At 46.7% G+C, this 64,612-nt stretch overlaps 1 protein-coding gene across 1 annotated transcript; it reads right to left on the reverse strand.

The window, feature by feature from the left end:
• Positions 1-15,972: 15,972 nt before the first annotated feature.
• Positions 15,973-60,640, reverse strand: LOC135529070 (synaptotagmin-7-like; the record flags this gene model as incomplete). The annotated part of the gene is made up of 8 exons (XM_064957980.1): positions 15,973-18,303; positions 18,506-18,719; positions 18,912-19,111; positions 47,702-47,816; positions 48,911-49,083; positions 59,614-59,761; positions 59,912-60,031; positions 60,464-60,640. Coding segments are annotated over 7 exons (1,038 nt in total), but the record flags the coding sequence as incomplete, so codon positions are not given.
• Positions 60,641-64,612: the final 3,972 nt, after the last annotated feature.

Consider the following 64,612-nt stretch of genomic DNA (forward strand, 5'->3'; position numbering starts at 1 on the left):
TTCAGTTTCTTCCATATTAGGTTTAGTTTGTTGTTGCCCAACGCCCCTGTGGTTGGCAATGTTTTCTATTTGATAAAGATCTTACATTTTGTTTCTCTCGTGAGATTTACGTTCGGCATCAAACCATTTTCTCCTGTTTTGTTTTTAGGTTTCCAATCAGAACAGTTTTCCCTTTTGCTTTACGATAGATCTCATTTAATTGGTTCATAAATGTACATCAGGAAGGATTGGACTGAATGTACTTGAAAGGAATTCATTGATACAGGTTGTGATTTATGGGCAGTGCAATGCTGTGTTGAAGTGTGTTGTGCTTGTCAGGGGCCCATCTGTGCGTTTTATTCACATTAATCAGGGCTCTGTTTGTGTGGACTAGCAACTTCATTTATTCTGTGTTTTTGTTTCATTTCACCAATTTCTCAAATAGGAGGTTTTCATTTCTGTAACAATCTGATTGATGTCCCTGTCTTCAACAGCTGACATAAGGAACTTTGTTTCTGGGCTCAGTTCTTGGGTTTCCAGTGCTTTGAATCGGTAAGGATGTTTTGGGTTTTCATTTCAAATGGTGCCAAAATGTTAGTGTCTTTTTCATTATATTTACATTTAAAGGGGATCGTCCGAGTTCCGTTCTGCTTTGCATTATTTGGTTCTTTCTTTTGGATATTTAGGATAATTCTGCAGAATTCTGTATATATATATTTTTGATTGTTTTTTCCCCCAATGCTAATAATCCTAATTACAAGTTGGACCCCAAACATCACTTCCATATTATGAAATGGGTAAAATTACACGATTGAATATTTTGCACCAGATTTGGATAAGAATATTTGAGAATTGTATTTTTATGGAGTAGAATTCTTTGCAGGCCTTTTCTTTTAGTTCATTCACTGCCAGACCAAATCCACCAGAGGCACTGGTTGTTAGTTCCACATAGTTTAACCATTGGGCATTTTCAACCATGGTATTTCCTGTCCCAGGTAGTTGGTTCAACCACGGTATTTCCTGTCCCAGGTAGTTGGACATGATCAACCATGGTATTTCCTGTCCCAGGTAGTTGGACATGTTCAACTATGGTATTTCCTAATTTGAAGGAGTGTCTACTGCTCTCATTCCTGGACTTTTTCTGGAAAATCACTGAATGTTGATTGTCCAGTTGATGTTGAGACTCATTCACACTGTGTTGAATCTATGCATGAGAGAGGAGAGACACATTCACACTGTGTTTAATCTATGCCTGAGAGAGGAGAGACTCATTCACACTGTGTTTAATCTATGCCTGAGAGAGGAGAGACTCATTCACACTGCATTGACTCTATGCCTGAGAGAGGAGAGACTCATTCAAACTGCGTTGACTCTATGCCTGAGAGAGGAGAGACTCATTCAAACTGCGTTGACTCTATGCCTGAGAGAGGAGAGACTCATTCAAACTGTGTTGACTCTATGCCTGAGAGAGGAGAGACTCATTCAAACTGTGTTGACTCTATGTCTGAGAGAGGATGCTCAACATCTAATCTAACACGCCATTCTAGTTGTATTACGCTCGGTCAGTGGGGAAGCTCTTGTTTCAGTGAATTGTATCAGTAGACCGAGTCTCTTGTAACAAATGCTTAGTTTCTGGGTGCTGGTTCTACTGGGCAAAACAATCTCCAAATAATATGCCACTTGTGAACATAAAAGCCTCCAATATAGAAGATTTGACGTAGTGACGTATTATTGAAGAGATTGGTCTGTTCAGGTTTGGTCTGGTCTGTGTTGCGTTGGGTATCACTCCCTGTCTGTCTCGCTCTCCTCCCGACTGTCACCTCCAGACTGTCATCTCCTGAATGTCACCTCCCAACTGTCACCTCCCAACTGTCACCTCCCAACTGTCACCTCCCAACTGTCACCTCCCAACTGTCACCTCCAGACTGTCATCTCCTGAATGTCACCTCCCAGCGGTCACCTCCCAACTGTCACCTCCAGACTGTCATCTCCTGAATGTCACCTCCCAATTGTCACCTCCCGACTGTCACTTCCAGACTGTCACCTCCAGACTGTCACCTCCAGACTGTCACCTCCAGACTGTCCTCTGCCAACTGTCTTCTCCCGACTGTAACCTCCAGAATGTCACCTCCAGACTGTCTTCTCCAACAACAAATACAGCAGACATCAAGAGTCCTTGTTCAACAAGTGCAGTTATAATTATCTTCATCATCATCATCTAGAATATTATAGTCGTTGCTTCTGTTCAAAGGAAAACGTATCGTACAACAAACAAACGAACAGTTAATTTTTTCATCCACATCATTAACAGAAAAGTTATTTTCAAAACAAATGAAAAAAACAGGGTTTTCTTCTCGTCACTGTTAGAACAAAAAAAAAAAACCTTAAAACACATGAACACACACACACACACACACACACACACACACACACACACACACACACACACACACACACACACTGTACACACACTGTACACACACTGTACACACTGTACACACACACACACTGCACACACACACACACACACACACACACACACACACACACACACACACACACACACACACACACACACACACACACACACACACACACACACACACGCACACACGCACACACATACATACTGTACACACACACCAACAGTCAAAATAGAAACCAAAAACAATATTACTTGTTGTCGTTGTTTATCACATTCAGTTATATATCAGAATAATGCTTTACTCCATACACACATTAAGGGTTTAAACCAGGGGTGACCTTTAACCCCTCTACACCACATCTACTGAAGGGATGACCTTTAACCCCTCTACACCACATCTACTGAAGGGGTGAACTTTAACCCCTCTACACCACATCTACTGAAGGGGTGACCTTTAACCCCTCTACACCACATCTACTGAAGGGGTGACCTTTAACCCCTCTACACCACATCTACTGAAGGGGTGAACTTTAACCCCTCTACACCACATCTACTGAAGGGGTGACCTTTAACCCCTCTACACTACATCTACTGAAGGGGTGACCTTTAACCCCTCTACACCACATCTACTGAAGGGGTGACCTTTAACCCCTCTACACCACATCTACTGAAGGGGTGACCTTTAACCCCTCTACACCACATCTACTGAAGGGGTGAACTTTAACCCCTCTACACCACATCTACTGAAGGGGTGACCTTTAACCCCTCTACACCACATCTACTGAAGGGGTGACCTTTAACCCCTCTACACTACATCTACTGAAGGGGTGACCTTTAACCCCTCTACACCACATCTACTGAAGGGGTGACCTTTAACCCCTCTACACTACATCTACTGAAGGGGTGACCTTTAACTTCTTGAAACTCCCCATCCCGGATCCGGGTTTGTGACTAAAGCCTCAGGCTCATTAGCATAACGCAACGTTAACGATTTTTGAAAATCGCAAATAAAATGAAAATAATGCGTCTGCTCTCAAGCTTAGCCTTTTCTTAACAACACTGTCATCTCAGATTTTCAAAATATGCTTTTGAACCATAGAAATGGACTAATTTGTGTAAGAGTATGCAAAGCTAGCATAGCATTTTGAGTAGCATTTAGCACGCAACATTTTCACAAAAAACAGATAACCAAATAAATAAAATCATTTACCTTTGAAGAGCTTCTGATGTTTTCAATGAGGAGACTCTCAGTTACATACCAAATGCGCAGTTTTTCCTGAAAGCGTCTGTGTGTAGGAGAAATCGTTCCGTTTTCTACATTGCGTCTGGCTACCGAAACGAACCAAAAATTCAGTCACCTACAACGTAAAACTTTTTCCGGATTAACTACATAATATTGACAGAAACATGGCAAACGTTGTTTGGAATCAATCCTCAAGGTGTTTTTTCACATATCTCTTCATTGATATGCAGTTCGTGGAAGCTTGCTTTCCTCTCTGTATCCCATGGAAAAATACTGGCAGGTGACTTTTGCGCACCAATTTCGGAGCAGGACACCGGGCGGACACCTGGTAAATGTGGTCTCTTATGGTCAATCTACACCACATCCAATGATCTGCCTACAAATACGTCACAATGCTGCAGACACCTTGGGGAAACGACAGAAAGGGCAGGCTCATTCCTCTCGCATTCACAGCCATATAAGGAGACAATGGAAAACAGAGCCTCAAAAATCCTGCTCATTTCCTGGATGCCGTTTCATCTTGGTTTTGCCTGAAGCTCACGTTCTAGGGAACGCACAGAAAATATCTTGGTAGTTCTGGACACGTCAGAGTGTTTTCTTTCGAATGCTATCAATTATATGCATAGTCAAGCATCTTTTTGTGACAAAATATCTTGTTTAAAACGGGAACGTTTTTCATCCAAAAATGAAATAGCGCCCCCAGAGCATCAACAGGTTAACCCCTCTACACCACATCTACTGAAGGGGTGACCTTTAACCCCTCTACACAACATCTACTGAAGGGGTGACCTTTAACCCCTCTACACCACATCTACTGAAGGGGTGACCTTTATCCCCTCGACACCATATCTACTGAAGGGGTGACCTTTAACCCCTCTACACCACATCTACTGAAGGGGTGACCTTTAACCCCTCTACACCACATCTACTGAAGGGGTGACCTTTAACCCTTCTACACTACATCTACTGAAGGGGTGACCTTTAACTCCTCTACACCACATCTACTGAAGGGGTGACCTTAAACCCCTCTACACTACATCTACTGAAGGGGTGACCTTTAACCCCTCTACACCACATCTACTGAAGGGGTGACCTTTAACCCCTCTACACCACATCTACTGAAGGGGTGCCCTTTACGGGAGGTCATCTGGCTGAACTCACCTTAACTACGTCTACTGACTAAATAGTGTGTTCAACGGAGATTCTTGTCCAGAACGAGCGTTTAGTCTGGATCCGGGAAACTGGCCCAGAGGATCCAATATAACTGTAGGTAAGCCTGCTCAACAATAGCATTTACTATACTCACCACTGGTCTGTACCTGAACAACCAGGTAACAACTACAGTATGTCCAGAGTTCAAAATACAGCACCTTTCATCCCAAGGTAAACCAGGGACCAACGCATCGCCACTCACCTCACGTCAGGAGGAGCAATGTCACACATTAAGACTGACACGGAGAGATGGAGGGACTGGGAGAACGACGAAGAACAAACAAGCGAGTCAGATCAACAACAATATTTAGCTAATCCGTAGGCAAACTGCTCGGTCCTCTTATGCCAAGAAATATTTCAGTTATTTTTATGAGGGAAGGAGGGATGAAGGGAGGAGGGGAGAGAAGGGAGATGGAGGGAAGGAGGGGAGGCAGGGGGAATGGCAGGTTGTGACAATGATGAAGTTGGGGTAGGTCAAATGAATAAACTAGTCAGAGAAAAATGGAACCCTATTCCCTATAGTGCACTACTTTAGACCAGGGAACCCTATTCCCTATAGTGCACTACTTTAGACCAGGGAACCCTATTCCCGATAGTGCACTACTTTAGACCAGGGAACCCTATTCCCTACAGTGTACTACTTTAGACCAGGGAACCCTATTCCCTATAGTGCACTACAACCCTGCAGTACTGTAATTATTAAACACAACCCTGCAGTACTGTAATTATTAAACAACACAACTCTGCAGTACTGTACTGTAATTATTTTTTAACCACTATATGCCCAATCTACACAATGTAATTTTCTGCCTGTAACACTCTGAAAACACGGGACCATCAGCAGTGACATTACCACAACACTCAGTAGCCATTCTATGTCTCGTAGCCATTCTATGTCTCTCTATGACTTGTTTACATTGCCTTGTTAGACTCTAACAACATACATGAACCTAGTCGTAACTACACCGAGAGATGCTGGAAGACTCTCAGCATAACCTCTATAAAAACATGACTTGTTTACATTGCCTTGTTAGACTCTAACAACATACATGAACCTAGTCGTAACTACACGGAGAGATGCTGGAAGACTCTCAGCATAACCTCTATAAAAACATGACTTGTTTACATTGCCTTGTTAGACTCTAACAACATACATGAACCTAGTCGTAACTACACCGAGAGATGCTGGAAGACTCTCAGCATAACCTCTATAAAAACATGACTTGTTTACATTGCCTTGTTAGACTCTAACAACATACATGAACCTAGTCGTAACTACACCGAGAGATGCTGGAAGACTCTCAGGATGACCTATTTTACAACATGACGTGTTAAAATCAACCAGAGACTGTTCACAGCTTGTAGGAAGACGACTGTCCTAACTGCACCACATGTATTTTTATTTTATTTTTAATTTTACCTTCATTTAACCAGGCAAGTCAGTTAAGAACAAATTCTTATTTTCAATGACGGCATAGGAACAGTATGGACAAAAGGTTTACCCAAACACACTTCAGCCCAGCCTAAACACAAAAGGTTTACCCAAACACACTTCAGCCCTGCCTAAACACAAAAGGTTTACCCAAACACACTTCAGCCCAGCCTAAACACAAAAGGTTTACCCAAACACACTTCAGCCCAGCCTAAACACAAAAGGGGACATGAGGTGCTTGACTGAGGATACTTCAACTGGTGCCTATCATCCCTTACCCCAGGATACTCCAACTGGTGCCTATCATCCCTTATCCCAGGATACTCCAACTGGTGCCTATCATCCCTTACCCCAGGATACTTCAACTGGTGCCTATCATCCCTTACCCCAGGATACTCCAACTGGTGCCTATCATCCCTTACCCCAGGATACTCCAACTGGTGCCTATCATCCCTTACCCCAGGATACTCCAACTGGTGCCTATCATCCCTTACCCCAGGATACTCCAACTGGTGCCTATCATCCCTTACCTCAGGATACTCCAACTGGTGCCTATCATCCCTTACCCCAGGATACTCCAACTGGTGCCTATCATCCCTTACCCCAGGATACTCCAACTGGTGCCTATCATCCCTTACCCCAGGATACTCCAACTGGTGCCTCTCATCCCTTACCCCAGGATACTCCAACTGGTGCCTAACATCCCTTACCCCAGGATACTCCAACTGGTGCCTATCATCCCTTACCCCAGGATACTTCAACTGGTGCCTATCATCCCTTACCTCAGGATACTCCAACTGGTGCCTCTCATCCCTTACCCCAGGATACTCCAACTGGTGCCTATCATCCCTTACCCCAGGATACTCCAACTGGTGCCTATCATCCCTTACCCCAGGATACTCCAACTGGTGCCTATCATCCCTTACCCCAGGATACTCCAACTGGTGCCTATCATCCCTTACCCCAGGATACTCCAACTGGTGCCTATCATCCCTTACCCCAGGATACTCCAACTGGTGCCTATCATCCCTTACCCCAGGATACTCCAACTGGTGCCTATCATCCCTTACCCCAGGATACTCCAACTGGTGCCTATCATCCCTTACCCCAGGATACTCCAACTGGTGCCTATCATCCCTTACCCCAGGATACTCCAACTGGTGCCTATCATCCCTTACCCCAGGATACTCCAACTGGTGCCTATCATCCCTTATCCCAGGATACTCCAACTGGTGCCTATCATCCCTTACCCCAGGATACTCCAACTGGTGCCAATCAGGGAGAATAAATCAAAAGGATCTCTGTTTCTACATAGATCTGATAGATTTATTGACAGGACCTATAAAACAATGTCATTCTATTACTGTCTTTCAGTATTGGAGGGAGACACTTCTAAGCCTTCTGGGAATTAACAAGGCCCTCGCTTTTGTCTTAGAGGACAGTCATTTTATGCATAGATGGTTTCATATATTTGAACAGATGCTCTCTAGATTTCATGTTGCTTGTCATTGAAAAGACTAAAGCAGAGACACACACTACATGACCTAAAGCATGTGGACACCTGCTCATCTACACTACCTGACCTAAAGTATGTGGACACCTGCTCATCTACACTACCTGACCTAAAGTATGTGGACACCTGCTCATCTACACTACCTGACCTAAAGTATGTGGACACCTGCTCATCTACACTACCTGACCTAAAGTATGTGCTCATCTACACTACCTGACCTAAAGTATGGACACCTGCTCATCTACACTCTGACCTAAAGTATGTGGACACTACACTACCTGACCTAAAGTATGTGGACACCTGCTCATCTACACTACCTGACCAAAAGTATGTGGACTACACGACCTGATCAAAAGTATGTGGACACCTGCTCATCTACACTACCTGACCTAAAGTATGTGGACACCTGCTCATCTACACGACCTGACCTAAAGTATGTGGACACCTGCTCATCTACACTACCTGACCTAAAGTATGTGGACACCTGCTCATCCAACATCTCATTCCAAAATCAGGGGTATTGATATGGAGTTTGTCCCCTCTTTGCTGCTGTAACAGCCTCCACTCTTCTGGGAAGGCTTTCCACTAGATGTTGGAACATTGCTGCTATAACAGCCTCCACTCTTCTGGGAAGGCTTTCCACTAGATGTTGGAACATTGCTGCTATAACAGCCTCCACTCTTCAGGGAAGTTTTTCCACTAGATGTTGGAACATTGCTGCTATAACAGCCTCCACTCTTCTGGGAAGGCTTTCCTCTAGATGTTGGTACATTGCTGCTATAACAGCCTCCACTCTTCTGGGAAGTTTTTCCACTAGATGTTGGAACATTGCTGCTATAACAGCCTCCACTCTTCTGGGAAGGCTTTCCACTAGATGTAGGAACATTGCTGTAATAACAGCCTCCACTCTCGGAAGGCTTTCCACTAGATGTTGGAACATTGCTGCTATAACAGCCTCCACTCTTCTGGGAAGGCTTTCCACGAGATGTTGGAACATTGCTGCTATAACAGCCTCCACTCTTCTGGGAAGTTTTTCCACTAGATGTTGGAACATTGCTGCTATAACAGCCTCCACTCTTCTGGGAAGGCTTTCCACTAGATGTTGGAACATTGCTGCTATAACAGCCTCCACTCTTCTGGGAAGTTTTTCCACTAGATGTTGGAACATTGCTGCTATAACAGCCTCCACTCTTCTGGGAAGGCTTTCCACTAGATGTTGGAACATTGCTGCTATAACAGCCTCCACTCTTCTGGGAAGGCTTTCCACTAGATGTTGGAACATTGCTGCTATAACAGCCTCCACTCTTATGGGAAGGCTTTCCACTAGATGTTGGAACATTGCTGCTATAACAGCCTCCACTCTTCTGGGAAGGCTTTCCACTAGATGTTGGAACATTGCTGCTATAACAGCCTCCACTCTTCTGGGAAGGCTTTCCACTAGATGTTGGAACATTGCTGCTATAACAGCCTCCACTCTTCTGGGAAGGCTTTCCACTAGATGTTGGAACATTGCTGCGGGGACTTGCTTCCATTCAGCCACAAGAGCATTAGTGAGGTCGGACACTAATGTTGGGCGATTAGGACTGGCTCGCAATCCGCGTTCCAATTAATCCCAAAGGTGTTCAATGGAGTTGAGGTCAGGGCTCTGTGCAAGCCAGTCAATTTCTTCCACACCGATCTCGACAAACCATTTCTGTCTGGACTTCACTTTGTGCACGAGGGCATTGTTGTGCTGAAACAGGAAAGGGCCCAAGCACAGACTTGTCTAGAATGTCATTGTATACTGTAGCGTTAAGATTTCCCTTCGCTGGAACTAAGGGTCCCGAACCATGAAAAACTTAACCAGACCATTATTCCTCCTCCACCAAACTTTACAGTAGGCACTATGCATTGGGGCAGGTAGCGTTCTCCTGGCATCCGCCAAACCAAGATTAGCCCGTCGGACTGCCAGATGGTGAAGCGTGATTCATCACTCCAGACAACGCGTTTCCATGGAACCGGAGTCCAATGGCGGCGAGTTTTACACCACTCAGTAGTGAGTGTTGCTACGCTACGCGCTTCAGTTCGCGGAGGAGCTTGTGTGGCCTACCACATCACGGCTGAGCCGTTGTTGCTCCTAGACATTTCCACTTCACAATAACAGCACTTACAGTTGACCGGGGCAGCTCTAGCAGGACAGAAATTGAACAAACTGACTTGTAGGAATGGTGGCATCCTATGATGGTGCCACGTTGAAAGTCACTGAGCTCTTCAATACAGGCCATTCTATTATCTATGGAGATTGCATGGCTGTGTGCTCGACATTATACACCTTTCAGCGTGGCTGAAACAGCCAAATCCACTCATTTGAAGGGGTGTTCACATACTCCTTTATATATAGTGTAGGTGTCGCCCACCCTTTCCCTACTCAAGGCTCTGATGAAGGCGATTCATACTAAAACGTAAGCCTATTGTTTGTTCCGTCGATACACGTGTCAGATTTACTCAGAAGAGGAGTGCGCCTGCCGATACATGTTGATAGAAACACACCAGAGTCCCTCTCTCTTATGCTGTTCTGAATAGAATGTTGTCCTCAGTCACGTGACCTGATGCTACTCTGCAATCTCACCATAGAACAACAGGCCTAGTGCCTAACCTCACTACCTCCCTTCCTCCCAACCCCCTCCTCCCCTCCTTCCTACTCCCTACCTACCTATCGCCCTTTCCCCTACTCCGTTCCCCCTACCCCCTATCCCCCTACCCCCAGGTTGTCAAAACAGGGTTCCTCTGTCCCTCCATGCTGTAACACCCCGGGCACTAGGCTGTCAAATAGGGGGAGAGGAGGGAGAGGGAGAGAGGGGGGAGTGGAGGGGGAGAGAGAGAGAGGAGTGAGGGAGAGAGGGGGAGAGGAGGTAGAGGGAGAGAGGGGGAGAGGGAGAGAGAAAGAGGGAGAGAGGGGGAGTGGAGGGGGAGAGAGAGAGGAGTGAGGGAGAGAGGGGGAGAGGAGGTAGAGAGAGAGAGAGCGAGAGAGAGAGAGAGAGGAGAGTGAGGGAGAGGGGGGAGAGGAGGTAGAGGGAGAGAGGGGAGAGAGAGAGAGAGGGAGAGAGAGAGAGAGAGAGAGAGAGAGAGGAGTGAGGGAGAGAGGGGGGGAGGGAGGAGAGAGAGAGAGAGAGAGAGAGAGAGAGAGAGAGAGAGAGAGAGAGAGAGGAGTGAGTGAGGGAGGGAGGTAGGGAGAGAGGGGGGAGAGGAGGGTAGAGGGGGAGAGAGAGAGAGGAGGGAGGGAGGAGTGAGGGAGGGAGAGAGACAGAGAGAGGGAGAGAGAGAGAGAGAGAGGGGTGAGTGAGGGAGGTAGGGAGAGAGGGGGGGGAGAGGAGGGTAGAGGGGGAGAGAGAGAGAGAGGAGGGAGGAGTGAGGGAGGGAGGGAGGGAGGGAGAGAGAGAGAGGAGTGAGGGAGGGAGGGAGAGGCAGAGACTCACTGAGAGACTAACATACAGATACCCTGTGTTGTGCACGTTGATATAAATGCACACTGACTGTCTGTGGGTCTGATGTTCTCTACAAATCACAGTACTAGTTTCCATGTGACTTCCTGTCAAAGTTGCCTACATTCAAACACCACAAAAGAGAGCCTCCATGGCATCACAACTGAATGTTGCAAAAAATAAATATGCTGTGCAGAGAAAACCCTGAGCAAAGTGTTCTGGGTTGATGAGGTCAGGACGGGACAGAAACAGAAGAACACATCAGCATTAGCAGAAAAATAAAAATGCTGCCTTCAGAACATTACTCAGAGGGGTTTACAGAGCGGATGCCCTGCCCCCATCTTCCACGTTACCCTCACAGACAGACAGACAAATCAATTGGTTCCCCTGTCTTCCACATTACCCTCACAGTCACAGACAGACAAATCAATTGGTTCCCCTGTCTTCCACGTTACCCTCACAGACAGACAGACAAATCAAGTGGATCCCCTGTCTTCAATGTTACCCTCACAGTCACCGACAGACAAATCACAGACAGACAGACAAATCAAGTGGATCCCCTGTCTTCAATGTTACCCTCACAGTCACCGACAGACAAATCACAGACAGACAGACAAATCAATTGGTTCCCCTGTCTTCAATGTTACCCTACAGACAGACAGACAAATCCAAGTGGGTATCCCCGGTCTTCAGAGTACCCTCACAGTCAGACAAATGTCGTCTCCTGTCCCTGTCTTCCAAGCAGGACAGAAAGGCTTGGAAGTGGCTCAGTATTATGGGAATTGTAGTTCAGAGTATGTACTGAGCAGTGTGTCTCCATGGGTATTGTAGTTGAGAGTATTAACTGCAGTGTGTCTCCATGGGTATTGTAGTTGAGAGTATTAACTGAGCAGTGAGTGTGTCTCCATGGGTATTGTAGTTCAGAGTATTAACTGAGCAGTGTGTCTCCATGGGTATTGTAGTTGAGAGTATTAACTGAGCAGTGTGTCTCCATGGGTATTGTAGTTCAGAGTATTAACTGAGCAGTGTGTCTCCATGGGTATTGTAGTTGAGAGTATTTACTGAGCAGTGTGTCTCCATGGGTATTGTAGTTGAGAGTATTTACTGAGCAGTGTGTCTCCATGGGTAATGTAGTTCATTAACTGAGTAGCAGGTATTGTAGTTTCTCTAAAGGCTGCTTCACTGAGCAGTGTGTCTCCATGGGTATTGTAGTTGACTTCCTAACAACGTATTTACTGAGCAGTGTGTCTCCATGGGTATTGTAGTTCAGAGTATTAACTGAGCAGTGTGTCTCCATGGGCAATGTAGTTCAGAGTATTAACTAGAGCAGTGTGTCCTCCATGGGTATTCCTGAGTTCAGAGTATTTACTGAGCAGTGTGTCTCCATGGGTATTGTAGTTCAGAGTATTTACTGAGCAGTGTGTCTCCATGGGTAATGTAGTTCAGAGTAGCTAGGTATTGTAGTTTCTCTAAAAGGCTGCTTCACTGTGTCATTACCTCCAGGTTACAGAGAATCCCAGGTGACTTCCCTAACAACGCCTATCAAACACAGCATCAGCTGACTTGGCTGGACTGTATGACCTCCAGACTACCACAGACTAGATTACATAACCTCCTGACCTCCAGGCTAGACTACATAACCTCCTGACCTCCAGACTAGACTACATAACCTCCAGACTACCACAGACTAGACTACATAACCTCCTGACCACCACAGACTAGACTACATAACCTCCTGCCCTCCAGACTAGACTTCATAACCTCCAGACTACACTACATGACCTCTTGACCTCCAGACTACACTACATAACCTCGTGACCTCCTGACCACCACAGACTAGACTACATAACCTCCTGACCTCCAGACTAAACTACATAACCTTCTGACCTCCAGACTAGACTACATAACCTCCTGACCTCCAGACTAGACTACATAACCTCCTGACCTCCAGACTAGACTACATAACCTCCTGACCTCCAGACTAGACTACATAACCTCCTGCCCTCCAGACTAGACTTCATAACCTCCAGACTACACTACATGACCTCTTGACCTCCAGACTACACTACATAACCTCGTGACCTCCTGACCACCACAGACTAGACTACATAACCTCCTGACCTCCAGACTAAACTACATAACCTTCTGACCTCCAGACTAGACTACATAACCTCCTGACCTCCAGACTAGACTACATAACCTCCTGACCTCCAGACTAGACTACATAACCTCCTGACCTCCAGACTAGACTACATAACCTCCAGACTACCACAGACTAGACTACATAACCTCCAGACTACCACAGACTAGACTACATAACCTCCTGACCTCCAGACTAGACTACATAACCTCCTGACCTCCAGACTAGACTACATAACCTCCTGACCTCCAGACTACCACAGACTAGACTACATAACCTCCTGACCTCCAGACTAGACTACATAACCTCCTGACCTGCAGACTAGACTACATAACCTCCTGACCACCACAGACTAGACTACATAACCTCCAGACTAGACTACATAACCTCCTGACCTGCAGACTAGACTACATAACCTCCAGACTAGACTACATAACCTCCTGACCTCCAGACTAGACTACATAACCTCCTGACCTCCAGACTAGACTACATAACCTCCTGACCTGCAGACTAGACTACATAACCTCCAGACTAGACTACATAACCTCCTGACCTCCAGACTACCACAGACTAGACTACATAACCTCCTGACCTCCAGACTAGACTACATAACCTCCTGACCTGCAGACTAGACTACATAACCTCCTGACCTCCAGACTAGACTACATAACCTCCGGACCTCCAGACTACCACAGACTAGACTACATAACCTCCTGACCTGCAGACTAGATTACATAACCTCCAGATTAGACTACATGACCTCCTGACCTCCAGACTAGCCTACATAACCTCCTGACCTCCAGACTAGACTACATAACCTCCTGACCTCCAGACTAGACTACATAACCTCCTGACCTCCAGACTAGACTACATAACCTCCTGACCTCCAGACTAGACTACATAACCTCCTGACCTCCAGACTAGACTACATAACCTCCTGACCTGCAGACTAGACTCCAGACTAGACTAACCTCCTGACCTCCAGACTAGACTACATAACCTCCGGACCTCCAGACTACCACAGACTAGACTACATAACCTCCTGACCTCCAGACTAGACTACATAACCTCCTGACCTGCAGACTAGACTACATAACCTCCTGACCTCCAGACTAGACTACATAACCTCCTGACCTCCAGACTACCACAGACTAGACTACATAACCTCCTGACCTCCAGACTACCACAGACTAGACTACATAACCTCCTGACCTCCAGACTAGACTACATAACCTCCAGACTACCACAGACTAGACTACATAACCTCCAGACTACCACAGACTAGACTACATAACCTCCTGACCTCCAGACTAGACTACATAACCTCCTGACCTCCAGACTAGACTACATAACCTCCTGACCTCCAGACTACCACAGACTAGACTACATAACCTCCTGACCTCCAGACTAGACTACATAACCTCCTGACCTCCAGACTAGACTACATAACCTCCTGACCTCCAGACTAGACTACATAACCTCCTGACTACCACAGACTAGACTACATAACCTCCTGACCTCCAGACTAGACTACATAACCTCCTGACCTCCAGACTAGACTACATAACCTCCTGACCTCCAGACTACACTACATAACCTCCTGACCTCCAGACTAAACTACATAACCTCCTGACCTCCAGGCTACACTACATAACCTCCTGACCTCCAGACTACACTACATAACCTCCTGACCTCCAGACTAAACTACATAACCTCCTGACCTCCAGGCTACACTACATAACCTCCTGACCTCCAGACTACACTACATAACCTCCTGACCTCCAGACTAGACTACATAACCTCCTGACCTCCAGACTAGACTACATAACCTCCTGACCTCCAGACTAGACTACATAACCTCCTGACCTCCAGACTACACTACATAACCTCCTGACCTCCAGACTAAACTACATAACCTCCTGACCTCCAGACTAAACTACATAACCTCCTGACCTCCAGACTAGACTACATAACCTCCTGACCTCCAGACTAGACTACATAACCTCCTGACCTCCAGACTAGACTACATAACCTCCTGACCTCCAGACTACACTACATAACCTCCTGACCTCCAGACTACACTACATAACCTCCTGACCTCTCCTGTTACTCACCCCTTCGGTTCCCTTCAGCTATGATCACCTTCATGACCATCAGCAGCATTATCAGTGTTATTATTAACATCAATAAACCTGTTATTGGTATTGTTAGTATTATTGTTACATTTGTCAGTGCAGATACATTTCCCCCCAAAGCTTTAGTTGTAATCAGGACTGAAGAAAGAGGGAAAAGAGAAACCAGTTTGACATATAGATGATGTGTAATAATGTATTATCGAGGTGTATGTTGATGAAGAGATAGAAGAAGATATCCTACGTTGGATGTTTGACTACACCACACACACCACACACACCACACACACAATAAAACAGCTTTTCTTTTTGCTTCTTATATATACACCACATCATCTTTCCATTGAAATAACATTTTGAATTGTATTCTTCAGTATTCTTCATTTTTATGAAAAATGAATATTTTCATATCTTTTCTTTTCATGTTGTTGTTGTTGTTTCATCATCCTCTTTTTTCTCTCTCCAATCGTTGTCAGGGCTGTTTCCCTTGGAATGGCAGGAAGAAGTGTTCCGTAGTTCAGCTCAAAGTTCAGTTAGTTTTTTAATAATCTCTAAGTTTTTTGGAGCTACAACACAGCACCCACAGCACACAGACAACAAGGGGTCCAGCAAGGGGGAGAGTCACTAATATTGTGCCAGAGAGAGAGAGGGAGAGAGAGGGAGAGACAGAGACAGAGAGACAGAGAGAGACAGAGACAGAGAGACAGAGACAGAGAGAGAGACAACAGCATCAAGTGTCAATAATTCCATTTGCTGTTCAGCGATCTTCAGGTTATGTCATCATCACAAACAGTATTGATTGGTTTCTTTCTCTCTACAACTTCAGTTGAACATTATAACACTTTCCAGAGAAGAGAGAGAAGGTCATAACAAGGAGAAAAGATAGAGAGGGTAGACACATTCAGAAAAAGAGAGAGAGATGGCTAGGACAATTCCAACCAATATAGACAAGATATCTAATCCTTGAGAAGAAAAGGAGAGGGGGACATCACACAGGAGAGAAGGAGAGGGAGACATCAAAGAGGAGAGAAGGAGAAGGGGACATCACAGAGGAGAGAAGGAGAAGGGGACATCACACAGGAGAGAAGGAGAGGGAGACATCACACAGGAGAGAAGGAGAGGGAGACATCACAGAGGAGAGAAGGAGAAGGGGACATCACACAGGAGAGAAGGAGAGGGAGACATCACAGAGGAGAGAAGGAGAGGGAGACATCACAGAGGAGAGAAGGAGAGGGAGACATCACAGAAGAGAGAAGGAGAGGGAGACATCACACAGGGGAGAGAATGAGAGGGAGACATCACAGAGGAGAGAAGGAGAGGGAGACATCACAGAAGAGAGAAGGAGAGGGAGACATCACAGAGGAGAGAAGGAGAGGGAGACATCACAGAGGAGAGAAGGAGAGGGAGACATCACAGAGGAGAGAAGGAGAGGGAGACATCACAGAGGAGAGAAGGAGAGGGAGACATCACAGAGGAGAGAAGGAGAGGGAGACATCACAGAAGAGAGAAGGAGAGGGAGACATCACACAGGGGAGAGAATGAGAGGGAGACATCACAGAGGAGAGAAGGAGAGGGAGACATCACAGAAGAGAGAAGGAGAGGGAGACATCACACAGGAGAGAAGGAGAGGGAGACATCACAGAAGAGAGAAGGAGAGGGAGACATCACAGAAGAGAGAAGGAGAGGGAGACATCACACAGGAGAGAAGGAGAGGGAGACATCACAGAAGAGAGAAGGAGAGGGAGACATCACAGAGGAGAGAAGGAGAGGGAGACATCACAGAGGAGAGAAGGAGAAGGGGACATCACACAGGAGAGAAGGGGACATCACACAGGGGAGAAGGGGACATCACAGAGGAGAGAAGGAGAGGGAGACATCACAGAGGAGAGAGGGAGAAGGGGACATCACAAAGGAGAGAAGGAGAAGGGGACATCCCACAGGAGAGAAGGGGACATCACACAGGGGAGAAGGGGACATCACACAGGGGAGAAGGGGACATCACGCAGGAGAGAAGGAGAGTTAGACATCACAGAGGAGAGAAGGAGAAGGGGATATCACACTGGAGAGAAGGAGAGGGAGACATCACAGAAGAGAGAAGGAGAAGGGGACATCACACAGGAGAGAAGGAGAGGGAGACATCACACAGGAGAGAAGGAGACATCACACAGGAGAGAAGGGGACATCACACAGGGGAGAAGGGGACATCACACAGGGGAGAAGGGGACATCACAGAGGAGACAAGGAGAGGGAGACATCACAGAGGAGAGAAGGAGAGGGGGACATCACGCAGGAGAGAAGGAGAGGGAGACATCACAGAGGAGAGACGGAGAGAAGGCCAGAAGGAGAGAAGGAGAGGGAGACATCACAGAGGAGAGAAGGAGAGAAGGACAGAAGGACAGAATGAGAGAGAGACATCACACAGGAGAGATGGAGGGAGACATCACAGAGGAGAGAAGGAATGAAAGAGAGGAAAGAAGGACAGAAGGAGAGGAAGACATCACAGAGGAGAGACGGAGAGAAGGGGAGAAGGAGAGGGAGACATCACAGATTAGAGAAGGAGAGAAGGACAGGGACACATCATTTCCATACAGATTATTTTCTAGAGGGGTTTTGTCTGTCTCAGAATTACTTTACACTCATATTACTGTTACTTGGAATATTTGTTTATAATGGCACTGCATATTTTATTGAAAGATTTTCTGTGATTCCATGGGACATCGTTGCAGTGGCCAAAATGGCACCGTACCTACAGTAGGCTAGTAGAGGCTGCAGTGGGGAAGAGACAAACCACACGTCAGAGCTCAACATAAGGACAGACAGACACAGGGGGACCATTGGCAGGGTGGAGGAGGGAGACAGGGGTGAATGAGAAGAAACCCAGGAAGAGAGGAGAGAAGTAGAATAGAACAGATAGAGGAGAGGAGGGCAGAGGGGTCTAAAGGTAAAGAGAGCGGATGGCTAATTGTACCCGTATTTTGCAGCCTGGCAGGTAGTCAGTGTTGTGCATAAGGATGGGGATTGGACGTTGGAGGGAGGGGGAGGGTATGGGGTCACTGAAGTGGGGGTAGGCGGGACCATCAGGCCTTGAGAGCGTGCCATTGGGCCACGTTGGTACGCGGCCGGCCCATCATGTCCTTCCAGTGTTTCACTTCCGCTGGACCACTCTTCCATGATAGGTAGATCTGAGAGAGAAAGAGAGAGAGAGAGCGGGAGGGAGAGGGGGCAGGGAGAGATGGAGAGAAAGAGAGAAAGAAGGGGAGAGAGAGAGGGAGGGAGTGCGAGAAAGAGATTTTTTTGTCCATCAAAATAATCCAATCAGGGATGTTCTCAGGTTTAAGCCAGGTAAAATGAGCAGGGAGCAGTGAGTTGGTTACCTTGCCGATGACATCGTTGCGGCTGAGCCGGTCCTTGTCCATGACCGTGATGATGATGGTGGTCTCCCGGAGGACGTGGGCCGGAACATCGAAGGGGAAAGACTCATTGAAGACGGGGTTGAGACAACGCTTTATAGTCACTGTCTTCTTCTTCTCAATGCGTTTGTCCTTGTGCATCAGCCAAAGCTTCACATAGGGGTCTGAAAGGAGGAGGTGGAGGAAGAGGATGAGGAGGAGGAGGAAGAGGTGGAGGTGGAGGTGGAGGAGGAAGAGGAGGAGGTAGAGGAGGAGGAAGAGGTGGAGGAGGAGGAGGAGGAGGAGGAGGTGGAGGTGGAGGTGTAGGAGGAGGAAGAGGAAGAGGAAGAGGAGGAGGTGGAGGAAGAGGAGGAGGTGGAGGAGGAAGAGGAGGAGTAGGAGGAGTAGGAGGTGGAGGTGGAGGAGGAGGAAGAGGAGGAGGAGGTGGAGGAGGAAGAGGAGGTGGAGGAGGAGGAAGAGGAGGAAGAGGAGGGGGAGGAGGAGGAGGAAGAGGAGGTGGAGGAGGATGAGGAGGAGGAGGAGAAGAGGAATACAGGTTAGATCAAGACATTAAAACAATATCAAATTAATATCTAATCCATGAGTTCAGGGGTCTCCAACCTTTTCTTGCCCTGGAACCCCTCCCAGGCAAACTGACGACCCAGGGACCCCCTCCCAGGCAAACTGACGACCCAGGGACCCCCTCCCAGGCAAACTGACGACCCAGGGACCCCCTCCCAGGCAAACTGACGACCCAGGAACCCCCTCCCAGGCAAACTGACGACCCAGGAACCCCCTCCCAGGCAAACTGACGACATAGGAACCCCTATCAGGCAAACTGACGACCCAGGAACCCCCTCCCAGGCAAACTGACGACCCAGGAACCCCCTCCCAGGCAAACTGACGACCCAGGAACCCCCTCCCAGGCAAACTGACGACCCAGGAACCCCCTCCCAGGCAAACTGACGACCCAGGAACCCCCTATCAGGCAAACTGACGACCCAGGAACCCCTATCAGGCAAACTGACGACCCAGGAACCCCCTATCAAGCAAACTGACGACCCAGGGACCCCTCCCAGGCAAACTGACGACCCAGGGACCCCTCCCAGGCAAACTGACGACCCAGGAACCCCCTCCCAGGCAAACTGACGACCCAGGAACCCCCTCCCAGGCAAACTGACGACCCAGGGACCCCCTCCCAGGCAAACTGACGACCCAGGAACCCCCTCCCAGGCAAACTGACGACCCAGGGACCCCTCCCAGGCAAACTGACGACCCAGGAACCCCTCCCAGGCAAACTGACGACCCAGGAACCCCCTCCCAGGCAAACTGACGACCCAGGAAACCCCTCCCAGGCAAACTGACGACCCAGGAACCCCCTATCAGGCAAACTGACGACCCAGGAACCCCCTATCAGGCAAACTGACGACCCAGGAACCCCTCCCAGGCAAACTGACGACCCAGGAACCCCCTCCCAGGCAAACTGACGACCCAGGAACCCCCTCCCAGGCAAACTGACGACCCAGGAACCCCCTCCCAGGCAAACTGACGACCCAGGAACCCCTATCAGGCAAACTGACGACCCAGGAACCCCCTATCAGGCAAACTGACGACCCAGGGACCCCTCCCAGGCAAACTGACAACCCAGGGACCCCCTCCCAGGCAAACTGACGACCCAGGAACCCCCTCCCAGGCAAACTGACAACCCAGGAACCCCTATCAGGCAAACTGACGACCCAGGAACCCCTATCAGGCAAACTGACGACCCAGGAACCCCTCCCAGGCAAACTGACGACCCAGGAACCCCCTCCCAGGCAAACTGACAACACAGGAACCCCCTATCAGGCAAACTGACGACCCAGGAACCCCCTCCCAGGCAAACTGACGACCCTGGAACCCCTATCAGGCAAACTGACGACCTAGGAACCCCCTCCCAGGCAAACTGACGACATAGGAACCCCCTATCAGGCAAACTGACGACCCAGGAACCCCTCCCAGGCAAACTGACAACCCAGGAACCCCTATCAGGCAAACTGACGACCCAGGAACCCCCTCCCAGGCAAACTGACGACCCAGGAACCCCCTATCAGGCAAACTGACGACCCAGGAACCCCCTATCAGGCAAACTGACGACCCTGGAACCCCCTCCCAGGCAAACTGACGACCCTGGAACCCCTCCCAGGCAAACTGACGACCCAGGAACCCCCTCCCAGGCAAACTGACGACCCAGGAACCCCTCCCAGGCAAACTGACGACCCAGGGACCCCCTCCCAGGCAAACTGACGACCCATGAACCCCCTCCCAGACAAACTGACGACCCAGGGACCCCCTCCCAGGCAAACTGACGACCCAGGGACCCCTCCCAGGCAAACTGACGACCCAGGGATCCCCTCCCAGGCAACTGACGACCCAGGAACCCCCTCCCAGGCAAACTGATGACCCAGGGACCCCCTCTCAGGCAAACTGACGACCCAGGGACCCCCTCCCAGGCAAACTGACGACCCAGGAACCCCCTCCCAGGCAAACTGACGACCCAGGAACCCCCTCCCAGGCAAACTGACGACCCAGGGACCCCTCCCAGGCAAACTGACGACCCAGGGACCCCCTCCCAGGCAAACTGACGACCCATGAACCCCCTCCCAGACAAACTGACGACCCAGGGACCCCCTCCCAGGCAAACTGACGACCCAGGGACCCCCTCCCAGGCAAACTGACGACCCAGGGATCCCCTCCCAGGCAACTGACGACCCAGGAACCCCCTCCCAGGCAAACTGATGACCCAGGGAACCCCTCTCAGGCAAACTGACGACCCAGGGACCCCTCCCAGGCAAACTGACGACCCAGGAACCCCTCCCAGGCAAACTGACGACCCAGGAACCCCTCCCAGGCAAACTGACGACCCAGGGACCCCTCCCAGGCAAACTGACGACCCAGGAACCCCCTCCCAGGCAAACTAACGACCCAGGGACCCCCTCCCAGGCACCCTGATGACCCAGGAACCCCCTCCCAGGCAAACTGACGACTCAGGAACCCCCTCCCAGGCAAACTGACGACCCAGGAACCCCTCCCAGGCAAACTGACAACCCAGGGACCCCTCCCAGGCAAACTGACGACACAGGAACCCCCACCCAGGCAAAATGACGACCGAGGAACCCCCTCCCAGGCGAACTGACGACCCAGGAACCCCCTCCCAGGCCAACTGACGACCCAGGAACCCCCTCCCAGGCCAACTGACGACCCAGGAACCCTATCCCAGGCCAACTGACGACCCAGGAACCCTATCCCAGGCAAACTGACGACCCAGGAACCCCCTCCCAGGCAAAATGACGACCCAGGGACCCCCTCCCAGGCAAACTGACGACCCAGGAACCCCCTCCCAGGCCAACTGACGACCCAGGAACCCCCTCCCAGGCAAAATGACGACCCAGGGAATCCCTCCCAGGCAAACTGATGACCCAGGAACCCCTCCCAGGCAAACTTATCACACAGGAACCCCCTCCCAGGCAAAATGACGACCCAGGAACCCCCTCCCAGGCAAACTGACGACCCAGGGACCCCTCCCAGGCAAACTGACGACCCAGGGACCCCTCCCAGGCAAACTGACGACCCAGGGAACCCCTCCCAGGCAAACTGACGACCCAGGGAACCCCTACCAGGCAAACTGACAACCCAGGGAACGCCTCCCAGGCAAACTGACGACCCAGGGACCCCCTCCCAGGCAAAATGACGACCCAGGGACCCCCTCCCAGGCAAAATGACGACCCAGAGACCCCTTCCCAGGCCAACTGACGACCCAGGAACCCTATCCCAGGTAAAATGACGACCCAGGGAATCCTTCCCAGGCAAACTGATCACACAGGAACCCCCTCCCAGGCAAAATGACGACCCAGGAACCCCCTCCCAGGCAAACTGATGACCCAGGGACCCCTCCCAGGCAAACTAACGACCCAGGGACCCCTCCCAGGCAAACTGACGACCCAGGGACCCCTCCCAGGCAAACTGACGACCCAGGGACCCCTCCCAGGCAAACTGACGACCCAGGAATGCCCCCCAGGCAAACTGACGACCCAGGGACGCCCTCCCAGGCAAAATGACGACCCAGGGACCCCCTCCCAGGCAGAATGACGACCCAGGGACCCCCTCCCAGGAAGAATGACGACCCAGGGACTCCCTCCCAGGCAAAATGACGACCAAGGAACCCCCTCCCAGACCAACTGACGACCAAGGAACCCCCTCCCAGACCAACTGACGACCCAGAAACCCCCTCCCAGGCAAAATGACGACCCAGGGAATCCAACCCAGGCAAACTGATGACCCAGGAACCCCCTCCCAGTAAAGCTGATCACACAGGAACCCCCTCCCAGGCAAAATGACGACCCAGGAACCCCCTCCCAGGAAAAATGACGACCCAGGAACCCCCTCCCAGGAAAAATGACGACCCAGGAACCCCCTCCCAGGAAAAATGACGACCCAGGAACCCCCATCACACATCAGTATTTTTGACTTATCATCAGGTGTATGGCAAGGATAAGTAATCAACATTGTAAAATTAATAGATTTGGTAAATGTTTTACCATTATTTTGACCTACCCACAGACCACCAGTCAGTAGACTAACAGTCAATAGACTGCCAGCCAATAGACTACCAGCCAATAGACTAATAGTTACCAGTCAATAGACACCAGCTACCAGCCAATAGACTACCACTCAATAGACTACCACTCAATAGACTACCAGCCAATAGACTACCAGCCAACAGACTACCAGTCAATAGACTACCAGCTACCAGCCAATAGACTACCACTCAATAGACTACCAGCCAATAGAATACCAGCTACCAGCCAATAGACGACCACTCAATAGACTACCAGCTACCAGCCAATAGACTACCACTCAATAGACTACCAGCCAATAGACTACCAGCTACCAGCCAATAGACTACCAGTCAATAGACTACCAGCCACCAGCCAATAGACTACCAGCTACCAGTCAATAGACTACCACTCAATAGACTACCAGCCAATAGACTACCAGCTACCAGCCAATAGACTACCAGTCAATAGACTACCAGCCAATAGACTACCAGCTACCACTCAGTAGACTACCGCTCAATAGACTACCACTCAATAGACTACCAGCCAATAGACCCAGCTAGACAAATAGACTATGCCGATGATGGATGAGGCGTGGCTGGGTCATCCAGTGAGAATGTAATCTCTATACCTGCACTTTGGAGATCTACTCAGGCTAAATATACCAGCCAATAGACTACCAGTCAATAGACTACCAGCTACCAGCCAATAGACTACCAGTCAATAGACTACCAGCTACCAGCCAATAGACTACCAGCTACCAGCCAATAAACTACCAGACAATAGACTACCAGTCAATAGACCTCCAGCTACCAGCCAATAGACTACCAGCCAATAGACTACCAGCTACCAGTCAATAGACTACCAGCCAATAGACTACCAGCTAATAGACTATCAGCTACCAGCCAATAGACTACCAGCTAATACACTACCAGCTACCAGTCAACAGACTACCAGTCAATAGACTACCAGCCAATAGACTACCAGCTACCAGCCAATAGACTACCAGCTAACAGCCAATAGACTATGCCGATGATGGATGAGGCGTGGCTGGGTCATCCAGTGAGAATGTAATCTCTATACCTGCACTTTGGAGATCTACTCAGGCTAAATATACCAGTCAATAGACTACCAGCCAATAGACTACCAGTTAATAGACTACCAGCTACCAGCCAATAGACTACCAGCCAATAGACTACCAGTCAATAGACTACCAGCTACCAGCCAATAGACTACCAGCCAATAGACTACCAGCTGCCAGCCAATAGACTACCAGCCAATAGACTACCAGCTAATAGACTACCAGCTACCAGCCAATAGACTACCAGCTACCAGCCAATAGACTACCAGCCAATAGACTACCAGTCAATAGACTACCAGCTACCAGCCAATAGACTACCAGCTACCAGTCAATAGACTACCACTCAGTAGACTACCACTCAATAGACTACCACTCAATAGACTACCAGCCAATAGACTACCAGTCAATAGACTACCAGCTACCAGCCAATAGACAACCAACCAATAGGCTACCAGCAACCAGCCAATAGACTACCAGCTACCAGCCAATAGACTACCAGCCAATAGAATACCAGTCAATAGACTACCAGTCAATAGACTACCAGCTACCAGCCAATAGACTACCAGCTACCAGCCAATAGACTACCACTCAATAGACTACCAGTCAATAGACTACCAGCCAATAGACTACCAGCTACCAGCCAATAGACTACCACTCAATAGACTACCAGTCAATAGACTACCAGCCAATAGACTACCAGTCAATAGACTACCAGTCAATAGACTACCAGCTACCAGCCAATAGACTACCAGCTACCAGCCAATAGACTACCACTCAATAGACTACCAGTCAATAGACTACCAGCCAATAGACTACCAGCTACCAGCCAATAGACTACCACTCAATAGACTACCAGTCAATAGACTACCAGTCAATAGACTACCAGCCAATAGACTACCAGTCAATAGACTACCAGCTACCAGTCAATAGACTACCAGTCAATAGACTACCAGCTACCAGCCAATAGACTACCAGCCAATAGACTACCAGCTACCAGCCAATAGACTACCAGTCAATAGACTACCAGCTACCAGCCAATAGACTACCAGTCAATAGACTACCAGCTACCAGCCAATAGACTACCAGTCAATAGACTACCAGCTACCAGCCAATAGACTACCAGTCAATAGACTACCAGCCAATAGACTACCAGCCAATAGACTATGCCGATGATGGATGAGGCATGGCTGGGTCATCCAGTGAGAATGTAATCTCTATACCTGCACTTTGGAGATCTACTCAGGCTAAATATACCAGTCAATAGACTACCAGTCAATAGACTACCAGCTACTAGCCAATAGACTACCAGTCAATAGACTACCAGCCAATAGACTACCAGCCAATAGACTACCAGCTTCCAGCCAATAGACTACCAGCTACCAGCCAATACTCTACCAGCTAACAGCCAATAGACTACCAGTCAATAGACTACCAGTCAATAGACTACCAGCTACCAGCCAATAGACTACCAGCTAATAGACTACCAGCCAATAGACTACCAGCCAATAGACAGCCATGATGGATGAGGCGTATCCAGTGAGAATGTAATCTCTATACCTGCACTTTGGAGATCTACTCAGGCTAAATATACCAGCCAATAGACTACCAGTCAATAGACTACCAGCTACCAGCCAATAGACTACCAGCCAATAGACTACCAGCTACCAGCCAATAGACTACCAGCCAATAGACTACCAGCTACCAGCCAATAGACTACCAGCCAATAGACTACCAGCTACCAGTCAATAGACTACCAGCCAATAGACTAACAACTAATAGACTACCAGCTACCAGCCAATAGACTACCAGCTACCTACCAGCCAATAGACTACCAGCCAATAGACTACCAGCCAATAGACTACCAGCCAATAGACTACCAGCCAATAGACTACCAGCCAATAGACTACCAGCTACCAGCCAATAGACTACCAGCCAATAGACTACCAGTCAATAGACTACCAGCTACCAGCCAATAGACTACCAGCCAATAGACTACCAGTCAATAGACTACCAGCTACCAGCCAATAGACTACCAGCTAACAGCCAATAGACTATGCCGATGATGGATGAGGCGTGGCTGGGTCATCCAGTGAGAATGTAATCTCTATACCTGCACTTTGGAGATCTACTCAGGCTAAATATACCAGTCAATAGACTACCAGCTACCAGCCAATAGACTACCAGCCAATAGACTACCAGCTACCAGCCAATAAACTACCAGCCAATAGACTACCAGTCAATAGACTACCAGCTACCAGCCAATAGACTACGAGCCAATAGACTACCAGCTACCAGTCAATAGACTACCAGCCAATAGACTACCAGCTAATAGACTACCAGCTACCAGCCAATAGACTACCAGCTAATAGACTACCAGCCAATAGACTACCAGCTACCAGGCAATAGACTACCAGCCAATAGACTACCAGTCAATAGACTACCAGCTACCAGCCAATAGACTACCAGCCAATAGACTACCAGTCAATAGACTACCAGCTACCAGCCAATAGACTACCAGCCAATAGACTACCACTCAATAGACTACCAGCCAATAGACTACCAGTCAATAGACTACCAGTCAATAGACTACCAGCTACCAGCCAATAGACTATGCCGATGATGGATGAGGCGTGGCTGGGTCATCCAGTGAGAATGTAATCTCTATACCTGCACTTTGGAGATCTACTCAGGCTAAATATACCAGCCAATAGACTACCAGTCAATAGACTACCAGCTACCAGCCAATAGACTACCAGCTACCAGCCAATAAACTACCAGCCAATAGACTACCAGCTACCAGCCAATAGACTACCAGCCAATAGACTACCAGCTACCAGCCAATAGACTACCAGCTAATAGACTACCAGCTACCAGTCAACAGACTACCAGTCAATAGACTACCAGCCAATAGACTACCAGCTACCAGCCAATAGACTACCAGCTAATAGACTACCAGCCAATAGACTACCAGCCAATAGACTACCAGCTACCAGCCAATAGACTACCAGCCAATAGACTACCAGTCAATAGACTACCAGCTACCAGCCAATAGACTACCAGCCAATAGACTACCAGTCAATAGACTACCAGCTACCAGCCAATAGACTACCAGCCAATAGACTACCAGCTACCAGCCAATAGACTACCAGCTAATAGACTACCAGCCAATAGACTACCAGCCAATAGACTACCAGCTACCAGCCAATAGACTACCAGCCAATAGACTACCAGTCAATAGACTACCAGCTACCAGCCAATAGACTACCAGCCAATAGACTACCAGTCAATAGACTACCAGCAATAGACTACCAGCTAACAGCCAATAGACTATGCCGATGATGGATGAGGCGTGGCTGGGTCATCCAGTGAGAATGTAATCTCTATACCTGCACTTTGGAGATCTACTCAGGCTAAATATACCAGTCAATAGACTACCAGCTACCAGCCAATAGACTACCAATAGACTACCAGCTACCAGCCAATAGACTACCAGCCAATAGACTACCAGCTACCCAGCTACCAGCCAATAGACTACCAGCCAATAGACTACCAGCTACCAGTCAATAGACTACCAGCCAATAGACTACCACTACCAGCTAATAGACTACCAGCTACCAGCCAATAGACTACCAGCTAATAGACTACCAGCCCAGCCAATAGACTACCAGCCAATAGACTACCAGTCAATAGACTACCAGCTACTACCAGCCAATAGACTACCAGTCAATAGACTACCAGCTACCAGCCAATAGACTACCAGCCAATAGACTACCAGTCAATAGACTACCAGCTACCAGCCAATAGACTACCAGCAATAGACAATAGACTACCAGTCAATAGACTACCAGCCAATAGACTACCAGCCAATAGACTACCAGTCAATAGACTACCAGCTACCAGCCAATAGACTATGCCGATGATGGATGAGGCGTGGCTGGGTCATCCAGTGAGAATGTAATCTCTATACCTGCACTTTGGAGATCTACCTAAATATACCAGTCAACAGACTACCAGTCAATAGACTACCAGCTACCAGCCAATAGACTACCAGCCAATAGACTACCAGCTACCAGCCAATAGACTACCAGCTACCAGCCAATAGACTACCAGCCAATAGACTACCAGCTACCAGCCAATAGACTACCAGCTACCAGTCAACAGACTACCAGTCAATAGACTACCAGTCAATAGACTACCAGCTACCAGCCAATAGACTACCAGCCAATAGACTACCAGCTAATAGACTACCAGTCAATAGACTATGCCGATGATGGATGAGGCGTGGCTGGGTCATCCAGTGAGAATGTAATCTCTATACCTGCACTTTGGAGATCTACTCAGGCTAAATATACCAGCCAATAGACTACCAGTCAATAGACTACCAGCTACCAGCCAATAGACTACCAGCTACAGCTACCAGCCAATAGACTACCAGCTACCAGCCAATAGACTACCAGCTAGACTACCAGCTACCAGCCATAGACTACCAGCCAATAGACTACCAGCTACCAGTCAATAGACTACCAGCCAATAGACTACCAGCTAATAGACTACCAGCTACCAGCCAATAGACTACCAGCTAATAGACTACCAGCTACCAGTCAGACTACCAGCTACAGCCAATAGACTACCAGCTAATAGACTACCAGCTACCAGCCAATAGACTAAGCCAGACTACCAGCCAATAGACTACCAGCCAATAGACTACCAGTCAATAGACTACCAGCTACCAGCCAATAGACTACCAGCCAATAGACTACCAGTCAATAGACTACCAGCTACCAGCTACCCAGCCAATAGACTACCAGCCAATAGACTACCAGTCAATAGACTACCAGTCAATAGACTACCAGCTACCAGCCAATAGACTATGCCGATGATGGATGAGGCGTGGCTGGGTCATCCAGTGAGAATGTAATCTCTATACCTGCACTTTGGAGATCTACTCAGGCTAAATATACCAGTCAACAGACTACCAGTCAATAGACTACCAGCTACCAGCCAATAGACTACCAGTCAATAGACTACCAGCTACCAGCCAATAGACTACCAGACAATAGACTACCAGCCAATAGACTACCAGCTACCAGCCAATAGACTACCAGCTACCAGCCAATAGACTACCAGCTACCAGTCAATAGACTACCAGCTACCAGCCAATAGACTACCAGCTACCAGCCAATAGACTACCAGCCAATAGACTACCAGCAATAGACTACCAGCTACCAGCCAATAGACTACCAGCCAATAGACTACCAGCTAATAGACTACCAGTCAATAGACTATGCCGATGATGGATGAGGCGTGGCTGGGTCATCCAGTGAGAATGTAATCTCTATACCTGCACTTTGGAGATCTACTCAGGCTAAATATACCAGCCAATAGACTACCAGCTACCAAATAGACTACCAGCCAATAGACTACCAGCTACCAGCCAATAGACTACCAGCTAGACTACAGCCAATAGACTACCAGCTACCAGCCAATAGACTACCAGCCAATAGACTACCAGCTACCAGTCAATAGACTACCAGCTAGACTACCAGCCAATAGACTACCAGCTACCAGCCAATAGACTACCAGCTAATAGACTACCAGCCAATAGACTACCAGCTACCAGGCAATAGACTACCAGCCAATAGACTACCAGTCAATAGACTACCAGCTACCAGCCAATAGACTACCAGCCAATAGACTACCAGTCAATAGACTACCAGCTACCAGCCAATAGACTACCAGCCAATAGACTACCAGTCAATAGACTACCAGCTACCAGCCAATAGACTACCAGCCAATAGACTACCAGTCAATAGACTACCAGCTACCAGCCAATAGACTACCAGCCAATAGACTACCAGTCAATAGACTACCAGCTACCAGCCAATAGACTACCAGCCAATAGACTACCAGCTACCAGCCAATAGACTACCAGCCAATAGACTACCAGTCAATAGACTACCAGCTACCAGCCAATAGACTATGCCGATGATGGATGAGCGTGGCTACATCCAGAATGTAATCCAATAGGAGATCTACCAGCTAAATATACCAGCCAATAGACTACCAGTCAATAGACTACCAGCTACCAGCCAATAGACTACCAGCTACCAGCCAATAAAGCTACCAGCCAATAGACTACCAGCTACCAGCCAATAGACTACCAGCCAATAGACTACCAGCTACCAGCCAATAGACTACCAGCCAATAGACTACCAGCTACCAGTCTACCAGCAGACTACCAGCCAATAGACTACCAGCCAATAGACTACCAGCTACCAGCCAATAGACTACCAGCCAATAGACTACCAGCTACCAGCCAATATACTACCAGCTACCAGCCAATAGACAACCAGCTACCAGTCAATAGACTACCAGCTACCAGCCAATAGACTACCAGCCAATAGACTACCAGTCAATAGACTACCAGCTACCAGCCAATAGACTACGAGCCAATAGACTATGCCGATGATGGATGAGGCGTGGCTGGGTCATCCAGTGAGAATGTAATCTCTATACCTGCACTTTGGAGATCTACTCAGGCTAAATATACCAGTCAATAGACTACCAGCTACCAGCCAATAGACTACCAGCCAATAGACTACCAGCTAATAGACTACCAGCTACCAGCCAATAGACTACCAGCTACCTACCAGCTACCAAATAGACTACCAGAGCCAATAGACTACCAGCTACCAGTCAATAGACTACCAGCCAATAGACTACCAGCTAATAGACTACCAGCTACCAGCCAATAGACTACCAGCTAATAGACTACCAGCCAATAGACTACCAGCTACCAGGCAATAGACTACCAGCCAATAGACTACCAGTCAATAGACTACCAGCTACCAGCCAATAGACTACCAGCCAATAGACTACCAGTCAATAGACTACCAGCTACCAGCCAATAGACTACCAGCCAATAGACTACCAGTCAATAGACTATAGCTACCAGCCAATAGACTACCAGCCAATAGACTACCAGTCAATAGACTACCAGCTACCAGCCAATAGACTACCAGCCAATAGACTACCAGTCAATAGACTACCAGCTACCAGCCAATAGACTACCAGCCAATAGACTACCACTCAATAGACTACCAGCCAATAGACTACCAGCCAATAGACTACCAGTCAATAGACTACCAGCTACCAGCCAATAGACTATGCCGATGATGGATGAGGCGTGGCTGGGTCATCCAGTGAGAATGTAATCTCTATACCTGCACTTTGGAGATCTACTCAGGCTAAATATACCAGTCAACAGACTACCAGTCAATAGACTACCAGCTACCAGCCAATAGACTACCAGCCAATAGACTACCAGCTACCAGCCAATAGACTACCAGCTAGAAGCCAATAGACTACCAGCTACCAGTCAATAGACTACCAGCTACCAGCCAATAGACTACCAGCTACCAGCCAATAGACTACCAGCTAATAGACTACCAGCTACCAGTCAACAGACTACCAGCCAATAGACTACCAGCCAATAGACTACCAGCTACCAGCCAATAGACTACCAGCTAATAGACTACCAGCCAATAGACTACCAGCCAATAGACTACCAGCTACCAGCCAATAGACTACCAGCCAATAGACTACCAGTCAATAGACTACCAGCTACCAGCCAATAGACTACCAGCCAATAGACTACCAGTCAATAGACTACCAGCTACCAGCCAATAGACTACCAGCCAATAGACTACCAGCTACCAGCCAATAGACTACCAGCTAATAGACTACCAGCCAATAGACTACCAGCAAATAGACTACCAGCTACCAGCCAATAGACTACCAGCCAATAGACTACCAGTCAATAGACTACCAGCTACCAGCCAATAGACTACCAGCCAATAGACTACCAGTCAATAGACTACCAGCTACCAGCCAATAGACTACCAGCTAACAGCCAATAGACTATGCCGATGATGGATGAGCCGTGGCTGGGTCATCCAGTGAGAATGTAATCTCTATACCTGCACTTTGGAGATCTACTCAGGCTAAATATACCAGTCAATAGACTACCAGCTACCAGCCAATAGACTACCAGCCAATAGACTACCAGTCAATAGACTACCAGCCAATAGACTACCAGCCAATAGACTACCAGCTACCAGCCAATAGACTACCAGCCAATAGACTACCAGCCAATAGACTACCAGCTACCAGCCAGTCAATAGACTACCAGCTACCAGCCAATAGACTACCAGCTACCAGACTACCAGCTACCAGTCAATAGACTACCAGCCAGACTACCAGCTAATAGACTACCAGCTACCAGTCAATAGACTACCAGCCAATAGACTACCAGCCAATAGACTACCAGCTACCAGGCAATAGACTACCAGCTAATAGACTACCAGTCAATAGACTACCAGCTACCAGCCAATAGACTACCAGCCAATAGACTACCAGTCAATAGACTACCAGCTACCAGCCAATAGACTACCAGCCAATAGACTACCAGTCAATAGACTACCAGCTACCAGCCAATAGACTACCAGCCAATAGACTACCAGTCAATAGACTACCAGCTACCAGCCAATAGACTACCAGCCAATAGACTACCAGCTACCAGCCAATAGACTACCAGCCAATAGACTACCACTCAATAGACTACCAGCCAATAGACTACCAGTCAATAGACTACCAGTCAATAGACTACCAGTCAATAGACTACCAGCTACCAGCCAATAGACTATGCCGATGATGGATGAGGCGTGGCTGGGTCATCCAGTGAGAATGTAATCTCTATACCTGCACTTTGGAGATCTACTCAGGCTAAATATACCAGCCAATAGACTACCAGTCAATATACTACCAGCTACCAGCCAATAGACTACCAGCTACCAGCCAATAGCCAATAGACTACCAGCTACCAGCCAATAGACTACCAGCTAGACTACCAGCTACCAATAGACTACCAGCTAATAGACTACCAGCTACCAGTCAATAGACTACCAGCCAATAGACTACCAGCCAATAGACTACCAGCTACCAGCCAATAGACTACCAGCTAATAGACTACCAGCCAATAGACTACCAGCCAATAGACTACCAGCTACCAGCCAATAGACTACCAGCCAATAGACTACCAGTCAATAGACTACCAGCTACCAGCCAATAGACTACCAGCCAATAGACTACCAGTCAATAGACTACCAGCTACCAGCCAATAGACTATGCCGATGATGGATGAGGCGTGGCTGGGTCATCCAGTGAGAATGTAATCTCTATACCTGCACTTTGGAGATCTACTCAGGCTAAATATACCAGTCAATAGACTACCAGCTACCAGCCAATAGACTACCAGCCAATAGACTACCAGCTACCAGCCAATAAACTACCAGCCAATAGACTACCAGTCAATACACTACCAGCTACCAGCCAATAGACTACAAGCCAATAGACTACCAGCTACCAGTCAATAGACTACCAGCCAATAGACTACCAGCTAATAGACTACCAGCTACCAGCCAATAGACTACCAGCTAATAGACTACCAGCCAATAGACTACCAGCTACCAGGCAATAGACTACCAGCCAATAGACTACCAGTCAATAGACTACCAGCTACCAGCCAATAGACTACCAGCCAATAGACTACCAGTCAATAGACTACCAGCTACCAGCCAATAGACTACCAGCCAATAGACTACCAGTCAATAGACTATCAGCTACCAGCCAATAGACTACCAGCCAATAGACTACCAGTCAATAGACTACCAGCTACCAGCCAATAGACTACCAGCCAATAGACTACCAGTCAATAGACTACCAGCTACCAGCCAATAGACTACCAGCCAATAGACTACCACTCAATAGACTACCAGCCAATAGACTACCAGCCAATAGACTACCAGTCAATAGACTACCAGCTACCAGCCAATAGACTATGCCGATGATGGATGAGGCGTGGCTGGGTCATCCAGTGAGAATGTAATCTCTATACCTGCACTTTGGAGATCTACTCAGGCTAAATATACCAGTCAACAGACTACCAGTCAATAGACTACCAGCTACCAGCCAATAGACTACCAGCCAATAGACTACCAGCTACCAGCCAATAGACTACCAGCTACCAGCCAATAGACTACCAGCTACCAGTCAATAGACTACCAGCTACCAGCCAATAGACTACCAGCTACCAGCCAATAGACTACCAGCTAATAGACTACCAGCTACCAGTCAACAGACTACCAGCCAATAGACTACCAGCCAATAGACTACCAGCTACCAGCCAATAGACTACCAGCTAATAGACTACCAGCCAATAGACTACCAGCCAATAGACTACCAGCTACCAGCCAATAGACTACCAGCCAATAGACTACCAGTCAATAGACTACCAGCTACCAGCCAATAGACTACCAGCCAATAGACTACCAGTCAATAGACTACCAGCTACCAGCCAATAGACTACCAGCTAACAGCCAATAGACTATGCCGATGATGGATGAGGCGTGGCTGGGTCATCCAGTGAGAATGTAATCTCTATACCTGCACTTTGGAGATCTACTCAGGCTAAATATACCAGTCAATAGACTACCAGCTACCAGCCAATAGACTACCAGCCAATAGACTACCAGCTACCAGCAATAAACTACCAGCCAATAGACTACCAGTAATACACTACCAGCTACCAGCCAATAGACTATGAGCCAATAGACTACCAGCTACCAGTCAATAGACTACCAGCCAATAGACTACCAGCTAATAGACTACCAGCTACCAGCCAATAGACTACCAGCTAATAGACTACCAGCCAATAGACTACCAGCTACCAGGCAATAGACTACCAGCCAATAGACTACCAGTCAATAGACTACCAGCTACCAGCCAATAGACTACCAGCCAATAGACTACCAGTCAATAGACTACCAGCTACCAGCCAATAGACTACCAGCCAATAGACTACCACTCAATAGACTACCAGCCAATAGACTACCAGCCAATAGACTACCAGTCAATAGACTACCAGCTACCAGCCAATAGACTATGCCGATGTTGGATGAGGCGTGGCTGGGTCATCCAGTGAGAATGTAATCTCTATACCTGAACTTTGGAGATCTACTCAGGCTAAATATACCAGTCAACAGACTACCAGTCAATAGACTACCAGCTACCAGCCAATAGACTACCAGCCAATAGACTACCAGCTACCAGCCAATATACTACCAGCTACCAGCCAATAGACTACCAGCTACCAGTCAATAGACTACCAGCTACCAGCCAATAGACTACCAGCTACCAGTCAATAGACTACCAGCCAATAGACTACCAGCTACCATAACTAGACTACCAGCCAATAGACTACCAGCCAATAGACTACCAGCTAGACTACCAGCCAATAGACTACCAGCAGCTACCAGCCAATAGACTACCAGCTACAGCCAATAGACTACCAGCCAATAGACTACCAGTCAATAGACTACCAGCTACCAGCCAATAGACTACCAGCTAACAGCCAATACCTAGCCAATAGACTACCAGTGAGAATGTAATCTCAATAGACTACCAGGCTAAATATACCAGTCAATAGACTACCAGCTACCAGCCATAGACTACCAGCCAATAGACTACCAGCTACCAGCCAATAGACTACCAGCCAATAGACTACCAGTCAATAGACTACCAGCAATAGACTACCAGCCAATAGACTACCAGTCAATAGACTACCAGCTACCAGTCAATAGACTACCAGTCAATAGACTACCACTACCAGCCAATAGACTACCAGCCAATAGACTACCAGCTACCAGCCAATAGACTACCAGTCACTACCAGCTAGACTACCAGCCAATAGACTACCAGCTACCAGCCAATAGACTACCAGTCAATAGACTACCAGCTACCAGCCAATAGACTACAGTCAATAGACTACCAGCCAATAGACTACCAGCCAATAGACTATGCCGATGATGGATGAGGCATGGCTGGGTCATCCAGTGAGAATGTAATCTCTATACCTGCACTTTGGAGATCTACTCAGGCTAAATATACCAGTCAATAGACTACCAGCTACCAGCCAATAGACTACCAGCCAATAGACTACCAGCCAATAGACTACCAGCCAATAGACTACCAGCTACCAGCCAATAGACTACCAGCCAATAGACTACCAGCTACCAGCCAATAGACTACCAGCCAATAAATAGACTACCAGCTACCAGCCAATAGACTACCAGCCAATAGACTACCAGCTAATAGACTACAGCCAATAGACTACCAGCTAATAGACTACCAGCCAATAGACTACCAGCTACCAGATGGATGAGACTACCAGCCAATAGACTACCAGTCAATAGACTACCATTTGGAGATCTACCAGCCAATAGACTACCAGCCAATAGACTACCAGTCAATAGACTACCAGCTACCAGCCAATACCAGCCAATAGACTACCAGTCCAATAGACTACCAGCAATAGACTACCAGCCAATAGACTACCAGCCAATAGACTACCAGTCAATAGACTACCAGCTACCAGCCAATAGACTACCATGATGGATGAGGCGTGGCTGGGTCATCCAGTAGAATGTAATCTCTATACCTGCACTTTGGATATCTACTCAGGCTAAATATACCAGCCAATAGACTACCAGTCAATAGACTACCAGCTACATAGACTACCAGCTACCAGCCAATAGACTACCAGCCAATAGACTACCAGCTACCAGCCAATAGACTACCAGCTACCAGCCAATAGACTACCAGCTACCAGCTAATAGACTACCAGCTACCAGTCAATAGACTACCAGCCAATAGACTACCAGCTACCAGCCAATAGACTACCAGCTACCAGCCAATAGACTACCAGCCAATAGACTACCAGCCAATAGACTACCAGCTACCAAATAGACTACCAGCCAATAGACTACCAGTCAATAGACTACCAGCTACCAGCCAATAGACTACCAGCCAATAGACTACCAGTCAATAGACTAAGCTACCAGCCAATAGACTACCAGCTAACAGCCAATAGACTATGCCGATGATGGATGAGGCGTGGCTGGGTCATCCAGTGAGAATGTAATCTCTATACCTGCACTTTGGAGATCTACTCAGGCTAAATATACCAGTCAATAGACTACCAGCTACCAGCCAATAGACTACCAGCCAATAGACTACCAGCTACCAGCCAATAAACTACCAGCCAATAGACTACCAGTCAATAGACTACCAGCTACCAGCCAATAGACTACGAGCCAATAGACTACCAGCTACCAGTCAATAGACTACCAGCCAATAGACTACCAGCTAATAGACTACCAGCTACCAGCCAATAGACTACCAGCTAATAGACTACCAGCCAATAGACTACCAGCTACCAGGCAATAGACTACCAGCCAATAGACTACAGTCAATAGACTACCAGCTAGCCAATAGACTACCAGCCAGAATAGACTACCAGTCAATAGACTACCAGCTACCAGCTACAATAGACTACCAGCCAATAGACTACCAGTCAATAGACTACCAGCTACCAGCCAATAGACTACCAGCCAATAGACTACCAGTCAATAGACTACCAGCTACCAGCCAATAGACTACCAGCCAATAGACTACCAGTCAATAGACTACCAGCTACCAGCCAATAGACTACCAGCCAATAGACTACCACTCAATAGACTACCAGCCAATAGACTACCAGCCAATAGACTACCAGTCAATAGACTACCAGCTACCAGCCAATAGACTATGCCGATGATGGATGAGGCGTGGCTGGGTCATCCAGTGAGAATGTAATCTCTATACCTGCACTTTGGAGATCTACTCAGGCTAAATATACCAGTCAACAGACTACCAGTCAATAGACTACCAGCTACCAGCCAATAGACTACCAGCCAATAGACTACCAGCTACCAGCCAGACTACCAGCTACAAATAGACTACCAGCTACCAGTCAATAGACTACCAGCTACCAGCCAATAGACTACCAGCTACCAGCCAATAGACTACCAGCTAATAGACTACCAGCTACCAGTCAATACCAGCCAATAGACTACCAGCCAATAGACTACCAGCTACTACAGCCAATAGACTACCAGCTAATAGACTACCAGCCAATAGACTACCAGCCAATAGACTACCAGCCAATAGACTACCAGCCAATAGACTACCAGTCAATAGACTACCAGCTACAAATAGACTACCAGCCAATAGACTACCAGTCAATAGACTACCAGCTACCAGCCAATAGACTACCAGCTAGACAGCTACAAATAGACTATGCCAGTGATGGATGAGGCGTGCTGGGTCATCCAGTGAGAATGTAATCTCTATACCTGCACTTTGGAGATCTACCAGGCTAAATATACCAGTCAATAGACTACCAGCTACCAGCCAATAGACTACCAGCCAATAGACTACCAGCTACCAGCCAATAGACTACCAGCTACCAGCCAATAGACTACCAGCCAATAGACTACCAGCTACAATAGACTACCAGCTACCAGCCAATAGACTACCAGCTACCAGCCAATAGACTACCAGCTCAAATAGACTACCAGCTACCAGGCAATAGACTACCAGCCAATAGACTACCAGCCAATAGACTACCAGCTACCAAATAGACTACCAGCTACCAGCCAATAGACTACCAGCTAATAGACTACCAGCCAATAGACTACCAGCTCAATAGACTACCAGCCAATAGACTACCAGCCAATAGACTACCAGTCAATAGACTACCAGCTACCAGCCAATAGACTATGCCGATGATGGATGAGGCGTGGCTGGGTCATCCAGTGAGAATGTAATCTCTATACCTGCACTTTGGATATCTACTCAGGCTAAATATACCAGTCAATAGACTACCAGTCAATAGACTACCAGCCAATAGACTACCAGCCAATAGACTACCAGCTACAATAGACTACCAGCTACCAGCCAATAGACTACCAGCTACCAGTCAATAGACTACCAGCTACCAGCCAATAGACTACCAGCTACCAGCCAATAGACTACCAGCTAATAGACTACCAGCTACCAGACTACCAGACTACCAGCCAATAGACTACCAGCCAATAGACTACCAGCTACAGCCAATAGACTACCAGCCAATAGACTACCAGCTACCAGCTACAATAGACTACCAGCCAATAGACTACCAGTCAATAGACTACCAGCTACCAGCCAATAGACTACCAGCCAATAGACTACCAGTCAATAGACTACCAGCTACCAGCCAATAGACTACCAGCTAACAGCCAATAGACTATGCCGATGATGGATGAGGCGTGGCTGGGTCATCCAGTGAGAATGTAATCTCTATACCTGCACTTTGGAGATCTACTCAGGCTAAATATACCAGTCAATAGACTACCAGCTACCAGCCAATAGACTACCAGCCAATAGACTACCAGCTACCAGCCAATAAACTACCAGCCAATAGACTACCAGTCAATAGACACCAGCTACCAAATAGACTACCAGCCAATAGACTACCAGCTACCAGTCAATAGACTACCAGCCAATAGACTACCAGCTAATAGACTACCAGCTACCAGCCAATAGACTACCAGCTAATAGACTACCAGCCAATAGACTACCAGCTACCAGGCAATAGACTACCAGCCAATAGACTACCAGTCAATAGACTACCAGCTACCAGCCAATAGACTACCAGCCAATAGACTACCAGTCAATAGACTACCAGCTACCAGCCAATAGACTACCAGCCAATAGACTACCAGTCAATAGACTACCAGCTACCAGCCAATAGACTACCAGCCAATAGACTACCAGTCAATAGACTACCAGCTACCAGCCAATAGACTACCAGCCAATAGACTACCAGTCAATAGACTACCAGCTACCAGCCAATAGACTACCAGCCAATAGACTACCACTCAATAGACTACCAGCCAATAGACTACCAGCCAATAGACTACCAGTCAATAGACTACCAGCTACCAGCCAATAGACTATGCCGATGATGGATGAGGCGTGGCTGGGTCATCCAGTGAGAATGTAATCTCTATACCTGCACTTTGGAGATCTACTCAGGCTAAATATACCAGTCAACAGACTACCAGTCAATAGACTACCAGCTACCAGCCAATAGACTACCAGCCAATAGACTACCAGCTACAATAGACTACCAGCTACCAGCTACCAGCCAATAGACTACCAGCTACCAGTCAATAGACTACCAGCTACCAGCCAATAGACTACCAGCTACCAGCCAATAGACTACCAGTTACCAGTCAATAGACTACCAGTCAATAGACTACCAGCTACCAGCCAATAGACTACCAGCCAATAGACTACCAGCTAATAGACTACCAGTCAATAGACTATGCCGATGATGGATGAGGCGTGGCTGGGTCATCCAGTGAGAATGTAATCTCTATACCTGCACTTTGGAGATCTACTCAGGCTAAATATACCAGCCAATAGACTACCAGTCAATAGACTACCAGCTACCAGCCAATAGACTACCAGCCAATAGCCACTACCAGCTACCAGCCAATAGACTACCAGCCAACTACCAGACTACCAGCCAATAGACTACCAGCTACCAGTCAATAGACTACCAGCCAATAGACTACCAGCTAATAGACTACCAGCCAATAGACTACCAGCTAATAGACTACCAGCTACCAGTCAACAGACTACCAGCTAATAGAATAGACTACCAGCTACCAATAGACTACCAGCTACCAGCCAATAGACTACCAGCTACCAGCCAATAGACTACCAGCCAATAGACTACCAGCCAATAGACTACCAGCTACCAGCCAATAGACTACCAGCCAATAGACTACCAGTCAATAGACTACCAGCTACCAGCCAATAGACTACCAGCCAATAGACTACCAGTCAATAGACTACCAGCTACCAGCCAATAGACTACCAGCCAATAGACTACCAGACTACCAGCCATAGACTACCAGTCAATAGACTACCAGTCAATAGACTACCAGCTACCAGCCAATAGACTATGCCATGATGGATGAGGCGTGGCTGGGTCATCCAGTGAGAATGTAATCTCTATACCTGCACTTTGGAGATCTACTCAGGCTAAATATACCAGTCAACAGACTACCAGTCAATAGACTACCAGCTACCAGCCAATAGACTACCAGTCAATAGACTACCAGCTACCAGCCAATAGACTACCAGACAATAGACTACCAGCCAATAGACTACCAGCTACCAGCCAATAGACTACCAGCTACCAGTCAATAGACTACCAGCTACCAGTCAATAGACTACCAGCTACCAGCCAATAGACTACCAGCTACCAGCCAATAGACTACCAGCTACCAGCCAATAGACTACCAGCTAATAGACTACCAGCCAATAGACTACCAGCCAATAGACTACCAGCTACCAGCCAATAGACTACCAGCCAATAGACTACCAGTCAATAGACTACCAGCTACCAGCCAATAGACTACCAGCCAATAGACTACCAGTCAATAGACTACCAGCTACAAATAGACTACCAGCCAATAGACTACCAGTCAATAGACTACCAGCCAATAGACTACCAGCTACCAGTCAATAGACTACCAGCTACCAGCCAATAGACTATGCCGATGATGGATGAGGCGTGGCTGGGTCATCCAGTGAGAATGTAATCTCTATACCTGCACTTTGGAGATCTACTCAGGCTAAATATACCAGTCAACAGACTACCAGTCAATAGACTACCAGCTACCAGCCAATAGACTACCAGTCAATAGACTACCAGCTACCAGCCAATAGACTACCAGACAATAGACTACCAGCCAATAGACTACCAGCTACCAGCCAATAGACTACCAGATACCAGCCAATAGACTACCAGCTACCAGTCAATAGACTACCAGCTACCAGCCAATAGACTACCAGCTACCAGCCAATAGACTACCAGTTACCAGTCAATAGACTACCAGTCAATAGACTACCAGCTAACAGCCAATAGACTACCAGCCAATAGATTACCAGCTAATAGACTACCAGTCAATAGACTATGCCGATGATGGATGAGGCGTGGCTGGGTCATCCAGTGAGAATGTAATCTCTATACCTGCACTTTGGAGATCTACTCAGTCTAAATATACCAGCCAATAGACTACCAGTCAATAGACTACCAGCTACCAGCCAATAGACTACCAGCTACCAGCCAATAAACTACCAGCCAATAGACTACCAGCTACCAGCCAATAGACTACCAGCCAATAGACTACCAGCTACCAGTCAATAGACTACCAGCCAATAGACTACCAGCTAATAGACTACCAGCTACCAGCCAATAGACTACCAGCTAATAGACTACCAGCTACCAGTCAACAGACTACCAGTCAATAGACTACCAGCCAATAGACTACCAGCTACCAGCCAATAGACTACCAGTCAATAGACTACCAGCCAATAGACTACCAGCCAATAGACTACCAGCTACAATAGACTACCAGCCAATAGACTACCAGTCAATAGACTACCAGCTACCAGCCAATAGATACCAGACTACCAGCCAATAGACTACCAGTCAATAGACTACCAGCTACCAGCCAATAGACTACCAGCCAATAGACTACCAGTCTATAGACTACCAGACTACCAGCAATAGACTACCAGCCAATAGACTACCAATAGACTACCAGCTAGAGCTACCAGCCAATAGACTACCAGTCAATAGACTACCAGCTACCAGCCAATAGACTACCAGCCAATAGACTACCAGACTACCAGCCAATAGACTACCAGCCAATAGACTACCAGCTAACAGCCAATAGACTATGCCGATGATGGATGAGGCGTGGCTGGGTCATCCAGTGAGAATGTAATCTCTATACCTGCACTTTGGAGATCTACTCAGGCTAAATATACCAGTCAATAGACTACCAGCTACCAGCCAATAGACTACCAGCCAATAGACTACCAGCTACCAGCCAATAGACTACCAGCTACCAGCCAATAGACTACCAGCCAATAGACTACCAGCTACCAGCCAATAGACTACCAGCTACAGCCAATAGACTACCAGTCCAGTCAATAGACTAATAGACTACCAGCTACCAGCCAATAGACTACCAGCAATAGACTACCAGCTAATAGACTACCAGTCAATAGACTACCGATGATGGATGCTAGGCAATAGGCTAATCCAGAGAATACCAGTCAATACCTACTTTGGAGATCTACTAGGCAAATATACCAGCCAATAGACTACCAGTCAATAGACTACAGCTACCAGCCAATAGACTACCAGCCAATAAACAAATAGACTACCAGACTACCAGCCAATAGACTACCAGCTACCAGCCAATAGACTACCAGCAATAGACTACCAGCCAATAGACTACCAGCCAATAGACTACCAGCCAATAGACTACCAGCCAGACTACCAGCTACCAGTCAATAGACTACCAGCTAATAGACTACCAGCCAATAGACTACCAGCTACCAGCCAATAGACTACCAGCTAATAGACTACCAGCCAATAGACTACCAGCCAATAGACTACCAGCCAATAGACTACCAGCTACCAGCTACCAATAGACTACCAGCCAATAGACTACCAGTCAATAGACTACCAGCTACCAGCCAATAGACTACCAGCCAATAGACTACCAGTCAATAGACTACCAGCTACCAGCCAATAGACTACCAGCTACCAGGCAATAGACTACCAGCCAATAGACTACCAGTCAATAGACTACCAGTCAATAGACTACCAGCTACCAGCCAATAGACTATGCCGATGATGGATGAGGCGTGGCTGGGTCATCCAGTGAGAATGTAATCTCTATACCTGCACTTTGCTACCAGGCTAAATATACCAGTCAACAGACTACCAGTCAATAGACTACCAGCTACCAGCCAATAGACTACCAGTCAATAGACTACCAGCTACCAGCCAATAGACTACCAGACAATAGACTACCAGCCAATAGACTACCAGCTACCAGCCAATAGACTACCAGCTACCAGCCAATAGACTACCAGCTACCAGTCAATAGACTACCAGCTACCAGCCAATAGACTACCAGCTACCAGCCAATAGACTACCAGTTACCAGTCAATAGACTACCAGTCAATAGACTACCAGCTACCAGCCAATAGACTACCAGCCAATAGACTACCAGCTAATAGACTACCAGTCAATAGACTATGCCGATGATGGATGAGGCGTAGGGTCATCCAGTGAGAATGTAATCTCTATACCTGCACTTTGGAGATCTACTCAGGCTAAATATACCAGCCAATAGACTACCAGTCAATAGACTACCAGCTACCAGCCAATAGACTACCAGCTACCAGCCAATAGACTACCAGCCAATAGACTACCAGCTACCAGCCAATAGACTACCAGCCAATAGACTACCAGCTACCAGTCAATAGACTACCAGCCAATAGACTACCAGCTAATAGACTACCAGCTACCAGCCAATAGACTACCAGCTAATAGACTACCAGCTACCAGTCAACAGACTACCAGTCAATAGACTACCAGCCAATAGACTACCAGCTACCAGCCAATAGACTACCAGCTAATAGACTACCAGCCAATAGACTACCAGCCAATAGACTACCAGCTACCAGCCAATAGACTACCAGCCAATAGACTACCAGTCAATAGACTACCAGCTACCAGCCAATAGACTACCAGCCAATAGACTACCAGTCAATAGACTACCAGCTACCAGCCAATAGACTACCAGCCAATAGACTACCAGCTACCAGCCAATAGACTACCAGCTAATAGACTACCAGCCAATAGACTACCAGCAAATAGACTACCAGCTACCAGCCAATAGACTACCAGCCAATAGACTACCAGTCAATAGACTACCAGCTACCAGCCAATAGACTACCAGCCAATAGACTACCAGTCAATAGACTACCAGCTACCAGCCAATAGACTACCAGCTAACAGCCAATAGACTATGCCGATATGACTACCAGTCATACCAGTGAGAATGTAATCTATACCAGGAGATCTACTCAGGCTAAATATACCAGTCAATAGACTACCAGCTACCAGCCAATAGACTACCAGCCAATAGACTACCAGTCAATAGACTACCAGCTACCAGCCAATAGACTACCAGCCAATAGACTACCAGCTACCAGTCAATAGACTACCAGCCAATAGACTACCAGCTAATAGACTACCAGCTACCAGCCAATAGACTACCAGCTAATAGACTACCAGCCAATAGACTACCAGCTACCAGGCAATAGACTACCAGCCAATAGACTACCAGTCAATAGACTACCAGCTACCAGCCAATAGACTACCAGCCAATAGACTACCAGTCAATAGACTACCAGCTACCAGTCAATAGACTACCAGTCAATAGACTACCAGTCAATAGACTACCAGCTACCAGTAGACTAAGCCAATAGACTACCAGTCAATAGACTACCAGCTACCAGCCAATAGACTACCAGTCAATAGACTACCAGTCAATAGACTACCAGCTACCAGTCAATAGACTACCAGTCAATAGACTACCAGCCAATAGACTACCCAGTGACCTCAATTACCATGACTAACCTGTAGTAACCTGTTGTAACCTGTAGTAACCTGCAGTAATCTGTACTAACCTGTACCTGGAAATGCATTATACCAGAGGCAGGCTACAGGTGGGGATTAGGGATGAGTGAGAGGTGGACATGCATTATACCAGAGGCAGGCTACAGGTCGGGATTAGGGATGAGTGAGAGGTGGACATGCATAATACCAGAGGCAGGCTACAGGTAGGGATTAGGGATGAGTGAGAGGTGGACATGCATTATACCAGAGGCAGGCTACAGGTAGGGATTAGGGATGAGTGAGAGGTGGACATGCATTATACCAGAGGCAGGCTACAGGTCGGGATTAGGGATGAGTGAGAGGTGGACATGCATAATACCAGAGGCAGGCTACAGGTAGGGATTAGGGATGAGTGAGAGGTGGACATGCATTATACCAGAGGCAGGCTACAGGTGGGGATTAGCGATGAGTGAGAGGTGGACATGCATTATACCAGAGGCAGGCTACAGGTAGGGATTAGGGATGAGTGAGATGTGGACATGCATTATACCAGAGGCAGGCTACAGGTAGGGATTAGGGATGAATGAGATGTGGACATGCATTATACCAGAGGCAGGCTACAGGTAGGGATTAGGGATGAATGAGATGTGGACATGCATTATACCAGAGGCAGGCTACAGGTAGGGATTAGGGATGAGTGAGAGGTGGACATGCATTATACCAGAGGCAGGCTACAGGTAGGGATTAGGGATGAGTGAGATGTGGAAATGCATATTACCAGAGACAGGCTACAGGTAGGGATTAGGGATGAATGAGAGGTGGACATGCATTATACCAGAGGCAGGCTACAGGTGGGGATTAGGGATGAATGAGAGGTGGACATGCATTATACCAGAGGCAGGCTACAGGTGGGGATTAGAGATGAATGAGAGGTGGACATGCATTATACCAGAGGCAGGCTACAGGTGGGGATTAGGGATGAGTGAGATGTGGAAATGCATTATACCAGAGGCAGGCTACAGGTAGGGATTAGGGATGAGTGAGAGGTGGACATGCATTATACCAGAGGCAGGCTACAGGTAGGGATTAGGGATGAATGAGAGGTGGACATGCATTATACCAGAGGCAGGCTACAGGTAGGGATTAGGGATGAGTGAGATGTGGACATGCATTATACCAGAGGCAGGCTACAGGTGGGGATTAGGGATGAGTGAGAGGTGGACATGCATTATACCAGAGGCAGGCTACAGGTGGGGATTAGGGAAGCATGGTGAGGATGATGAGGAAGAAGGACACTGGGCACAGACCTCATTTCAAAGTCTGGTTTTGATTTTCATTTGGTTAAATTGTCAACTAACGTGAAATAAAAAAAAATAAAACAATTCACCATGTTATTATTGGATTTAGGTTAATGACTTGTTTTCAAATCAATCAGCTGTCCATGTGGAACGTCATCATCACATCGTTTTGTATTTGTTGCTGTTTCCTGAACGACACCGTCAGCCGGTACATTTTGTTAGGGAACGATGAAGGTTTTAGTCTACATCGTTGTAGCCCAGTTAAAATGTGTGGTCTTGAGCTTGGGTGTGGCGACTGGAGGAGAGAAGGAGAGGATACCAACCCGATGTTCCGCCTATGTCCATGGCTTTGAGATTGCGTGCTTTGATGATGTTCACAGTGATGGTGTTGGCTGTTGGGTTATAGCACAGAGACACCAGCAGGTCCCCTCGCCTCCCCTGGGGAACACACACACGCACACACACACACACACACACACACACAGTTAGTCACTATATACAGACATTGTGAAAAAGACTTTCACTTTTTCATGTGTATTACATAATTTTCTTTCTTCATAAGGCAATTGTATACATTACACAAATTCCAATTTGTTGCGGCTAACGTTAGCTAGGCTAGCTTGGTGGCTAACAATAGCTAGGCTAAAGGTAAAATTCAGGGTTAAGGGTTAAGATTAGGGCTATGGCTAGGGTTAGGGGTTAAGGTTAGGGTTAGGTAACATGCTAGCTATGTAGTTAAAGGGTTAGTATTCTTTGTGAATATGGGCCCTGGTTTCAAGGGTTTCCAGGAAAAAGACTAAGTTTAAAAAATATGTAAAATGGAGAATGGATAAGGACCACCTGAGGTTACAAAATTCTAGTAATTTTACCAAAATTCCTTCTTATTCCCTCCTGATTTTTGGAATTTTCCAACATCCAACCTGGATTTTTCAAAACCTGAACATTTTCAGAAATGTACCTGAACTGTTCACCCCTACTTACAGCTCCGCTCATGCATGGTTTGAGTTCCTTCTTCCCCTTCCCCTGTCCTCCTCTTTCTCCCCTCCTCCCCTATCCTTCCCTCCTATTCTACCCTCCTCCTCCCATATCTTCCCTCATCCTCCCCTACCATCCCCTGTCCTTCCATCCTCCTCTCCCTCTCCCTCCCCCTCTCTAGCCTTACAGCTCCATCCTCCTCCCATATCTTCCCCTATCCTCCCCTCCTCCTCCCTATCCCCTTCCCCCTTCTCCCTCCCCTCCCCTCTCCCTCTCCAGCCTTACAGCTCCATCCTCCTCCCATATCTTCCCCTATCCTCCCCTCCTCCTCCCTTCTCCCTTCTCCCTCCCCCTCCCCCTCTCCCTCTCCAGCCTTACAGCTCCATCCTCCTCCTCTATCCTCCCCTCCTCCTCCTCCTATCCTCCCCTCCCCTCCTCCCCTCCCCTCCACTTCTCCTTCTATCCTCCCCCTATCCTCCTCCCCCCTCCTCCTTCTCCCCTATCCTCCCCCCTCCTCCTCCTCCTATCCTCCCCTCCCTCCTCCTCCTCCTCCTTACAGCTCCATCCATGCAGGGTTTGAGTTCCTTCCAGAAGGTCTGCATGTGTCCCAGGTCACTGAGCTTGTTGAGAGGGATGGAAACCTCCCCGATGGGGTCGTTGCGACTGAACCGGTCAAAGTCCAAGACCTGCAGGTACAGAGTCCTCTCCCTCACTTTCTCGTATGGGAAACCTGGAGGTAGGGAAGGGAGAGAAAGGGAGAGAAGGAGAGAGGGAGAGAGGGGAGGGGGAGAGAGAGCAAAACAGACACAGAGAAAAGGTTGAAAAGAATCGGACCTTTTTTCAATTTTCGCCTAAAATTACATTCCCAGCTCTAACTGCCTGTAGCTCAGGACCTAAAATAACATACCCAAATCTAACTGCCTGAAGCTCAGGACCTAAAATTACATTCCCAGCTCTAACTGCCTGTAGCTCAGGACCTAAAATTACATTCCCAGCTCTAACTGCCTGTAGCTCAGACCCTGAAGCAAGGCTATGCATATTCCTGATACCATTTCAAAGGAAACACTTTGAAGTTGGTGGAAATGTGAAATTAATGTAGAAGAATATAACACATTATATCTCGTGAAAGATAATACAAAGAAATCATTTCATCTTTGAAATGCAAGAGAAAGGTCACAATGTATTATTGCAGTTTAGGCAAACTTTAGATTTTGGCCACTAGATGGCAGCAGTGTACGTGCAAAGTTGTACACTGATCCAATTAACCATTGCATTACTGTTCAAAATGTTGTCTTCCCAAATGTGCCTAATTGGTTAATTTATACATTTTCAAGTACATAACTGTGCACTCTCCTCCAATAATATTATGTATTATTTATTTATTATTATATATATAATTTGATCAGATTAACAGGAATTTAAGCTTTCTGCCCAAATGTCCATGTTCTGGGAAATTCTCTTGTTACTTAAAACGTCATGCTAATCACATTAACGCAAGTTAGCTCAACCGTCCCACGGGGGACTCACCCTATAACCCTAACCATATACTGAAACGATACCTAACCTTAACATAACCCTCGTTCCAAAACCTTACCCCTAAAATTAAAGATGCACTATGAAGAAATTGCTCCACCATTTCCTGGTTGCTAAAATTCAAATAGTTTGCCTAATTTCCGTTCATGTGACAAAACAAGGAAGTATATTGTAGACAATCACCATCCAAACCATCCAAACTGCTGTGAAATATATAATAAAAGCTTGATCATAACCAAAAATATTAAGCTGTTTGAAGCTGGTGTACAAAACTGAAAATAAAAGATGCAAAGATGGAATTTAAGAACGGGAAGCATAGAAATAGCACACATAGTACAGATCTACCACTTCTTAAACTGACTTTCAATGAGAATGACAGATCTATAACTAATATTTATGTGACTTTGGTCTGCTTTAATTTTGTTGCTAAACCTAACCTTAATCCTAAACTTAACCTAACCTTAACCTTAATCTAACCCTCATTCCTAAATCTAACCTTAACCTAACCCTAGTTTCTAAACCTAACCTTAACCCTCGATCCTGTACCTAAACCTAACGTTAATCCTAACCTTAACCTAACCCTCTTGTTTAAACCCAACCTTAACCTTAACCATAACCTAGCCCTCATTCCTTACCCTAACTTTTGTTCATAAACCTAACTCCAACCTTAATCTAACCCTAGTTTCTAAACCTAACCTTAACCTAACCCTCATTCCTAAACCTAACCATTACCCTAACCCTAGTGGCTAACCCGTAACTATAACCTCACCTTAACCTAACCCTCGTTCCTTCCTAAACCTTAAAAACATACACTGCCGTTAGAAAGTTTGTTGTCAATTAGAAATGCCCTTATTTTTTAGAAAAGCTATTGTTTGTCCATTAAAATAACATTGAATTGATCAGAAATATGTAGACATTGCTAATGTTGTAAATGAAACGGCAGATTTTTTATGGAATATCTACATAGGAGTACAGAGGCTCATTATCAGCAACCATCACTCCTGTGTTCCAATGGCATGTTGTGTTAGCTAATCCAAGTTTATCATTTAAAAAAGCTATTTGACCATTAGAAAACCCTTTTACAATTATGTTAGCACAGCTGAAAACTGTTGTCCTAATTAAAGAAGCAATAAAACTGTCCTTCTTTAGACTAGTTGAGTATCTGGAGCATCAGCATTTGTGGATTCGATTACAGGCTCAAAATATCAGAAACAAATAACTTTCTTCTGAACTCGTCAGTCTATTCTTGTTCTGAGAAATGAAGGCTATTACATGCCAGAAATTGCCATGAAACGGAAGATCTCATACAACGCTGTGTACTACCCCCTTCACAGAACAGTGCAAACTGGCTCTAACCAGAATAGAAAGAGGAGTGGGAGGCCCCAGGGGAAACAACTGAGTAAGAGGACAATGAGGGAAAAAATGAGGGAAAAAAACAATTGAATCTATTTTAAGAATAAGGATGTAATGAAACACAACATGGAAAAAGTCAAGGGGTCTGAATACTTTCCCAAGGCACCGTATATAGGATGAGCCTTGACTAGAAAACAGTATATACATATGAAGTAATACAGGATGGTAAAACGGTATGGGAACATTATTAAAGTGACCAATGACTACGAACCTAGGGCAACAGTCTCTACGGTTCAGCACCGGCTAGTAACAGTGACTAAGTTCAGGGCACCTGTCGGAGCCTGGCTAGTGATGGCTCTTTAACGGTTTAATGGAGATCAAAGCTGTTTTTCAGTCTCTCGGCCCCAGCTTTGATGCACCTGTACCAACCTCACCTTTTGGATTATAACGGGGTGAACAGGCTTTGGCTCGGGTGGCTGAGGTCCTTGATGATCTTCTTGGCCTTCCTGTGACATCGGGTGCTGTAGGTGGGCTGACAGTGTGCCCCCGGTGATGCGTTGAGCAGACTGCAACACCCTCTGGAAAGCCTTGCGGTTGTGGGCGGTGCAGTTGCTGTACCAGGCTGTGATGCAGCCCGACAGGATGCTTGCAATTGTGCATCTGTAAAAGTTTGTGAGGGCCTTAGTAGGGGCCAAGCTGAATTTCTTCAGTCTCCTGAGGTTGGGCTCCCGAATGGCTCAGCTAAGTTACTGCATCTCAATGCAAGAGGCATCACTGCAGTCCCTGGTTCATATCCTGTATCACATTCGGTTTGATTGGGAGACCCATAGGGTGGCGGTTTTGGTTGGGGTAGGAACAGGGCAGTTAACCCACTGTTCCCTGGTAGGCCGTCATTATAAATAAGAATTTGTTCTTAACTGATTTGCCTAGTTTAAAAAAAAAATAATAATTAAAATGAAGAGGCACAGCGACACCGTTGATGTGGATGGGGGCTCTCGTATCTGTCTCCTGAAGTCCACAACGATCCACGACTCCTTTGTTTTGTTGACGTTGAGGGAGGGGTTATTTTCCTGGCACCACTCCTCCAGGCCTTCAGCTCCTCCCTGGAGGCTGTCATTTTGGTATCGTCTGCAAACTTTATGATTGAGTTGGAGACGTGCGTGGACACGCGGGGGGCTGAAAGGGGGGGCTGAGCACACACCCTTGTAGGGGCCCATGTGTTGAGGATCAGCGAAGTGCAGGTGTTGTTTCCTACCTTCACCACCTGGGAGCAGCCCGTCAGGAAGTCCAGGACCCAGTTGCACAAGTTCAGACCCAGGGCACTGAACTTAGTGATGAGCTTGGAGGTGACTATGGTGTTGAAGGCTGAGCTGCAGATGGTGAACAGCATTCTTACATAGGTAGGGCAGTGTACAGTTTGATGGCACAGCACACCAACATCAAAGCCTCATCCCAACTGCAAACTGTGGTGGAGGGAGCATCGTGGTTTGGGGCTGCTTTGCTGCCTCAGGGCCTGGATAGCTTGCTATCATTGACGTAAAATGAATTCCCAAGTTTATCAAGACATTTTACAGGAAAATGTAAGGCTATCTGTCCGCCAATTGAAGCTCTACAGAAGTTGGGTGATGCCCCAGGATAACAACCCAAAACACAGAAGTAAATCAACTACAGAATGGCTTGAACAGAATAAAATACGCTTTCTGGAGTGGCCTAGTCAGTCCTGACCTCCACTTGATTGAGATGCTGTGGCAGGACCTCAAAAGAGCGGTTCACACCAGACATCCCAAGAATATTGTGGAACTGAGACAGTTTTGTAAAGAGGAATGGTCCAAAATTCCTCCTGACATTTGGTTGAGGTTATTGCTGCAAAAGGAGGGTCAACCTGTTATTAAATCCAAGGGTTGACATCCAACCTGCACTGTGAATGTTTACACTGTGTGTTCAATAAAGACATGAAAAATTATAATTGTTTGAGTGCTATTAGTTTAAGCAGACTGTCTATTGTTGTGACTTATATCAGATAACATTTTATGACCAATTTATGCAGAAATCCAGGTAATTCTGAAGGGTTCACATACTTGTCTTCCCACTTTAAGTCTCATGTCTGGGACATGGAATTGTGACTTCACTTTGTACACATACTGATGCTTTGCCTGTTTGATTGCCTTACTGAGGGCATAGCTGGACTGTTTGTATTCATCCATGCTCCCAGTCACCTTGCTGTGGTTAAATGCAGTGGTTCGGGCCTTCAGTTTTGCACGATCCACAGTTTTTGGATAAGTTCTAATCATCACTGTAGGAACAACACCCTCTATCCACTTCCTGATGAACCCAGTCACTGTAGGAACAACACCCTCTATCCACTTCCTGATGAACCCAGTCACAGTGGAACAACATCCTCTATCCACTTCCTGATGAACCCAGTCACAGTGGGAACAACATCCTCTATCCACTTCCTGATGAACCCAGTCACAGTGGGAACAACATCCTCTATCCACTTCCTGATGAACCCAGTCACAGTGGGAACAACATCCTCTATCCACTTCCTGATGAACCCCGTCACTGAGTCAGTGTATACGTCAATGTTATTCTCAGAGGCAACCCAGAACATATTTGAGTCTAATCAAAACAATCTAGAAGCAGCCTCCCACTGCAACGCAGTGCTTAAGGCATCACTACAGACCCGGGTTTGATTTCTGGGTTAGGATAGAGTTTGGCTGGACGGAATTTCCTTGTCCTATCTAGCTCTAGCGACTCCTTGTGGTGGGCCCTTTGCCTGAAAGCTGTCTTTGGTTTCCAGCTGGACAGTGTTTTCTCCGACATATTGGTGCATCTTGCTTCCGGGTTAAGCGAGCAGTGTGTCAAGATGCAGTGCGGTTTGGCAGGGTCGTGATTCCGAGGACGTATGGCTCTCAATCTTCACCTCTCCCGAGTTTCAGCGATGGGACAAGACTGTAACTACCAATTGGACATAGATTCTGATTAGTCAGACCTATATTGAACAGTCCTTACCACGGGTACTTACCGTTTCTTCGTCCAGAACCCAGTTGCATAGGGCGGGGTACAGACCCAGGGCCTCTAGCTTGATGATGAGCTTGGAGGGTGTTATGGTGTTGAAGGCTGCGCTATAGTCAATGAACAGCACTCTTACATAGGTATTCCTCTTGTCGAGAGGGCAGTGTGATGGCGATTGCATTGTCTGTGGACCTATTGGGGCGGTAAGCAAATTGAAGTGGGTCTAGGGTGACAGGTAAGGTAGAGGTGATATGATCCTTGACTAGCCTCTCAAAGCACTTCATGATGACAGAAGTGACTACTATGAGGCAATAGTCATTTAGTTCAGTTACCTTTGCCTTCTTGGGTACAGGAACAATGATGGCCATCTTGAAGCATGTGGGGAAAGCAGACTAGGATAGTGAGAGATTGAATATGTCCGTAAACACACCAGACAGCTGGTCTGCGCATGCTCTGAGGGCGCGGCTGGGGAAGCCGTCTGGGCCTGTAGCCTTGCGAGGGTTAACACGCTTAAACGTCTTACTCACGTCGGCTGTGTTATTCTCAAAGTGGGCGAAGAAGGTGTTTAGCTGGTCCGGAAGCAAGACGTCAGTGTCCGCGACATGGTTGGTTTTCCCTTTGTAGTCTGTGATTGTCTGTAGACCCTGCCACATACGTCTTGTGTCTGAGCCGGTGAATTACGACTCCACTTGGTCTCTGACGTTTTGCTTTGCGGAGGGAATAACTACGCTGTTTGTACTATGCCATATTCCCAGTCACCTTGCCTTGGTTAAATGCGATGGTTCGCGCTTTCAGTTTTTGCGCAAATGCTGCCATCTATCCACGGTTTCTGGTTAGGGTAGGTTTTAATAATGACAGTGGGTACAACATCTCCATCTTCCGATTGGTCAGACCAGTGTTGAATTGTCCTTAGCATGGGTGCTTCCTATTTGAGTTTCTGCCTATAGGAAGGAGCAAGATGAAGTCATGTCAGATTTGCCGAAGGGAGGGCGGGGGAGGGCCTTGTAGGCATCGCGGAAGTTGGAGTAGCAGTGGTCGAGTGTTTTAGCAGTGCGAGTACTACAGTCAATGTGTTGATGAAACTTCGGTAGCATTTTTCTCAAATGTTCATTGTTAAAATTCCCAGCTACAATAAATGCAGGATATGTGGTTTCTAGTTTGCATAAAGTCCAATGAAGTTCTTTGAGGACCTTTGAGGATCGGCTTGAAGGGGAATATACACGGCTGTGACTATAACCTAAGATAATTCTCTTGGGAGGTAAAACATTTGATTGTGAGGTATTCTAGGTCGGGGGTTCCTGTATGTTATCACAATCACACCATGAGTAGTTAATCATGAAACATACACCCCCACCCTTATTCCTGTCTACGATATGAACTCAGAACCCAACTGGCTGTAAGGACTCAGACAGTATATCCTGAGAGAGCCAAGTTTCCGTGAAACAGTGTATGTTACAGTACCATTAGTGAGTAAAATACTCGGAAATGGATGTAGGTAATAATGTGAGAAATGTTCTAAGCAAATAATGTTAGAAGTAACACGCAAAAAAATTAAATACTGGCAAGTTGGCTAGGAGCTAGCGACAGGGCGACCATTTCTGTTGGTGCCATTATAACCCCCACCTTAACCTTACGCTCATTCCTAAACCTAACCCTAATCTTAACCTTACCCTAATTCCTAAATCTAACCTTAACCTACCCTCATTCCTAAACCAAACTTTAACCAAACCTTAACCTACCCCTAGTTCCTAAACCTAAATTTAACCTCTGTTCCTAAACCTAATCTTAACCAAAACCTCATTCCTAAACCTCATTCCTAAACCTAACTTTAACCTAACTCTTATTACTAAATCTAACCTTAACCTAACCCTCATTACTAAACCTAACCTTATCCTAATCCTCGTTCCTAAACCTAACCTTAACCTAATCCTCGTCCCTAAACCTGACCTTAACCTAACCCTCAACCTTAATTCATTTCGACCCATATGATTATGACTTCTGCCGAACGAGTGTACACTTCATAAAATAAAGCAAATACATTGAGAAGAGCATTGAAAAAAGTATTGAGGAGAGCATTGAGGAGAGCATTGAGGAGAACATTGAGGAGAGCATTGAGGAGAGTATTGAGGAGAGCATTGAGGAGAACATTGAGGAGAACATTGAGGAGAGCATCGAGGACAACATCGAGGAGAGCATCGAGGAGAGCATCGAGGAGAGCATCGAGGAGAGCTTTGAGGAGAGCTTTGAGGAGAGCATTGAGGAGAGCATTGAGGAGAGCATGTAAATCCCCATTGAGGAGAGAATTGAGGAGAGCATTGAGGAGAGCATTGAGGAGAGCATGTAAATCCCCATTGAGAAGAGCATTGAGGAGAGCATTGAGGAGAGCATTGAGGAGAGCATTGAGGAGAGCATGTAAATCCCCATTGAGAAGAGCATTGAGGAGAGCACTGTAGAAGCGTCTGCTAAATGACTTAAATGTAAATGTAAATGTAGCACTGAGAAGAGCATTGAGGAGAGCATTGAGGAGAGCATTGAGGAGAGCATGTCAATCCCCATTGAGAAGAGCATTGAGGAGAGCATTGAGGAGAGCATGTAAATCCCCATTGAGAAGAGCATTGAGGAGAGCATTGAGGAGTGCATTGAGGAGAGCATTGAGGAGAGCATGTAAATCCCCATTGAGAAGAGCATTGAGAAGAGCATTGAGAAGAACATTGAGAAGAGCATTGAGGAGAGCATTGAGAAGAGCATTGAGAAGAGCATTGAGGAGAGCATTGAGGAGAGCATTGAGGAGAACATTGAGGAGAGCATGTAAATCCCCATTGAGAAGAGCATTGAGGAGAGCATTGAGAAGAGCATTGAGGAGAGCATGTATATCCCCATTGAGGAGAGCATTGAGAAGAGCATTGAGAAGAGCATTGAGGAGAGCATTGAGGAGAGCATTGAGGAGAGCATTGAGGAGAGCATGTAAATCCCCATTGAGAAGAGCACTGAGGAGAGCATTGAGGAGAGCATTGAGAAGAGCATTGATGAGAGCATTGAGAAGAGCATTGAGGAGAGCATTGAGGAGAGCATTGAGAAGAGCATTGAGGAGAGCGTTGAGGAGAGCATTGAGGATAGCATTGAGGAGAGCATGTAAATCCCCATTGAGAAGAGCATTGAGGAGAGCACTGAGAAGAGCATTGACGAGAGCATTGAGAAGCGCATTGAGAAGAGCATTGAGGAGAGCATTGAGAAGAGCATTGAGAAGAGCATTGAGGAGAGCATGTACAGTGCCTTGCGAAAGTATTCGGCCCCCTTGAACTTTGCGACCTTTTGCCACATTTCAGGCTTTAAACATAAAGATATAAAACTGTATTTTTTGTGAAGAATCAACAACAAGTGGGACACAATCATGAAGTGGAACAACATTTATTGGATATTTCAAACTTTTTTAACAAATCAAAAACTGAAAAATTGGGCGTGCAAAATTATTCAGCCCCCTTAAGTTAATACTTTGTAGCGCCTCCTTTTTCTGCGATTACGGCTGTAAGTCGCTTGGGGTATGTCTCTATCAGTTTTGCACATCGAGAGACTAAAATTTTTTCCCATTCCTCCATGCAAAACAGCTCGAGCTCAGTGAGGTTGGATGGAGAGCATTTGTGAACAGCAGTTTTCAGTTCTTTCCACAGATTCTCGATTGGATTCAGGTTTGGACTTTGACTTGGCCATTCTAACACCTGGATATGTTTATTTTTGAACCATTCCATTGTAGATTTTGCTTTATGTTTTGGATCATTGTCTTGTTGGAAGACAAATATCCGTCCCAGTCTCAGGTCTTTTGCAGACTCCATCAGTTTTCTTCCAGAATGGTCCTGTATTTGGCTCCATCCATCTTCCAAACAATTTTAACCATCTTCCCGGGCCCTGCTGAAGAAAAGCAGGCCCAAACCATGATGCTGCCACCACCATGTTTGACAGTGGGGATGGTGTGTTCATTGTGATGAGCTGTGTTGCTTTTACGCCAAACATAACGTTTTGCATTGTTGCCAAAAAGTTCAATTTTGGTTTCATCTGACCAGAGCACCTTCTTCCACATGTTTGGTGTGGCTTGTGGTAAACTTTAAACAACACTTTTTATGGATATCTTTAAGAAATGGCTTTCTTCTTGCCACTTCCATAAAGGCCAGATTTGTGCAATATATGACTGATTGTTGTCCTATGGACAGAGTCTCCCACCTCAGCTGTAGATCTCTGCAGTTCATCCAGAGTGATCATGGGCCTCTTGGCTGCATCTCTGATCAGTCTTCTCCTTGTATGAGCTGAAAGTTTAGAGGGACGGCCAGGTCTTGGTAGGTTTGCAGTGGTCTGATACTCCTTCCATTTCAATATTATCGCTTGCACAGTGCTCCTTGGGATGTTTAAAGCTTGGGAAATCTTTTTGTATCCAAATCCGGCTTTAAATTTCTTCACAACAGTATCTCGGACTTGCCTGGTGTGTTCCTTGTTCTTCATGATGCTCTCTGCGCTTTTAACGGACCTCTGAGACTATCACAGTGCAGGTGCATTTATAAGGAGACTTGATTACACACAGGTGGATTGTATTTATCATCATTAGTCATTTAGGTCAACATTGGATCATTCAGAGATCCTCACTGAACTTCTGGAGAGAGTTTGCTGCACTGAAAGTAAAGGGGCTGAATAATTTTGCACGCCCAATTTTTCAGTTTTTGATTTGTTAAAAAAGTTTGAAATATCCAATAAATGTCGTTCCACTTCATGATTGTGTCCAACGTGTTGTTGATACTTCACAAAAAAATACAGTTTTATATCTTTATGTTTGAAGCCTGAAATGTGGCAAAAGGTCGAAAAGTTCAAAGGGGCCGAATACTTTCGCAAGGTACTGTATATCCCCATTGAGGAGAGCATTGAGAAGAGCATTGAGAAGGGCATTGAGAAGAGCATTGAGGAGAGCATTGAGGAGAGCATTGAGAAGAGCATTGAGAAGGGCATTGAGAAGAGCATTGAGGAGAGCATTGAGGAGAGCATTGAGAAGAGCATTGAGAAGGGCATTGAGAAGAGCATTGAGAAGAGCATTGAGGAGAGCATTGAGGAGAGCATTGAGAAGAGGATTGTGAAGAGCATTAAGGAGAGCAGTGAGGAGAGCATTGAGAAGAGCATTGAGAAGAGCATTGTGAAGATCATTGAGGAGAGCATTGAGGAGAGCATTGAGAAGAGCATTGAGGAGAGCATTGAGGAGAGCATTGAGGAGAGCATTGAGAAGAGCATTGAGGAGAGCATTGAGGAGAGCATTGTGGAGAGCATTGGGAAGAGCATTGAGAAGAGCATTGAGAAGAGCATTGAGGAGAGCATGTAAATGTACCTTCGAACAGGAAGGTCTCGTTCCAGTGAGGGTTGAGGTTCTTCCTCTTGATCTTGGTCTCCAGTTTGTGCTTCTTGTCAGGCAGCAGGTAGAGTTTGACGAAGGGGTCAGAGGTCCCAGAGAAGTCCTTGGCTGGTAGCTCCTGGCCCTTCATAATAATAATTGTAACAACATATGCCATTTACCAGTCACTTTTATCCAACTTACAATTTTGCATAACATTTTGCAAAAGTGTCCTCAGCCGGAATCAAACGGATGATTCTGGCTTTACAACTGAGATACATAGAGCCACGGATACCTTGAGGATCTTGACGGTCAGAGTGGAGTCCTGGAAACTGTAACCAACAGAGAACTGGATCCGTCCCAGCTTCTCACTGACAGCACCTTCACCATCGTCATCCTCTGATCCCGGGGACAGCTAATGGGGGGAGAGGTGGAATTTAGATTTTGGTATGTGTTTTTTTTACAATTTAACACACATATTAAAAAAAGATGATAGTGATAGTAAAATCATGGAGGATTAACACCAGGAGCAGGGAGAGAAGGGTTTTAGGATTCAACTATATACTCAGGCATGCAGGCACGTGTACACACACCACCCTCCCACACACACAGCCCTTTGATGACTATAGACAGCGGGAGTGGAGAGTGGAGGTGATGGGAGCCAGCCTCTCCATCTTTCTCTTCTTCCCTTCTCCCTCTTCTCTCTTTCTCTCTTTCTCTATCTCTCTCTTTCTCTCCCCCTCTACTTCTCCCTCTCTCTCTCTCTCAAGTCATCAGGGTTGTGTTCCAAATAGAACCCTAGTTACTACATGGGTGTTTATCCAACTTACAACAAAAGTTGTCTTACCATGACCATGTCTCCGGTGAGAGAGTTGGCCAGATCGGTGACTGAGGAGTGTCCCTCGGGGGGGTGGCCCTTGGGACTGTTGCATGGCTTGTTGCCCACGCCCCTGTAGAGAGAGAGGACAGGGTGACCACAGGGCTGAGGGCAGGAGCCAAGCAGGCGGTGGATGTCTGACTGCAGCTAGATCAGACTCCACAGAGAGAGAGAGAGGTTCAGAGACGAGGTGACTTCTAAAACACGCAGGCCCAGGGATTGAGTCAGGCCCAGGGATTGAGTCAGGCCCAGGGATTGAGTCAGGCCCAGGGATTGAGTCAGGCCCAGAGATTGAGTCAGGCCCAGGGATTGAGTCAGGCCCAGAGATTGAGTCAGGCCAAGGGATTGAGTCAGGCCAAGGGATGGAGTCAGGCCAAGGGATGGAGTCTGGCCCAGGGATTGAGTCAGGCCCAGAGATTGAGTCAGGCCAAGGGATGGAGTCAGGCCCAGGGATTGAGTCAGGCCCAGGGATGGAGTCAGGCCCAGGGATGGAGTCAGGCCCAGGGATTGAGTCAGGCCAAGGGATGGAGTCAGGCCCAGGGATTGAGTCAGGCCCAGGGGTGGAGTCAGGCCAAGGGATGGAGTCAGGCCCAGGGATGGAGTCAGGCCCAGAGATTGAGTCAGGCCCAGGGATTGAGTCAGGCCCAGGGATGGAGTCAGGCCCAGGGATGGAGTCAGGCCCAGGGATGGAGTCAGGCCCAGGGATGAGTCAGGCCCAGGGATGGAGTCAGGCCCAGGGATGGAGTCAGGCCCAGGGATGGAACAATCCAGAATATTTAATGTAAGAGCCCTGTCTGGTTTTAAGATTGTTACTGTCTGGGATACACAGAAACGTTAGCTCCTACATATCATAACCATGCAACTTAGTTTAATGGTGAAAGGCCCTAACCCTCAATACACACAATGGAGACAGTCATGTATAGTAACAAAGAGAGACATGGAAAGTAACATAGACAGACTTGTACAGGACCAGATGACGTTGTACAGTAAGTGTGTGTGTGTGTGTGTGTGTGTGTGTGTGTGTGTGTGTGTGTGTGTATGTATGTGCGTTAAACAGAGAGAGAGAGAATGTAGGGTTCTTCCAAGCCAGTATCCGCAGTGTAAACTACCACTTAGAGGCTTCTACTGCAAATCAACACCCTTCAGTTGCAACACATTCTGGGTCAAAAACCTTAAAGAATATCATTATAAAATATCTACCGAACAACGACAGGAAAAGAAACATAAAAACATTTCAAACAAATGTACACAACAGGATAAGAGAGGAGAGGGAGAGAAAGAAATGATAGACGCTGCAGAGAAGACAGACGGGAGGTACAAAGAAAGAAAGAAAGAAAGAACAAAGTATTAAGAAGTATAAACCAGATGAACATTAATCTGTATCAGAAGAGAATCGACAGCATTAATAGCATGAACAAAGGTTAAAGGTTAAAGGTTACAGAACCAACAAACAGAAACCCAGGAGTGACATATCAACAAACAGCAGCACATTGGAGAAGAACTGAGCTGCAAGAAAGAAAGGAAGGAAAACGAAGGAAAGCAGAAAGGCTTTTGTCTGATAGGAAGAAGTCAGGAGGAAAGAAGAGGCTACAAGAGGGAGAAAGAGAAAGAGCAAAACAGAGATAATATTAGTCACAGAAAGAAACAGAGACCAACAACAAGAGCTATTTAGAGAGAGCGAAACAGAGAGAGAGAAAGAGAGAGCAATCGAGAGAGATACAGAGAGAGAGATACAGAGAGAGAGATACAGAGAGAGAGAAAGAGAAAGCAATCGAGAGAGAGAGAGAGAGGTAGGGAGAGATACAGAGAGAGAGAGATACAGAGAGAGAGAAAGAGAGAGCAATCGAGAGAGAGAGAGAGAGGGAGAGATACAGAGAGAGCGCAACAGAGAGAGAGTGAGCAATTAAGAGAGAGAGATACAGAGAGATAAACGCAGAGAGAGAGAGAGAGAGAGAGAGAGAGAGAGAGAGAGAGAGAGAGAGAGAGAGAGAGAGAGAGAGAGAGAGCATACACTAACATAATTTCACACAAAACATAAAAAGACAGGAGAGGAGAATCGTGAATCAAAAGGAAATCACACATTTAGAGTGTTACAGAAGATGGAGAAATGAATAATGGAATGATACCAATTGTGTATCAGTGGAGTACTTATATCCATTTTAATACTGACATATGATTGGTCCAGACCCAGGAAGTATAACACTCTAAAGGTGGGGCATGTGGAGGCGGGATCATAGCGTTCAGCACAACAGAACAGTGCGCAACGTTTAATTAAATGAAAACGGTACTGTCCTGAACGACCAGTTGAATGACGGTGTGATTATAGTGGCCCAGAGGGAGATTTAGTATGGTGAGTGCTGCTCGGGTAATTTCAAACATTCATATTGATCACGTACCACAAAGGCTGTTGTAGAACGGTGAGCACTGTTTTGGGGAAACGGGTCGTTGAGAACAAACCGTCACACGAACCAAAAGTTTAATCGAACTGAACGCACCCCAGATCGAGCATTGGTGACGTGCATATATCATATGCCATATATGATATGCCATATATCATATATCATATGTACACAGGTGTCACTCTGGTACCTCTTAGAGAGTGAGGGCCTTGGGACAGGAAGGATGCAAGCAATGACCCCAAAAACGGTCTGTCTGTCTGTCCAGAATTCTGTTCACCTTCACCTTTTTAGGATGTTCATTTAAAGGTGTATTGAACTGTAGGTTTTGTGTAATTTGAAGAAGACACAGACAGAAGTAGGTCTCAAACATACTGACATAGAGGCTGATGGACAGACAAGCAGACAGAGAGACAGCCAGGCAGACGGACAAACAAGCAGACAGACACTTGGACCATTGACAGAAACAGAGAGAGAGAGGAGGGGAGGAGGAGGTGTGTCAACTGTTTAAGTTCACTAGGGTAGGGGGCACTATTTTCACCTCCGGATGAAAAGCGTGCCCAAAGTAAACTGCCTGTTATTCAGGCCCAGAAGCTAGGATATGCATATAATTGGTAGATTTGGATAGCGAACACTCTAACGTTTCCAAAACTTAAATAATGTCTGTGAGTATAACAGAACTTATTTGACAGGCGAAAACCTGAGAAAAATCCATCCAGGAAGTGGGATTTTTGAAATGTTTGTAGTTTTCTATTGAATGCCATTACAGTATGCATTGATTTAGGACTCAAATTGCACTTCCTATGCCTTCCACCAGATGTCAACAGTCTTTAGAAATTGTTTCCGGCCTGTATTCTGAAAAATGAGGGAGTAAGACCACTCTGAATGAGTGGACCCTACAGTGTCCCAGAGGTTTTTCATGCGCGAGACCGAGAACGCGCCTTTCTTGTTTACCTTTTATATTGACTACGTTATTGTCCGGTTGAAATATTATTGATTATTTAGGCTAAAAACAACCTGAGGATTGATTATAAACATTGTTTGAAATGTTTCTACGAACTTTACGGATACTAGTTGGATTTTTCATCTGCCTGTTGTGACTGCGTTTGAGCCTGTGTTTTACTGAACAAAATGCCCGAACAAAACTGAGGTTTTTGGATATAAAGAGGGACTTTATCAAACAAAACAAACATTTATTGAGTAAATGGGAGTCTTGTGAGTGCAACCATATGAAGATCATCAAAGGTAAGTGATTCATTTTATCGCTATTTCTGACTTATGTAACTCCTCTACTTGGCTGGTAACTGTTTGTAATGATTTGTTGCTGGGCACTGTTCTCAGATAATCGCATAGTATGCTTTCACCATAAAGCCTTTTTGAAATCTGATACCGCAGTTGGATTAACAAGAAGTTAATCTTTAAACCGATGTATAACTGTCCTGCCCTGACCTTAGTTATCTTTGTTTTCTTGATTATTTTGGTTAGGTCGGGATTTGACGAGGGTGGTATGTGTGTTTTTACCTTGTCTAGGGTTTTTGTACATCTATGGGGTTTTGATTTGTCTAGGTAAATGTAGGTCTATGGTGGCCTGAATTGGTTCCCAATCAGAGGCAGCTGTTTATCGTTGTCTGTGATTGGGGATCCTATTTAGGTTGCCATTTTCCATTTTGGTTTTGTGGGTTATTGTCTATGTGCAGTTGCATGTCAGCACTCGTGTTTATAG

This window comes from Oncorhynchus masou, unplaced genomic scaffold (assembly GCF_036934945.1).
Source record: "Oncorhynchus masou masou isolate Uvic2021 unplaced genomic scaffold, UVic_Omas_1.1 unplaced_scaffold_1086, whole genome shotgun sequence".
Classification (NCBI taxonomy): Eukaryota; Metazoa; Chordata; class Actinopteri; order Salmoniformes; family Salmonidae; genus Oncorhynchus; species Oncorhynchus masou.